The sequence below is a fragment of the Pinus tabuliformis genome, chromosome 2_2 (genome assembly GCF_031772625.1).
Source record: "Pinus tabuliformis cultivar Carrire ecotype Pingquan chromosome 2_2, CPIR1, whole genome shotgun sequence".
NCBI classification, from domain to species: Eukaryota; Viridiplantae; Streptophyta; class Pinopsida; order Pinales; family Pinaceae; genus Pinus; species Pinus tabuliformis.
The window spans coordinates 1,110,052,193-1,110,124,281 of record NC_142300.1 but is presented as its reverse complement, the minus strand read 5'-3'; the positions used below and the strand labels follow the sequence as shown (position 1 = coordinate 1,110,124,281).

Sequence of the window (72,089 nt, the reverse complement as noted above, 5' to 3'; positions counted from 1 at the left end):
AATGAGATGTTATATAGTGAATTAAGCAAAGCTTCATTAGTAGCTTGCATAGTAGAGAAGCTCTTAAAAAAGGCCTCAAACATAATCAAATAAGAGAAGGTAAATTCAAGAGATCTTTATTTATAGAATGAAGTCTTTAAGGACTTAATCATAAAGCTTGGTGTTGACCCAAATGATAGAGAAGCAGTAAAATATCTGATACAAGGAACATAATCAGAAATGCAGTCATTGAGATAGAAATTAGAAACTCCCATAACAAAGCATGCCCAAACTGTTGAATTAACTTTTGTAGAGAAAGAAAAGGAACAACTGTTGATTGAGCTAATAGATAGAAACAAAGAGATAGTAGCCTTGAAGGAGAAAGTTAGAGACTTGGACTACACTGTTAAAAGCCATGTTTGTATAGTTGTGATCTCCACTGAGTCAGAAGATCCTTCTAATAAATTAATGAAGGTGATGATTAAACTCACACTTTCAAAGGTGGAGATGAAAAAGCTCCAGGATAAATTAACACTTTCTTAAGCAGAACTAAGTGTTAAGGAAAAGCAATTAAAGTCTACAAAATTAGAAAGTTAACATATCTTAGAGAAATATAAGTCAGCTCAAGAAGATGTGAAAGGGCTAAAGAATAGATTGAAGGGGAATATGTCCTTAATTGAAGCTAGACAGTTCATTTGGGATGACATCATTCAATAGGTGCGTTCCACTTAGGGATTCTTTCAAGTTGTTGCTAAAGAGAGGGTTGGAAGCACCAATATCACTAAAGTTGTAACTTCGTGCAAGGAGATGTATACAATGAATAAAAAGATAGAAAAATCATTAAATTCCTGAATGAAAAATATACAACATAGTTGAAAATAATACACATTATTGACCGAGCTTCATTCATCATAGAGATCATCAAAATAATTGTAAAGAACTACCTACGCATTTAAACTGAGGGAAAATTGGAAATAGTAAAAAAAATTGTTGTTACTTTTGATTTTAGGTTTGATCAAAGACAAAGATTTGGGTGGCCAGGATGTTGGAGTATAGATGGGAGCTTATTTCCTTGGGAAAACTATGAACAAGAACTAATAGCTACCAAGTGTAGACTAGACTCATCACTTGAGAAAATTGTAGTGCTGAATGGAAAAAGATGATTAATTTCCTGCAGGGAGACTTTTATTTGTTGTGGTTGATGAAGACCCTCATTAAATCAACACCTGATTACACCAAACTATCAGACTTACATGTTTATTTCCAAAGGATGACTCGATATCCAACTCTAGACAAAGTTCTTTGGGAAAGATGTGAAGATTTAATCCAAATGGTTGCAGTCGAGTTATGAAACCGTGTGCTAAGCTTCAGATGAAAAGTTCCATTGCCCATTTGAATATTCAGAGATGAAAACTTTTACTTTATAGTAATGTATAAGTTTTAATTAAATTCTAGTTGAGTAGTTAAATAGTTTGGACAGTGATTCCATAATTGTAACTTTCTTTAAAAGAGAAAAAAGAACCAATGTGAGGGGTTTGAAGTTTTTGCTTCAGAGATTTATTGTTAGCAATTTCTGTGTACTATTCAAAACCTTTTGGAAGATATATAAAGTTTCAAGTGATTCTAGATGTTTGTTGGTTACAGTATGTTTTTATTTTCTTTGTGATCATTTATTGTGTTTTCTCTTCCTTTGAAATTTGTGTTTGAAGCAGTCGATTTCTTCCCTTGCAAACAGATGTATCAATGCTTTGAGAATAGAAAAAACTACATGTTAATATTTTCACAAATGAACTTTAATGAAGCGCTCCACAATTTCACAATCCCATCTCCTTTCATTTCACTTTTTCTACTAAGATTAGGTGTATGGGATTCTTTTTAAGCCCTATGCATTAAATCTTTATTCTAAAAAATTCCTCCTGCTATGTTGCAACTTCAAAAGACTGTAATTGTAGATATACAAGCCTTGTTGAAAGGGTTTATTTATTCTTCCAATCATAGAATAACATTACATCTCAAGGGTTGCCTTTGGGCATAGATATTTAAATGTTTTTTCATGCAAAAATCTTTATTTTACCTGAGTGGATGTCTTAGGCACTAGTTCCCTTCAGCCATGAACTCTCTCTGGGGTTAATACAAAGTGTAAGAATTGGTCAACCATATTTTTATTCCATTTTTTTGGAAATTATCATTGAATTCATTTGAAGTGAATTCACCCTCATTAACTATTCTCAAAGTAGTGATCCTATCCTTGGTAGCATTTTCAACTAATCATTGAATTGTATGACTTTGTCAAATGCTTCTTAATTCTTCTTGAAAAAATACCCCTACATCATCCTTGTAAAATCATTTATGAAAATAATAAAGTATCTACATCCACAAGAGGGGATTCCATAGGAATATTGATGTAACTATGGATTAGTTGCAAACGTTTGTTTGCTCGTTGTGTCCTTGTAGGAAAAGGATCCCTTGTTTGTTTTCCAATGGTAGAAGCTTCCCCCTAAGTATTCTCCTTTTTGAAATGGGAAAATCCTTTAGCCATATCATCTAGTTTAATTTCATTAAAAAGATCAAAATTCAAGTATAAAAAACTATAATGCCATAATTTAAAAGAGTTGGGAGATAAATCCACTGATGCTGCAAAATCTTGTTTGTGGGGAGTCATTTGTTCCTTATGGCCTTGGAATTTTTCCATATTCATATCCCTTCATTATTGTTTTGAAGTTTTTTTATTGAATTGATTCTAATCCATCCATATTTCATAATGATTTCATAACCTCCTTGTTTAATGAGTACCAAGGACAAAGTTAGAATAGAAACACAAATTGGTCATTTTTGTTGAAATGTATGAGTTGTATCAATTGCAAAATAGATTGAATTTAGTTCCATATCTTAATATGTCAACAAATATTTCTTCTATAGCACATATGCTAAGTATCTCTTGTATCAAGTATTCAATCATCTCCAATTTCTTTTCTTGGCAATTTGTTGGTGGTCACTAAATTTGCACATTCATTTTCATGTGTTGATGTGAATTCATAATCATCTTCTTAATTTTCTACACATTGGGTTAATCTTGAAGCATTAGACTTATAATGTTGTTGGAAATTGTGTTTATTCTTCGACAGATTCACATTTCTTTTACTGCAGTGTTCTACCACATGGCCAATGCAAAGACATATTTTGCATTTAGGTTCTTATTTATTCACTTGGTTGAGATCTCTTAAAGTATTATTGATTTTTCTCATTTCTTCCTCTTCCTTGGCTTATTCCACAACCATGGCCATAGTCTTTCCCTCTTCCTCTTCCTCTATAATTATCACTGGACCAACCTTTTCCTCTTACATTTTCATGATAATTACTTATCCCTATTGAATTATATGGTCTTCTTCATCTAGTACTTTCATTATAAATACATCTTCCTCTTATATTTTCATTAAGTGAGCCTCTCCCTCTTGAATTTTCTCATTTCCTTGATTTGGTAAGGAGAAGATGATCTTCCATTGAGTTCTTTTTAACAAATGTCTTATTGTGTTGAATCAACAAGTCATAAAAAATCAAAAGTTTGATTCGACAATTTATCATTTATTTGTAATGCTTATAAAATTGATGATATGAGGTTGACAAAACTTTCATCAAGATGCCGATCATTAAATGTCTTGCATGTCTTTAAAACCCAAACTCAGAAGTTTTATCAAATATCCTTTGAACAAGAGATGTATTCTAAAACATATCCCCATTCAACTGTTTTTTATTATTAAAGAACATCAAGACCATGACTGCTCCAACCACATTTTGGATGAAGAGGAAGAAAACATTGTTTTCACAGTGGTAGAATAGAAACTTTAATTCAAATGTTTTCATAGTGGTAGAATAGAAAATTTAATTCATGATGTCCTCATAAGAAAATAATATTGCTGAAAAGAAAAAGAAAACATATAGGACGAATAACAAGGAGAAGTTCTTTAAAAAGAAAAATTTATATTCAAAAAAGGACAATTGCAATTCATTAGAGGGTGTAGAAGATTATGAATATGATTCAAACCTCGATGAGAAGCTCCTCATGTCACTTGAAAACTAGATGTATGATCGAGAGAAAATTGATCTAGAATAATGTGAATCAATGGTTGACATGGAAGGTGAACTCATAAGTGCACTGGTGGAAATAGACAAGCTTAGAAGAAAAAAATTAGAAAAAGGAACTTCAAGCCTATAAAGAATAAGATAATGATGTTGATGAAGAAATGGTTCTTTTAAGAACCTGGCTAGAAGAAGCCAATTTTAGTCATAAGATAGTACAATACAAAGCATACAAATGTATCAAAAATAGAAATGCAAAGATTAAATTAGATCTGCTTGAAATGTCAAGAACTATAAGCTCTTACAACAATGCATTTTCTCCCTTCATGGATGAAACTGAAGAAAATCAATGGTACACTGATAGTGGCTACTCTAAACATATGACTGGGGACAAAATTAAGTTTGTGTTTTTGGATGAATGAAAAGAGGGTGATGTTAATTTTGGGATTAATTCTCTAGCAAGGATAAGAGGAAAAAGCATTGTTGTTTTAGATAAGGTAAAGACTAAAGCACGTAAATGTGTTGTTTATCGATGCTCTAAAACATAATCTCCTAAGTGTTATCCAAATGTGTGACCAAGGCTACAATTGTCTTTTTCACTCATCATATTATGAAGTAATGAAAGCCGATTCAAAAAAGACTATTGTGAAGACAATAAGAACCCCCACGGAATCTATTTGTTGGAAGGAGGCAAAGGAAGTTTATGTATGGGTAAAACTAATGAGATTTGACTAGTTAAATTAAGTTAAAAATGTGTTATTCAAGACATGCCCAAAATCCCCAAACTTGAAAATACTATTTGTAAGTTATGTCAATTTGGAAAATGGTAAAGATGTTATTCAAAGCAAGGGAAGATTCTACAAACCTCTCTGGAAGACTTCTCTGACCTTCACTGAAAAAGTGTTGGTCGAAAAATTCATGGGCGTGTGTCCCTCTCCTAAATCAGTGGAACAATGGGATGATAGATACTAGAAACAAATGATGAAAGGAAACTTGGTTGTATATGCAAAGCGTAATGCCTTCTTCGCCCTTGTTTTTATTTCAAGGAAGACCGAGATGTGGTATTTCAAAAAGGCCTGTATTTTTTTGGTTCCAGAGCATGTACTTAAATGCTTGGTATCTCGACTTTAGTCCTGATGAATATGTTACTAAGTCCATCCATGTGTGGGTTAAACTCCCACATCTACCACTCTCATGCTGGAGCAACGAATGTCTAAAACCTATTGGGAATTGTGTTGGTTAGTATCTTGATAGGATTGAACTAAAAGGCTAACAGTTGTCTTGCGTGAAGATATGGGTTGAAGTTGACTTAGAACAAGGTTTTCGTTGGAGATCATCCTTACTAGGGAGAATGGAACTTCGTTTAGTCATTAGACTATGAGAAACTTCCATTCAAATGTAAAAGTTTCCACGACTATAGGCACTACACTCTAGATTGTAAGAAGAACATGGCCCAAAATGGAGACAACTTTTCTCCCTCCCAAGAGGATCAATGGAACACTAAGAAAAGAGGAGGAAATAAAGGGAAAGGAAGCTCAAAAAATTCCAACGCTTCATCCCAGAATATAGATTCCTCTTTTGCAAATCCCTTTGATGTCGTATCCCAAGGTGAGCTTAAGCCTATGGTGTCGATAACAGAAAACAAAGAAATTGTCATGGAGGAATAAACAAATGAAGCCCACAAATAAGACATTTAAGTCGTCGAGTCTGTTCTGGACAACCCAACTCAAGCTCCTCCTCGTCAAATTTCACTTATCCTCTCTGATGGAAAAGGGAAAATATCGAAGTGTAGCATGAAAGAACACCAAGGAAAAGAATAAGAGAACAATAAGGTCCTCACAAGAAGCACACAAAAAAACTAAAATAGTCCAGTGGCTCTTTCAGTTTGGAAATAGAAAACCTCAAAGCAAAAGGAAGGCTCCCAAACGAAGATGCAAGGAAGGTTGAAACAAAGCAAAATATCAAATTAGGGAACCAGTCTCAAATCACTAAGATCTTAAAGAACATGAGTAATAGAGAGCAGGGAAACACCAAATCTAGAGGAGGTAACTCATCTGCCTCAAAATCTAATTGAAATTAATTTATTGGAACATAATGGGTATGGGAAACCCCGTTAAGTCCAAGGAAGTAAAGGATTTAATTAGAATGGAAAAGTCATAGGTCTTATTCCTACAAGAGGCCAAGATGGTAGGAGAATATACTTTAGCCTAGTCAAAATCATTTTGGAACAACAGTGTCAGGGTTTCTCAAAGCTCCTATGGTGCCTATGGTGGCTTATGCATCCTTTGGTTGATCTCTAACCTCAAGCTAATTCATAGAACCAAGTCTAAGTTCTAGATTGTAGCCATTTTAGAGAATATTAACTCCAAAGAAGTCTTTTTTTCTCATTAATGTTTACACCCCTACCAACTATAGTGAAAAAGGAGAACTTTGGGAATCCTTAATAAGGTTAAATGAAGAGAAATGGCACAAGGATTGCATTATTGGAGGGCACTTCAACACTACTCTCCTCTCTTATGAGAAGTGAGGAGGCTCAATTGTCGATGACCCTTTCCATGAAAGAATGGAAGACTTGATAAATTATTGGGACCTAACATACATTTTCTCGTAAAAGGAAAAATTCACGTGGTCTAATAGGAGAAGTGGACTAGGATACATAGCGGCTAGACTCAACCGCCTCCTTATACACAATAATTGGCTTTTCAAAGGTATCAAATGTTTCTCCTCAATCTTGGCAAGAGGAGAATCCAACCACTAGCCGATAAAGATAAAATTCGACCCTCCATAAGACTTGGGGCATATCCCATTTCGCTTCAACCCTGGGTGGCTCCAGAAAGGGGGTTATAGGTTTAATCAAGCAAGCACGGGCCTTCTTGGTTAAGGTTTCTTCAACATTCATTTGGGAGACTAAGTTGAAATCTATCAAGAAAGCTCTTTTTTCATGGGTTAAGAACAATTTCAAACCTCCAGAACATGAAAAAGTTGATTTATTAAAACAATTGGAGATTCAACAAAGCTCAAATGGAGTCAAACCTGATTACTGAATAGCATTTTGAAAAGGAAAAACAAATCAGCAACCACTTATGTACTCTCATCAAGCAAGAGGAAGAGTATTGGCGCTTGAAGTCACGAAGTATCTGGTTGAATAAGGTGATTGTAACACTTCCTTCTTCCACAAATAGGCCAAGGCTCAAGAAACCAGAAATAAGGTTAAGGAAATCATCTTGGAATGTAAGTTGAAAATCTCCCCATTTTCTGAAATCAAGCAAGAAGCTTTCATTTTCTTCATAAATTTATATTCCAAAGGTAAAAGAGAATGACCCATCAAAGGTGGCCCCTTTTATCTCTTGGTTACCCTCCATAGTATTTAATTTTGAAAACATTTAGCTTATGAAGCCAAACGAAGAGGATGAAGTCATTGAGATCATCTGATCTCTCGACCCAAACAAAGCCCTAGCCTGGTGTTGTGGCCACCAACAACCCCCCTCTTTGTTTAGTATTAGCAATAACACTAAGCAAATGGGGACCCTTAATAAAAAATTCAAAAAACATTTTATAAAACTTTTTGTATTCTACTCCTTGAAATTATGTCGCATCGCGTGGAGAAGATAAAACACCCCCTTATGAGCATAATAAAAACTGCGAAGAAGCGACGCGAAATTCATCGCATCGCACACATTAAGAAGCGCTCTTAAATGAAAATCTTAAGAAATCTCCGACGGCCGATGTGCGACGTCGCATATCGCAATATCGCATAAGCAACACACAATGATTTAATGACTCATGCGATCCGCGATGCTGCGATCTGTGATAAATGCGATCTGCGATAATCCGGTCTGAAAAAATTTGCGATGACACATCTAGGTAATGCGATGACGCGATGCTGCTATCGCCCATCGCAAATTTCCTCGGCTCAACATTCAAGAAAAGCTGTCTATAAACCAAAATTAGGCGCGTGCCTTAAAGGAAATTAATGAACATATGCCAAAGTGTCAGTGAAGGACAATTTTGTGTTTTTCGAAGAGTCAGTTCACGATGGGTGTCATGATTTTATACATTCATAGAGGTTAGAGCTTTCGTATCAGTATTTATTATCATTACTCTTTTCCTTTGCGTGAACTGTAGGAATGAAAAACATGAAACAATATGAAGCAATGAGTAGGAAACATCTAAGGAAAAGGGGAAAGCGTCAATGCTCGGAGAATATAGAAGAGATGCCTTCATGAACGGATGTCGCATGCAACAGAACCACAGATTCCAGAGTATCACTCAACAGATGCTGAGGTCGATAGGTGATTCAACATTCAGGGTCAGAAAGCTCACAAAAGCAGCATGTTTACAAAAAATCCTGAAACTTCTACCCGGTAAAGGAAAAAAGCGCTAAAGAAGGAAAACGCACCAGAAAAGCCCGGATCAAAGAACAGAGGCAGTTTTCGATGCGCGATTAGCACCTAGCGCTAATCGCGCATCACTAAGAAAATTGTTCAGAAAGCAAAGTCCCTAACTTGCTTAGTCATTCGCAAGTCCGGAAACTGAAATAGCAAAAGCAGAAGCAGTTTGAGGGAAATTTGGGTTGTTGCCAAGTATATACGCAGTAAATTCGCCCAACCAGAAAATAATTCTCAAAAATATCTTCTAGTGTACTAAAAAGTGGTGCCAGCGCTTGCCATTTCTGTTTGCATAACTCAAACAAAAGCAGAAGGCAACCAGCCGATTCTTCCCAGGCGAATGTTGAATGCTCGCAACATTTAAGGAGAAAATGCAGAAATAGTTAGGAATTAGATTCAGTTTTTAGAAATAGTTTTGCTTTAGAAGAAGGGCGGTCATTTAAACCGTATCCTAAATTTATGTAATTAAGTTAATTAGTTAGCAGTATTTAAACCCTTCTCATGCATTTGGAGAAGGGTCCAGAAATTTGTCAAAAAACTTGTCCTCAGAACATGCACTTTTGCACCCTCGGAGGGGGTCTTTGATGAATGGATGGATCAAGGTTTATTAATTTTTGCATTTGATATCTGCTACTGATGTTGCACTTCTGTACTCTTAGTAGATGTTAGAGCAAGGAGAGATAAATCATTGTTGCTTGAAGCTTATGAGTAGGATCAGTCATAAATGGTACTTTTATCTCTTGGCCATTTCTGCTTATATTCTTAAAGTGATATACAGTTTTAGTTGTTTATATGTTATTGCATGAATGTGTGAGTTACCATTTGGAACTTTTGTACGGTGGAGCCATTTATTTATGTCTGATATATGAATAACTTATTATGCGATATGCTGTTCACAACTGTTTTGCCTAACTTTTTATGCAAAGTAGTTCATCTTAATTGATTTCTATTCTTATGATAGCTAAATGATCTTTATTACCAGTTATTGTTTGAAATCTCTTTAGATCGCGTAATAGAAGAAATACACCCCGGGTTAGCATAGATTAGATGTGTTGTTTTTCATTAGATTACAATAGCGTAAAGTTAGTTTAAAAGTTTGAATTAGATTAGCTTTAAGTATTCTTAGATCAGCAACATCCAATTCTGCACACACACACCCTTAGATTGGGAAACTGGTCCCATTATCCCCAGTCAGACCCGCTATACCAAATGGATAAGGCGCTGCCAACCAAGGTCTGGACCGGGTGGGTATCCCCCTTGTTGTCGATCCAATTTTCGGGGCTTCAACATATCTAGCGCTAGAAGGAGGGCCCGAACTATGAATGGCACCTAAATCAAAATCTAAATACCATTCTGAGAGTAAATCGCCCTCATCAACTCCCCCGACTTCCCCAGTATGTTTAAATCCAGAGTCAGAAGTCGCTCAATTATTAACCGCTGCTACGCACCCTAATATTTCAGACCAATTTACCATTGAACCCCCTGAAGTTCAAACTCTGATTCACAAACTCCAGGGATTTTCCATTTCTACTCAGAGGTCTGATAAATCTCAAAGCAGCGTGACTTCGCAGTACAATCCTGCTCATCCCCTGACCAGATTAAAGAGTGAAAAGTTTGGCATCCAGCCAACTGAATTGCCTCTCCCCACCAGGAAAAGAGCGAGGAAAACACCACAAGAGTCTGACAGTGAGACTCTTTCATCTACGTCGTCCATTTCAACTCCCTCACCGCGAAGTCAGCCACCCACATCTTCATCCCAAACCATCATCCATCCGCTTACTGGAACTCCCACAACCCCTCTTCAATCACCTACGATCATAGTGTACTCATCCTCCCAGCCACAGGGATCATCTTCTGCACTTTCATTCACTAGCAACTCAACGATGGCCCAGTCTCCATGGAATAATCCTGGGGCAGTTTTAATGCCTCCACCCTTGAGTCAAATACCGGCCCATCCTGAGAAATGGCTACCCAAATTCAATCCAGAAGCAGGCATGCTAGCTGAAGAACACATAAACAATTTCATGCTTTCTGTCAATCTCAACGGAGTTACTAACGAAGATGTTGTTGTTCGGCTTTTTCCCTATACAATGCAAGGAACAGCCGGGTCATGGTACTTTTCATTACCCTCCGGGTCTATCACAAGTTGGGACATTTTCCAAAGTCAATTCCTTACCAAGTTTGGTGATGACAGATCAACGACAACGTTAATCAATGACCTATCCAATCTTAAAGCTGAGGCTAGAGAACCCATCAAAGATTTCAATTTACGGTTCAATAAGATCCTCAACAAAATTCCCACTGCTTCCCAACCCAGCGAAGAAGTACGATGTGAATGGTATATTACGGCTTTACCATCAAACTTAGCAATCTTCGTGGATAGGGCAAATAAAATAACCTTAGTTGAAAACTTGACAGAGGCGATAGCAGTAGAGAAACGCGTAATAGCCTTGGAAAAGAGATCTGCGATAGAGGAACGCAAGTCTAAAAAAGTCACCTTCAAGGAAGACTCCAAGAAGAAACAAACGAAAGACCCTTTCGATTTGGAAGGATTGCAAAAAGTATTAAAGACCATGTCCAATGAGATGATTGACATAAAAAAACAAGTAGCAGAAACTTCTTCGAAAAAGCCCTACAGAGCTTTTAAAAGAGGTCCTTCGATGGATGTGAAACCACCCAACGCTATTTCAAATGTCAAATCCGAAGAAGAGGAAGAAGAAGAGAATACCACTGAAGGGCAGACTGATGACGAAGAAGTTGTGGAATTACAAGGAATGTGGGATTTCATCCTCCCACAAGAAGAAGATCAAGAAGCATTTCCGGTTAGCACACGAAGCAAAAATCAACTTGATCCTCCCCAAACTACCCCTAAGCAGAAGAGCACAAGCTCTACAACAAAAGATAAAGTCACAACAAAAAAAATGACCACTAAAGCGACTCAACCTAGCCCGGTCCAATCAGATCAAACAACTCCATCAAAAACACTAATAGTGTCGGATGAAATGGAATACAACATTATTGACGACATGAAAAAGACTAGGGCTAATATTACCCTTTACGAATTGAGCAAATTGAAACATCAACAGAAGATAATGATGAAAGAATTACATGCCGTGCCTATTACATCTTTGCCTACAGCTGTAGCTTCCCACAACATGGGAAAACCTCCAACCAACACGATTAATAAGATTGATCCTAATGACATCGCCTTGATTGGAGGAAGATCAAGGTCTCACACTCCCCCTTTCCTTCTCACTTATGAAATTTTCAATAAAAATGTGCACAATTATTTGGTAGATTCTGGTGCTTCAACGAATATTTTACCTAGATCAATATGTGCCAAGTTAAATGTTCAACCACAAAAATCCGCAGTGCGCATAGTTCAGCTTGATCGATCTCAAGTCGAAGTGATTGGTGAACTTAATCAAGTAACCATAAGATTGTCATCCAACCCAAAGGTATGTCAGGTTATTGACATTCTAGTGGCTGATATCCCAGAATTCTATGGCTTGATTCTTAGCAGGGATTGGTCCGAAAAACTCCATGGATACTTTTCAACCGACTGGTCACACATGTGGTTACCCTATAATGGTAAACCGAATCAAATAAAGGTTGAACGAGAGTTACACCAGAAGTACATAGTAACGGAATTGGAGGGAGAAAATGAAGCAGTAGCGTATAACAGCAGTATCATAGGCAATTACTCGGTAGATTCTTTTCTCGGCAATTTCAATGCTCATACATCACCTTACTTAGAAAATTCAGTTTTGTCCCAAGTCGAAAATTTTTCCCAAACTGATAATTCAAAGTGTGTTAATTTTGTAGATAAACCTGTAAATACATCTTTGTTTTGGAAATTATATTTTGATGGCTCTAAATCTAATGAAGGAGCAGGAGCAGGATGCGTTCTGATTAGTCCAGAAGGAAATAAGACCATGCTTACGTGCAGACTCAAATTCGATTGCACAAACAATACAGCAGAATATGAGGCCTTGGTGCAAGGCCTATACAAAGCAATCGGGTTGAACGTCAAGTATCTTCAAGTCTTCGGAGACTCTGAGATTGTTGTCAGACAGGTACGTAACACTATTCATTGCCTATCAAGTCATTTAAAACACTATCAATCTTTGGTGCAAGATCTGACTGAGCATTTCATAGCATTCAATATTTCTTCAATCCCGAGACTCCAAAATGCAAGCGCAGACCTTTTGGCTAACGTAGCCTCTAGGCTTATTCCCTCCGAAGAGTTTAGTCCAGATAGATTCTCAATAGAATTAATCTTTAGACCATCCATCCCTGACAACATTACAAATTGGAGAGTATTCAACGACGATCCTGATATTGTAAATTTCCTCACTTCCGAAGGATCCTACTCCAATCAGATAATTGACGAAGACCATCACGATCGACTAATACAACAAAATGGCATTGATAATGCTATACCTAAATCGGTGGTTAAGTTAGAAGACCTATACGATTTAAAAAATCGGTTTAAAAGGTCTACCAATTCAAAGCTCTACAGTTCAACTCTGAACTACGAATTAGTAAACCTAGGAACCGACGATAAACCACAAAACATTAATCTAGGCATCGGCTTAGCCCCTGAAGAAAAACTAGCGTATATTCGTCTTTTGAGACAATATAAAAATGTCTTTGCCTGGAATTACGATGAGCTGAAGACGTACGACACTTCTATCATTCAGCACACTATTCCTATGATTGACAACGAAAAACCTGTCCAACAGAAACTGAGAAAGATCCACCCCAATTTAGAAAATCAGATAAAAACCGAGCTAAATAAGTTGTTAAAAGCCAGAATAATTTTCCCCGTCAGACATTCCAAATGGGTCTCCAATATGGTACCCGTTAGAAAGAAAAACGGAGATATTAGAATCTGCATCGATTTTCGGAATCTCAACAAAGCCTGTCTAAAAGACAATTTTCCTCTCCCACCTATGGAGCAGATATTACAGGCAGTAGCAGGCTCAGAATTGATGTCTTTCTTGGATGGATTTTCAGGATATAATCAAGTGCTGGTACATCCCGATGATCAGTTGAAAACCACATTCAGAACTAAATGGGGCACATACGCATATCGGAAGATTCCATTTGGTTTGATCAATGCCGGTGCTACATTTCAGAGAGCCATGGACATCGCATTCAAGGGTTTAGTCAATAAATTCGTAGTAATTTATTTGGATGATATAACAGTGTACTCCAAGAAGCGAAGCGACCATCTCAGAGACTTAAAACAGATCTTTCAACAATGTTTAAGGTATGGGATTTCACTTAACCCAAAGAAATCTTTTTTCGCACTAAGTGAAGGGAAACTGCTAGGATTCATAGTGTCAAAATCTGGTATTCACATCGAGCCTGACAGAATCAAAGAAATTTCTGAAATATCCCTACCTCATAATAAAAAAGCCATGCAATCTTTCCTTGGTAAAATCAATTTTGTAGAGAGATTTGTCCCAGATTTTTCACGAATTGTGTCTCCTTTACAAACCATGATTAAAAAGAATTCAAATTTCAAATGGGGTCAAGATGAACATGAAGCATTCAACCTGATCAAACAAGCTATCATTAATGCTCCATCTTTAGCAACCCCGAATTTTTCAGAATCTTTTATCTTATACACATTTGCCTCAGAGAAATCATACGCTGCGATTCTAACTCAAGCAAATCAAGAAAAAGCGAAAGCTCCAATCGCATTTTTTAGCTCGAATTTACAAGGTGCTGAACTCAACTATTCAGACGTGGAGAAACAGGCATATGCTGTTTTCAAAGCGGTCAAATATTTCAGACCTTTCTTACTTAAAACCCATACTAAGGTCATAGTACCGTTTCCAGCGGTAAGAAATCTTCTAGTACAGAAGGATGTGGGTGAGAAAAGAGCAAATTGGATCACTGCTTTACAGGAATACGACCTTAAGGTCAAGCCAACAAACATTATAAGAGGTCAAGGCTTCTGCAAAATGTTAGCCGGAGCATCGCAAATTTCTGAAAATTCATCTGAATAGGTACAACTGTATGAGGTAAGCCTAAACGATGCAGAATCATTATATGCTGACATCATTTATTACCTTAGGAACGGATATGCTCCATCACACCTAGATCACACTAAGAAAAGAGCTCTGAGATTGAAAGCTAAACAATATCAGCTCATAAATGATGTTCTTTTTAGAAAGAATTATGATTCTGTTCTTCTTAGATGTCTTGAGAAAACTGAAGCTGAAAAAGTTTTGCAGGAATTCCACGACGGACCAACAGGCGGGAACTATGCTGGAGATGCTACTGCACATAAGATTTTACATGCAGGATATTACTAGCCTACGTTGTTCAAAGACTCACACTGTTACGTAAGGAAATGTCAAGTCTGCTAAACAACTGCTGGAAGACAAAAGAAGCCGTCCCTGCCACTACAGCCGGTAAACATCGAGCAACCATTCAGTCGGTGGGGCTTGGACATAATAGGTGAGATCGTTCCTCACTCTTCTAAGCAGCATAGATACATCCTCACGGCAACAGATTATTTTACTAAATGGGTGGAAGCAGTTCCTCTCAAGACAGCTAATTCTGAAAATATTATTGAATTCATAGATCAATTTATAATCACTAGGTTTGGATTGCCAACGGCTTTAATGTTTGATAATGCATCATACTTTTCTGGAAATGCAATGACCGAGTTTGCACTTAAAAGAGGGTTCAAACTGAAATATTCGGCCAACTACTATCCGCAAGGTAATGGGTTAGCTGAGTCAACAAATAAAAACCTAATCAAGATTATTAAAAGAACAGTTGACCAGAACCAAAAGAATTGGCACAAAGCTTTGGTAAATGCTTTATGGGCAGATAGAATAACGAAAAAAGCTTCAATCGGCACTTCTCCCTTTAATTTAGTTTATGGGAAAGAAGTGGTTCTTCCAACTCACTTAGTCATCCCCTCTTTGTCTTTAGTACAATACATCAATGAAGTATCTACTTCCTCCATACAACTAAGACAAATGGAAATAATTAAATTAGAAGAACAACGAGAACAAGCTAAGAAAACCCATGCTCATCACCAAGCACTAATAAAATCCTCTTTCGATTCAAGCATAATGACCAGAAAAAGTTTTCAGATGGGAGATTTAGTTTTGAAATGGGATAAGGCTCATGAAGAAAAGGGCAAACATACGAAATTTCAAAAGATGTGGCTTGGTCCTTTTCAGATTGTTGAAGTCATAGGTCCATCAACGTTTGTGTTGCAGGATTTAGCAGGTAGAAGGGATTCTTTGCCTGTTAATGGACAAATCCTTAAAATATATTTTCCATAGAAGATTATTCTTCTATTTTTGTAGAATAGTTTTTCTTTTCTTTTTCATAATAAAACCAGTTGTGAGTGATTACTACAGGTATTCGCGGAAAAGACACCAATTCTCTTTCAGATTTTGAGCTTTCGCTTGTATAAGTAGCAAATTTTTTTGAAAATCTGATTTTTATTATTGACAGATACAGTTAAAAACTTTAGCCTAGAGATGATACTAGTTTCAACTTCAAAATTTGATGAAAGCAACCTTTAGCGAAGGAATTGTTTTATATCAACACAATGAAAGGTATCAATAGCAAAATAAGGCTTCTCTGTAAGACTGCTGTTTTCAAACTCTATTATTGTCGTCTAGAGCTTTCTTAAGGAAAAACAATGACTTCCTCCCCGCTAAAGAAAATCGCAGCATTCAGAGGAATAATCCGAGAAACACTATATCTCAAAGAATAAGAGGTCTCATCACGAGCTGGCTTATCATGATCACAGATATTATAACTTGCTGACTTTGCCAATACTGTCCACCAAAACAGGGCAACGACTCAAGATTGTTGCAATCAAAAGACAAGGGGTCTCATCACAAGCCAGCTTGTTCAGCAAAAGTATAAATCAAGTGAATGACTGTGTCATAATTTTGGCTACCAAACCAAGACATTGTTCTTTGAGAATAAAAAAGGAAAAAGTGTCGATGTGGATTTTTCTTCGAAGGTTGTAGATAGCCTTAAGCAGGATAAAGGATCATTGCTGGGTAACAGGTAACCCTGTCGAGGCTATGGACGCCTGCTGGCAGCAGAGGCTCTACCTACGACAAATGAGCATATTTTAAAGCCAGCACACAGAGAAGACTTTATTTTATCTTTAAAAAGACCAAGTAGTGGCTGATATAAGTACAAGAACAAGCCTGAGGAAGCAAACAATTAGAATAGAAAGAGGTTGAAACAAAATATCATTGATAGGATAAGGCATAATGTACTCTATCTGTCCATAACAAAGCTTAGATTTATGAAAAAAAAATTGTTTTGAAAGTTTAGAAAAATTCAATAGAAAAGCAGAGATAACTGGTTCTTCCAAGTGAATCGCCATTGTTGTGGCCACCAACAACCCCCCTCTTTGTTTAGTATTAGCAATAACACTAAGCAAATGGGGACCCTTAATAAAAAATTCAAAAAACATTTTATAAAACTTTTTGTATTCTACTCCTTGAAATTATGTCGCATCGCGTGGAGAAGATAAAACACCCCCTTATGAGCATAATAAAAACTGCGAAGAAGCGACGCGAAATTCATCGCATCGCACACATTAAGAAGCGCTCTTAAATGAAAATCTTAAGAAATCTTCGACGGCCAATGTGCGACGTCGCATATCGCAATATCGCATAAGCAACACACAATGATTTAATGACTCATGCGATCCGCGATGCTGCGATCTTGCGATATCTGCGATCTGTGATAAACGCGATCTGCGATAATCCGGTCTGAAAAAATTTGCGATGACACATCTAGGTAATGCGATGACGCGATGCTGCTATCGCCCATCGCAAATTTCATCGGCTCAACATTCAAGAAAAGCTGTCTATAAACCAAAATTAGGCGCGCGCCTTAAAGGAAATTAATGAACATATGCCAAAGTGTCAGTGAAGGACAGTTTTGTGTTTTTCGAAGAGTCAGTTCACGATGAGTGTCATGATTTTATACATTCATAGAGGTTAGAGCTTTCGTATCAGTATTTATTATCATTACTCTTTTCCTTTGCGTGAACTGCAGAAATGAAAAACAGGAAACAATATGAAGCAATGAGCAGGAAACATCTAAGGAAAATGGGAAAGCGTCAATGCTCGGAGAATAGAGAAGAGATGCCTTCATGAACGGATGTCGCATGCAACAGAACCACAGATTCCAGAGTATCACTCAACAGATGCTGAGGTCGATAGGTGATTCAACATTCAGGGTCAGAAAGCTCACAAAAGCAGCATGTTTACAAAAAATCCTGAAACTTCTACCCGGTAAAGGAAAAAGGCGCTAAAGAAGGAAAACGCACCAGAAAAGCCCGGATCAAAGAACAGAGGCAGTTTTCGATGCGCGATTAGCGCCTAGCGCTAATCGCGCATCGCTAAGAAAATTGTTCAGAAAGCAAAGTCCCTAACTTGCTTAGTCATTCGCAAGTCCAGAAACTGAAATAGCAAAAGCAGAAGCAGTTTGAGGGAAATTTGGGTTGTTGCCAAGTATATACGCAGTAAATTCGCCCAACCAGAAGATAATTCTCAAAAATATCTTCTAGTGTACTAAAAAGTGGTGCCAGCGCTTGCCATTTCTGTTTGCATAACTCAAACAAAAGCAGAAGGCAACCAGCCGATTCTTCCCAGGCGAATGTTGAATGCTCGCAACATTTAAGGAGCAAATGCAGAAATAGTTAGGAATTAGATTCAGTTTTTAGAAATAGTTTTGCTTTAGAAGAAGGGCGGTCATTTAAACCGTATCCTAAATTTATGTAATTAAGTTAATTAGTTAGCAGTATTTAAACCCTTCTCATGCATTTGGAGAAGGGTCCAGAAATTTGTCAAAAAACTTGTCCTTAGAACATGCACTTTTGCACCCTCGGAGGGGGTCTTTGATGAATGGATGGATCAAGGTTTATTAATGTTTGCATTTGATATCTGCTACTGATGTTGCACTTCTGTACTCTTAGTAGATGTTAGAGCAAGGAGAGATAAATCATTGTTGCTTGAAGCTTATGAGTAGGATCAGTCATAAATGGTACTTTTATCTCTTGGCCATTTCTGCTTATATTCTTAAAGTGATATACAGTTTTAGTTGTTTATATGTTATTGCATGAATGTGTGAGTTACCATTTGGCACTTTTGTACGGTGGAGCCATTTATTTATGTCTGATATATGAATAACTTATTATGCGATATGCTGTTCACAACTGTTTTGCCTAACTTTTTATGCAAAGTAGTTCATCTTAATTGATTTCTATTCTTATGATAGCTGAATGATCTTTATTACCAATTATTGTTTGAAATCTCTTTAGATCGCGTAATAGAAGAAATACACCCTGGGTTAGCATAGATTAGATGTGCTGTTTTTCATTAGATTACAATAGCGTAAAGTTAGTTTAAAAGTTTGAATTAGATTAGCTTTAAGTATTCTTAGATCAGCAACATCCAATTCTGCACACACACACCCTTAGATTGGGAAACTGGTCCCATTATCCCCAGTCGGACCCGCTATACCAAACGGATAAGGAGTTGCCAACCAAGGTCCGGACCGGGTGGGTATCCCCCTTGTTGTCGACCCGATTTTCGGGGCTTCAACACCTGGATGGTTTCCTTATTTCCTTTTTTCGATTCTGTTGGACCCTCATTAAAAAATACCTTATGAGAATGCTAAATTCCACAAGAATCAAAGGGAAACTAGGAGGAAACATGAATTCTTCCTTCCTTCCTTGCCCTTATCCCTAAAGAAACCAAGCCTTCCTAAATTAAGATTCGGACCCATATCTCTGTGCAATTCATCTTATAAGATCTTGACCAAAATCATAGCCAACAGGATTAGAGTCTTCATCCCATAAATCATCTCTAAAAATCGAGGGGTTTTTTAAAGCATATAAAAATCATGGACAATGTCATTCTTGTTCAAGAGGCCATTCATTTTATTCATCAAAGTGACGAACCTAGCATGGTCATGGAGCTAGATATGGAAAATGCTTTTGATTGTGTCTGTCACTGCTTCCTTTTCTCAATCTTGAAAAAGTTTGGTTTATGTGGAGATTTTATCAACTGAAACAAAGTTTGCATTAGTGGACCCTGGATCATCCCTCTTGTTAATGGTCACCCTTGTCATTTCTACCCTGCCTCTAGAGGCCTCTGCCAAGGATGCCCTCTCTTCCTCCTCCTCTACATCTTGGTGGATGAAAGTCCTAATAGAAAGTTGGAGATCACCAAGGTTGAAGGAAGGTTGAAGGTTTTATGCATTGCTAACAACACCAAAGATTTAAATCATTCCCAATTTGAGGACGACACTCTCCTATTGTGAGGTACCTCCAAGAAAATTGCGGTACAAATCAGATGGATCCTTGATAGGCACCTAGACCTTTCTAGAGGCCTCATCAACAAAAAGAAAATTCAGCTATATGGATGGAACTGCTCCCCCCACAGTCTTCAGGATATTGCTAGGGTGTTTGAATTCTCTCTAGTGACCGAGTGGTAATACTTAAAATATCTCAAAATCCCTATTTCCCTGGGTTCTTTTAACCTTGACTGCGAGGTTGATATTTTGAACAAATTCCAAAATAAAATTCAAGCTTGGGGTGCTCAGTGGCTCACAACAATTGGTTAGGTGATTCTTGTCAAATCAGTCCTCTCTTCCCTTCCAATCTACCTCTACTCTGGTGTGCTAGCCCCCAAGTCTATGTTAATGCAAATGAATGTCCTAATTCACAAATTCCCTTGGCAAGGTGGTAAAAACAATGAAAAGAAATTACATTTAGTACAGTGGAATATTGTTCGGCTCCCCAGCGCCAATGGATGCTTGGATGTGAAATATCCCTTACATATGAACTTGGCACTTGGTGCAAAAATTGATTGGAAGATAATAGTGGACTGAAAATAATGGTGGAAGATTGCATTTTTTCGAAAATATTTTAACAGGGATTGCTTTATAAGGGTGTAATCTGCTTTGTGAACTGGTCTAAGTTCTAAGATATGGGCCTTTTGCAAGGAAGTTGCCCCTCTAATAGTTGATCATTTAAGTTGGTGTGTTGGGAATGGAGCTCAAATTAACATTTGGTATGACAACTTCTTTTCTTTGGGCCTACTTGCAATGGATGCAAGGAAATAGATCAAGGTATTTGGAAAGTTTGGTTAAGGCCTGACCTCCCTCCTCATTTGGCTCCTTAATGGATCAATCTGATAGATCATTACAAGTTATGGTTTCTATCTCGATGCATTTGAAGGATTGTTGCATATGGACTAAAATACCTTTTCAAAGCTACTTTGTCAGGTTGGATACTCCCTTTTCTTAAAGCGTATTCCACACCCCTCTCAAAGCTAGTTATGGTCCAAAATTTGGAGTAAAGACAACATCCAATAGGTTAATGGCTTTTTACGATCCCTAGCTCATGGGAAAATTTTGACCGCTGAGAATCTCAAGAATAGAAATATTATTGAGTCGTCAAGGTGTGCCTTATGTTGCAAGGAAGAAGAAAATATTTCCCACCAATATAGGCTTTTCCCTTTCACTTTGGAGACTTGAGGAATTGCCTATGGCACGGTCTCTCCTATAACTTCTATCCCTGGTTTGTGGGAGGAAATGTTTGAAAAATGGAAAAGACATTATCTGTGGAATAGGAAATCTTCCTCCCTATCGATTTGATGTTGGGAAAATCTTCCAAAATTCATGTGTTGGAAATTTGGATCTTTAGGAATAAGGAAATTTTCAAAAATGAAAATCCCTCTCCTCTAAAAGCAATAACTAAAGCTTTGTCCATGCTCCTTGAGGCTATATCAACTTGTGGCTATAATCCCAATGAGGTTGAAGAATTAAATCAGCAAGAACACAAATGGATCGAGGTTGGTTCGCTCCCAAAGCCTTTGGTCAAGTTCCAGCTTCATCTTGAAGTCAACAAGGCATCATGTATAAGGTTGAATCAACAAGAATTCAGAAAGTGGAGACAAAGAATGTCATACTTTTCCCTATTCTTTGATGGGGCATCTCGAGGAAATCAAGGGAGGCTAGAGCAAGAGGGTTCGTCCTTGGCCCGATGAAAAAATAGTTTCTCAATTCACTTGGCGTCTTGGAATAGCTACAAATAATCAAGCGGAATTCCAAGCCCTTTGGAAGGGAATGGAGATAGACAAGGAACTCAAAATTCTCCAAAATAAATGTTTTCAGGGACTATGTTCTCCATACATCAATTCACTATAGCTAATAAGGCCATTTGCATTTATTCCTCGACTTTATGTCAAAGGATCCTCGCTTCTATCTCTCAGTTTGAACAAGTGGACTTTTATCATGAGTTCATACAATTAAATTCAGTACCGGACGAGCTTGCTAAGAAGGGAGCCAACATGAATCAAGGTGAAATTGAATTGAACCAACCATTGGACCTCTCTCCAATCCCTTAACAATGATGGGCACCTTAAATTATCATAAAGATATTTGGAAGAGAGCTTCCCGTTCCTCTTTCCTCCCTCTAACTTCGATGAGCACCTCGAGGAGCAATCAATTTTATTTCATAGTGGATCACTAGGCCCAATTTCATTTTTCCCTCCCAACGTCCCTTCCCCATCCATGGTCTTGGATTTTCATGGATTGTCCCAAGTGTCAAAAGTCGACGCACATCTTGTCTCCCTTTTTGGCATCTCTCCTCTTTAGAAGTCATGTCTATTTATTTTTCCTTAGGTTTGAGTTATTGTAGATTTCCTCAGTTGCATTGTTTAGTGCATTTTGATTGAATAAGAAGTTAGTTCCTTTGTCATGTTATGCTCTTCTGATGTCGTTTTTTGTCCACCCAATTTTTTTGCGGAAATTTGGGTCTTCTTGTTGCAAGATGGCTCGTGCCAAAGGCTGAGCTCTATCTATATATCAAATACTTACGGGCTTTATGTTCTCATCTTAGCCTTCCTTGGTTACCAAAATTTTTTTTTGTGCTTTTGGTTGTTGGGTCTCAGCGCCTCCCCTCTTCCAATTGTATTGCCAAGTGGAATTTGTGGGTATGAATTCTCTAGTTCCAATTTTCAAAGCTCTAGGTCCTCAATTTAGAATGGCTAGCAATTCCAACCCCCCAGAAAACGGAAAACATCATTGTATCAATTGTGATTGACACACCTGTAGATGCATCCCAAGCCCTACTTGCCTCAATACAAAAACTCAAAGATATGGTCCAGAGGAAAAGGTGTTCCTTCTAGCTTTTCTTGGAGACCAAGTTGCTAGCTCATCATGTTGAAATGGAAAGTTCTTTGGATGGGTTGAGGGAGGAATCTCACCTGCTCAACTCTCAAGTGGTAGCACTAGAAGTCTCATCCTCTCTTGTTGAAAGGGCGAATCTTGGAGGTCTTGGCCGTGGGGCTTCTGCTAATCGTAAGAGGGTTTGTCGCAGTAGAGGATCAGAAGTAGGTGGACGAGCCTCATGATGATCCTTAGAGAATCTTGGAGGTCTTGGCCATGGGGCTTCTGCTAATTGTAAGAGGGTTTGTTGCAGTAGAGGATCAAAAGTAGGTGGACGAGCCTCATGGTGATCTTTGTTGCGTGTATTGAAGAAATTTTGGTTCTGTAGTTGGTTATTGTCAATCTCTCCCTGTCAATTATGTTATTTTGTAAATGTATGTTCCTCCTATGGTCTTTTTGCAGAGTATACTGTGGTTGAATTTTATGTCTAAACTGGTTAGATAGGCCAAGGGGTAGTAAACTCTTTGTTTACTTTGACAAAGACTAGTTTTTTGTATTAAAAAGCAAATGTAAAGGTTTTGGGCCCACTCCCAACATTTATTAATAAAACACCCTTACTCATTCCATTGGAAAAAAAAAAAAACAAAAAAACAAAAACAAAAACAAAAACAAACAAACAAACAAACAAAAACTCTTGAGGATGTTAATCTTTGTTTGATGATTTGATAGAACTCTAGCCTTTGTTGCTTCCTCACTCCATTGTTACTGGTGTGGCTTGGTTGATTCTTTGATAATTTGAATCTTTTTTGACATTCCAAGTGTTTCTTGTAACTTTTTTGACATTCCTAATGTTTCTTTGTAACTGAGTCTTGTTTTGACTGGTGGATATCATCAGTTGTTGATTATATTGTCTGAATTTCAGATCCCTTCACAAATGTTAGGTTCATATTCAACTAAGTTTTAGTCTTCTCTAAACCATTTATCAAATACGCAATTTTTTATTCTAATTTTTCCATAATATTTCTCTTTTTCATGTAGTTGGTTAATTAGGATTTCCTCCACCCATTTGACTTTTTCTAGCCGAGCTTTTAAAAAAAATTCTCCATTACCACTATCATATTGTTTTGTGTAAACTAGGATCTCCTCTTTCTATTTTTTTGTTCTTTCTTCAAAGCCTCTATTTCCTCGAGTACACATATAACTCGTGAGTCATTGAAGACCTTCATAGTACAAGTGCCATTTCATCTCATGCTTGGCATTGTGCTGGTTCTCTAGCATTAGTAGAATAATTGGAACTTTGTATCCATTACAAATATTTTTTCATAAGTCATTAAGTTCTAAATTGTTTTGCATATAATGATGCCAAGCGAAACAACAAAAACCGGGAGAATGGACACAGCGGGGAACAGTGTTTTGGCTTCCTGCGACAGCAGGAATGGCGTCGTCGAGAGTTTGAGGTTCATTGATGTGGATAGTGGGGTTCCAGGGCAAGGGGAGATTGCCCAACTTTGTGACAGTTCTGGACGGGGCCGTCGCTTGCCCCTTCTGGCAGAGCTTCCGCTGTTTTTGCTATGACAAGCGTCGAGGAAGCTATTCGGAGGCAGGGTTTTTGACCCAGTTGCAGACATATTATCAAATTTTATGCCCAGGACTGTTTTCTGGAACATCAAAGACACAGAGGGTTTGGTGTTGTGCATTTTCGCCGCGTTTATGTTGCAGAGTGGGCACTTTGGCGTTGTTGCGAATGTTTCTCTTAAGGGATTGCGAGACTGGATCCCTCTATCATTTGTTGCTGCATATGAATGCAAAGACTACCGGGTATCTCCTCATTTGTTGCTGCATATGATTGAGAAGATTACAAGGTACCTCCTGGGTCATCATCCTATGAATCAGCGTGATGGACATGTGGACGGGAGCTGCATGCAAAGCAAAAAGACATCTTCAGCAACAAAGGGCAAAGTTTGCTGGAATGCGGCACGGTTCCATACAACCTAGGGGTTTTGACCCAATCATCAAATTGCAGAACAAACCAGCAACCCAGATTTGGAGGATTTGTTTCAGGTTTTTATCAAAAATATGGTTGGGAAATCGATAATGGTTTGGGTTCTGAGCACGGAGCAAGTGTCAAATCTGAAGCAAAATGCTCAAAATGTCACAGGTATTTCTGCTTCCTTACAAAGTTTGATTTTTTTTTGTTATTGTTGTTGTTTGTGTGAAGGTGTTGCAGGAAGAGATCCTTTTGAAAGACCATGGTATTCAAAGGAACTTTACCATTATCCAAAATCTTTGATTACAAGGAGGGGCGCAGGGAGCACGCACAGTCAGACAAGCGTAAATGTTATTTCAAAGATGTATTAAGGGGGAAAGTGGGCACTCAAGACAAACAAATCCCAAATCTGACAATTCCAGGTCCGTACATAATAGAAAGATGGAAAAAGCCCCATATATGTCCATAGAACTACCAGAAGTAAGTGGTATCTTCAATACCTTACAAGAACAAGCAATCATCTGTCGATTTAATGGTTTTTGACCCAAATTGGAAGGTCTAAGTGAGTGGATCTACCTCAATTGGACCAGAGACTGCGATATTTATCTGTGCACAAAATGTTTTTTTGTGGGTCAGTTTGATCCGCAAAAATATTACAATCATGTCATAAATGACAGAGCATGGTTTTGGGGAAGGTCGAGTCCCTTTGTAACCCCATGGTTCCTTGGTTTTGATGCAAACTCAATGGTGGTTTCAAAATTCTGATTTAGGTAAGGGTACATAATCTCCCACTATGGTTTTGGCACCATCTAGTCCTAGAAGGCACCGGAAACTCTCTAGGAAGATTCTTAAAGCTGGATAGAGAAAGAATGGAAAAATGATCTTCACTTTTGCACATGTGGAGATAGACTTAAGCAAAGGCCTTCCAAAATGTATTCATTTGACACACAGATTTTACGTGGACACAGTGTTTAGATTTTGAAAACACGATCTTTAGATGTCGGGTTTGCCACTAAATAGGGCACTTGCAAAATACATGCAATCAAGCAAAGTAAAACACAAAGAAGAGATCGCAAAATCCAAAAGGATGGCAATTTCCAGAACTCCCATCATTAGATGAAAAGGATGAAGAAAATGATGAAATCCAACAACAACCGGAGATAGAAACACAACAAGGCTCCCAAGAGGAAGGAAAAGAAAAGGTGGAAGAACATAACAAACAAATAGAGAATTCAAATAGCTCAACAGCTGCTCCGAACACTGAAATCCCATTAGATGGAAAAAACAACAATCAAGGCACAAGTGGAGTAAAGCGATCTCACGTATCTAAAAGTTCTGACTCAGATAAAGAAGCTCCAAACATCTCCAGAAATAATGAACTGGCAACTGTCTCTTCTCCTCCATCCGTTACGGTATGGCAAAAAGTCCAAAAGAAAAAAAGAAAAAGAAAAAAAGTAAAGTCCAATTTATCTGGCAATCTGTAATTTTATTTTTTATTTTTATTTTTTCTTGGTAGCTACATGGGTCCCTCGGGACACTTCCTTGATGCTTTATGCATCTACATAATGTAACCTTTCATTCCTAAATGTTTTATGCATTTACACAATGCAACTTTTCATTTTTATTAATAGAAAGTTACTGAATTTTTCCTTGGAAAAAAATATAATGATGCCAAATCATGTAGCTAATGAGTCCTTCCCATTTCTCTGATTCAACAAATAGATTGACTAGTTTTGACATGGTGAATTGTGTATCAAATATCCAAGATCAAGAAATTGAACACAAAATGCACAAGTAATGATGCCAAATCATGTAGTTAATGAGTCCTTCCCATTTCTCTGATTCAACAAATAAATTGACTAATTTTAACATGGTGAATTGTGTATCAAATATCCACGATCAAGAAATTAACACAAAATGCACAAAAAAAACACCGCACACACTACAAAAGAAGGTTAGGAGTCTTCCCCTAACCTAGTTCTATACTAAACAATGCACCTACATTTCAAATGTGGCAATTCTAAGTCCCTCACCGAGAGTCTTAACATGCAAATATTTAAATGCCTAAACTTCAATCATCAACAATGCTTATCACAGGGCTTCCAAGTACCCAAATTGAATCATCCACAAAGCTTATATGCAATGTAAAATCACCAACCCTACATAGAATGACCTCTCAATTTTTCTTTTCAACCTATGAAAAACATGGAGCTTTGAGATTCATTGCCTCCCCCAAATTAATAATATAATTAGCTCTTGTCCAATCGATTTATTCTCCACCATCATGAAATTGAACACAAAATGCAAGAAACACCACACGCACTAAAAAAATATGTTATAAGACCTTGGCCTTAACCCTCTAATAGCCTCAATAAAAAATCTTAGCTTGTTGCATCAATCCTTACTTGAGTGTTCTTAAATCAATAACCTTTTTTTTTTTTAGGAAATGCATTCCCCAAGGCTTCTACCCTCGATGCAACCCAAGGTTTTGATTAGAAGGCAGTAGAAATCACCCAGAGCCAATGCTGAGGGAGGGGTCGATTCTAAGGGCTTTCTAAGGCACGTAAGCGACTGACTGATATCCATAACCCTTATGTTGAGAACTCCATTGAGACAAATGAATTATTCTTAAATCAATAACCTTTTTTTTTTTTAGGAAATGCATTCCCCAAGGCTTCTACCCTCGATGCAACCCAAGGTTTTGATTAGAAGGCAGTAGAAATCACCCAGAGCCAATGCTGAGGGAGGGGTCGATTCTAAGGGCTTTCTAAGGCACATAAGCGACTGACTGATATCCATAACCCTTATGTTGAGAACTCCACTGAGACAAATGAATTAACACTTCACCACGAGCTTTTTAAGGCCTGATTTTCATGCTATGGGAATCTTCACGTGACCTGGTTTTGGATCTGAGGGTCAATTGTAAGCGCTTCCCAAGGCACATAAGCGACTAGCTCGATATACATAACCCGTGCATGGTTTTGGATCTGAGGGTCAATTGTAAGCGCTTCCCAAGGCACTTAAGCGACTAGCCCGATATACATAACCCGTGCATTTAGAACTCTGATCAAGAAGATGAATTAATATTGCAACGAGAGCTTTTAAGGCCCGATTTTCGTGTTATAGGAGTCTTCACATGCCCTGGTTTTGTGCGAAGCAATGCGCCTACATTATAAACATGGCGATTCTAAACTCTTCATAAAGAAACACGGACATATAAGTAGTACAACCGAGTGACAATTTCGCCGAAATTTATCATAAGGAGTCATTTCCGAAGATAAAGAATGGCAGGCAGGTGAGATGGGATTATCGTAACCATATAATTTGGGAGTAGTCTATGGAGGTGGAGGAATTGTCATGACCAAAAGTGGATAAACTGGCTGGAATTCAGGTAAAAAATTCAAGAAATCTTGCAATAGCAGTGTTTGAATCATGTTTTTTATGGTGGAAATGGGTTCAGTACCATAAAAACCTATGGGGCACCCAAAATCTTGAAATTTGACAGCGACAACTTGGATTTACAAAACTCCCTGCCAGATTTTATCAAAATATTGTCAAAATTTCCATGATTTTCAAAGCAAAAAACAATCTAGTTAAACTATGGCTATAATTCGTGTTGACCTTTTTTCAGATGTGATGTGAAGATTGTTTTACATCAGCTTACATCTATCGCAGGCCTTGCCCAAGCTGGATTGTAAACTCCATAACTATAACCAAAATACTAACCATTGATATGTCAACAGAACATTACAATAAGACTGTCAAATATATACTCATACTGGGAGCAAAAAACATAACAAAACCAGGATAGACAGACAAAGTACAAAATTTCTGGGTAAGAGAACAGAAACGTCTCTCCATCATATCTCAAAATAACCTTGGCCACAAATGATACCATTGATCACATATTCATAAACCATATGCCCATATGAGAGAGTCATACCGTGCTTGGAAAGTGTGTCTACCTCCAGGTTTTGTTCCCGTATACATGCTGAAATGACACATCAGGGATGGAAGACTTCAGGTCTTGGATTCGCTGCATCCAGTAGCATAGAGGGGGCATCCAGATCACACTTAGCCCTATATCCACTGAATTATAGAGAGGGAGTCATCAATGATCACAGCCTTCTCAATGCCAATCCAAGAGACACATTGAAGAGCACCCCATAAAGCAATCATCTCTGCCCTGCAATTGTCTCCAGATCCACCAGACCAGAAAAACGATATAGAGAAGAGGGCTCAATACGAAGATATACACCACAGCCACATTTTCCCCCTGCATATGCACCGTTAAAGAAACATTTGGGGAATATCCCATCCAAATCAACCAATGTGACTGATCGAGAAGGAGCCTTGGGATGCCATGGACCAATTTCATTGAAGAATGCCACAATCTTGAGGGCCACCATCTTGCTATTTGGGACTTTACCCTCAAAAATGAGGTTGTTCCGAGCTCGCCAAATCCCCCAAAATGTATAAAATGGGACAACCCTGTAAGACCTGGCATGTTGGGCCCATGATATGAGACAATCTGTAATAGAAAATACTTCACAGGAAACATTTACTCCCAGGAAATGGGAAACCTCCTCCCAAACAACACCGGCAAAAGGACAGGACATTTCCCAAAAAGATAGTAACAGTCTTCCCCATCCGATCTGCAAAGAATGCATCTTCCAGGTCCGGTAAATCTCAATTTGATTAGCTTATCCCAAGTCAAAATGCGGTTGTGAATGGTTAACCAGACAAAGTATTTTAATTTTAAAGGGACTTGCCAACCCCACATATATTCAGTCCAGTCAGCATATGGAAGGGACGTGATGAAGGAAGAGATGTGTGTCCATACTTAACACAAATCCTCCCTTTCACAATGTGACCATTCCAAACATGCAGATTCCTACATTGTGACAGAGTGATGCCCGCTTGGCAAAGTAAGCTCCAGTAGCATTCCCACTCCTCTTCAAAAAAATGGGGAATACCAAAATGCCATGCATGGGACCATACCGGGGCGGACAGTGGGGTATAGTCCCCCATCCACATGCTGGCCAGAGTATCAATCCCCTGCTATTTTAGGAAGAGAATCAATGGAGCTCAGAGAATATGGCATACAGATACACCCTTGATGGCATCGTGCTGACTTACCCATGGGAAACGGTGAATTAATTACATAAGGTGGTGGGTGGGTGAGCCTTCCTCTACACCCATCGCTACAACATTTTTTTGAAAAACCAAAAATCATGTGTCGGATCTAACCCATTGGCTTGAATTTGCCGCTCCTTTCTAAATCTGCTTAATGGAGTAGTCTAACTAGTACTCCATAAATAAGTAACGACTAGGATAACATTCTGTAATTTACATTGATTGATCAGTCCAGCATAACTGTTCAAGCTCAATCCATCTAGTTCTTTAAGAACTATGTCCTTAGATGAATGCTCGTGGTAACACCGTCATCTACCTTTTCTGAGGTGAGCATTTCCCAGCAAAATACATTTTTCGCTTCAATTTTGCAGCAAAGTATCAATTAAGGTAATATTTAGGCTCTGTTCTGCAAGTGAACAACTCCATCGAATTTAAAAATTGTGAGATAAGTTTGACGAATTGATATTTTCCAAGCTCTAAGTGGTAATATGGAAATGAATTTGTTGGTGACTCTAACCATCGTACCAGCCTTGTGTTGTGCTCTGTTAAACATCAATAAAATTCAAACTTAATGGGTGGTTGTGGAAGAGAAATGCATTGTATTTTTTTCATCCTATTTTCTTGATTTTTTTATTTATGAATCTTCTATAGTAGATAGATATTGGCAAATCGTTAAACATTAATTCCTTGCGTTTATGAATCTTATACAGAACATATATTGACAAATCATTAAACAGCAATAAGTAGTTGGACCAAAGATAGAGAGGTTTTCAATTGATTATGACCTCCAAGGGCTTTGAACATGGCTCTCATTTTTGAGAACCCAAGATCTTTAATGTGTTCTTAATCCATTTGGACATCATTAAAAAATACACGTTAGGCCATCAGTGTCCCCAAATTTCCTACCACCTACCTACACCTGTAATTGGGCTCATGTGCATAGGCTCTAGTTTGTAGTTCTTTACAATCCTTTGGCAGAGCAATTCAATATGCAAACATTGCATTAGCTCTTGCTCTTATATCTAGCTCATTACAATCCCTTGTCAAGGCAATCAAATATGCCAACATTGTATGAGCTCTTGCTCTTATATTTGGCTTTATAAGTTTATTACAATCTCTTGTCAAGGCAATCCAATATGCCAACATTGAGTTGTTAGAAAATCTAAAACAAACATTTATAAGAGTGTGATCGTCAAGATTAGTTGCTAAACATCAATAGATTTATGATGTAAACATATATGTAACCTATTTAGTGTCCAAGTACAGATATTTTTATCAAAGATGTGCCTCCAAAAAACATGGCTAACAGGTGCTAAGTTCCCATAATAGCTGCAATATTAGAGTTTGTTAATCAATTCTCCGAAACCATGCTATATTTGGGAGTGTCATGTACAAAATGAACAAGTTAAAAGAAGCCCTAGTTGTAAGGAATCCTAGACATCATGAATCCCCTGCATGCTTTTGTGATGTTTTATGTTTGTCAATGGTTGAAAAACCACCTTCAACTAACTTGGTTTTGAAAGAAGCATTGGGGATCATGTTCTTCATCAAATCATTTATAATGGACAAGACTTGCCTCGTTTTTAAGGAAGCCTGAATAGTTTGCACTCTTTTGTGCTATTTTATGTTTGCCAATGATTGGAAAAACACTTTTAATTAAGCTGGGCTTCGATAGAAGCATTGAGAATCATCTTCTTCACCTAATCTTTTATAATGTATAAGACTTGGCCTAACTGAAGGCAAACATTAACCAGTGGGCAATGTAAGTATTTCAAAATTTCCTTCCTATTTTTAGATTTGAACAAGTTACGTCGTTTACCCTACTATTATTCGATTTTAAATAGAAAACTATATTAAATCTTGATGATAGAAATGAAAGGAACTAATGAGATTGGAGCTTTGGACTTAATTATAATCGTTACATGAAAAAGGATCAAGTTATGTGTTCTTAAAATTATCTGAAAATCTAATTCTATATATGTGAAGCATTTTCGTGCTAATGTCATCGCATATTAATATGTATGTTTGGAAACCCTTAGGCTTTATAATTTGTAACGTTGTCTCCATGGCACCTAAATGCCATTTTGAAAGTATTGAGTTGTAAATGCATGTTGGATACATTATCTCAATAAAATAAAATAAATGATAATACAAGATTGTATTATTATTGGATTTTAAATAGAAAAATATATTAAAGCTGGAAGCTAGAAATGAAAGAAACTAATGAGATTGGAGCTTTGGGTTTAATTATAATTGTTATATGAAAAAGGATCAAGTTATTTGTTCTTAGAATTATCTGAAAATCTTGGGTGGTGGGAGAGGGAGGGATTTTCATTAATCCCGAAGGAATAATAAAAGATAGATATACGCTTGGGGATTGGGAAATAAGACAAACAATCAAGCCGAAGCTTATGGTTTGCTTTTTTGTCTCACCTTGGCTCAGAAAAAAGAAATCAAGGATATGAATATTCTAGGGGACTCCCTTCTGATCATAAAGCAAATGAACCACAACTCGACAGCTCATAACAATATGCTGAATCAAATCCTCAGAAGAGCCCAAGGAATGTTGCCTTACTTTGGACAATTAAAGTTTTTCTTCATCCTAAGAGGGCAAAATAAGGAAGTCGATAGGCAAGCCAACTTGGCATGCCAAATGAAAGAAGAATGCAGTGAAGTGAATGGAGTAGCGGGTCATTTTCCTATTCCCTAATTGGTTATATGATAATCCAACTCTTGAGAATTATTTTTTATTCCTACTTTAAAAAGGGAAATAATCAGTTGGAAATGAGGGAGTTCATGTGGTTTTCTTCTCCTGCCATATCCTGAATTGCTCCCATTTGGCTCCCCCTTGGCCCCTCCCTTTGCCTCTTCTCGTATTTCTTCCCCCTCCCTCCCCTCTTCCACCTCCTCCCCTGAATCACCTGCCTCTCTTAGTCGCCTCAGCCACCTTGGCTGCTAATTCCTCTTCAACGCCCCGCCTTCCCTCCCCTCCCCTGTCACAACTTCCCTCTCATCTCACACCCCACCTCCCTACCCCGTGGAGGCTCTCCTCAGCGTGACGAGCATTATCCATTGTCAAGTGCTCGTTGTCCTCAGAATATGATAACACTTGGAGTTGGATTGTGCTCAAGTGTGGGAGATCTGGTATTCAATTCTCAGATCAGGCTCCACAGCCGCTGCATTCAAGGTGGTAACAAGCAAATTCACTTAGAACGAGACTGGCATTTAATCCATCTAGCCTGGTGCAAATTGTTTGCACAGGGGACGATGAATTTGGACAAGCTGTAAGTCATTTAAGCACTTAGGATCATAATGTAGGATCATTGGGATGCAAGAGGTAAGTGCATAGTCCATCATTTCTGTATTTGACAAAGGCTTGAGAATTTATATTTAAGGAGGAATAACAGATCAAACTTCTACAATAAGAGTGGGACTTTCTCTGTCTTTGTCCTGGCGGTAATAAGCTTTGGGAGCCTATGGCATGCTCTGGGAATTTTGGGGATCCAGGGGTTTGTCACAACTGTGGGATTAGACTGTAGAAAGCTCTATGTTTTCCCTCTCGGTGTGGTCATTGTTGGGCTCTGGGATTATATTAGTTGTGGTCTTCGCATGGAAATTGAGAGGCTCTGGGTTTATCTTATTTGTGTTTATCATTTCGGGAATTTGAGTGGATCTGGGTTTATCTTATTTATGTTTATCATTTCGGGAATTTGAGAGGCTTTTGGTTTATCTTATTTGTGTTTATCATTTTGGGAATTTGAGGGGCTTTGTCTTCCCTAGGCTTTGTGTTCACCACTGTGTTCTTCACTAGGAAATTGAGAGACTTGGTTCGGGTAATTTTGTTAGAATAATCATGGCTATTATCATGGAGGCTTTGAGTCACTCTCACAAGGTGGTCTCGGTTTCGGGTTCTTGGGGCCGTCTCTGCCCTCGTTTTGGAAGAATGACGAGGCACTCGGTTAAGAATAGAGGGAGTTGCACTCCGCAGACGAAATTCCCTGCTTCAGATTGTGGTAGTTGTGTTAAGGTACATGTTGAATTCAGGGAGGGGTTGGCGGTGATTAAAAGGTGTCTCGACATACAAAATGTAGGAGAGGCAGATAGAAAAGAATCTGAAAATTCATTAATTAGAGGATGAAGTAGATGCTTTGAGAAGGCAAATTGAAGAACTCCAACTCAAGCTGGAAGAAAAGAATGCTTGGTTTGAGGATGACACAACTAGAATTGATCTCAATTATCCAACGGCAATGGAGAATTAGACAGCGCTTGTGTTTTTGTTTTTTGATGTTGAAACATAAATGTATTTTGTTGTTGAATCAGTACTAGAGAGTATATAGTGGTATTCAAGTAGATAGGTGAAATTTTTCAATTTTGGCAAAGTGGGGTTTGGATGAATAGTCTGAAAATATGGCTGCCATGAATGCCATTGTAAACAATCTTTAATTCTCTCGGTTTTTGGTCACATATGAGCGCGGATTAATATAATCTATCTACTCTTTACTGTTCAAAAAAAATTATCTGAAAATCTACAATTCTATATATGTGAAGCATTTTCGTGCTAATGTGACTGTGTTTTAACATGTATATATGGAGAGCCTTACGCTTTATAGTTTGTAACGTTGTCTCCATGGCAACTAAATGCCATTTTGAAAGTGTTAAGCCTTGTGCTTTATAGTCTGTAACGTTGTCTCTATGGCACCTAAATGCCATTTTGAAAGTGTTGAGAAGTGCTTTATGGTTTGTAACGTTGTCTCTATGGCACCTAAATGCCATTTTGAAAGTGTTGAGCCTTATGCTTTATAGTTTGTAACGTTGTCTCTATGGCACCTAAATGCCATTTTGAAAGTGTTGAGTCGTAAATATACATTGGATAACATTTTCTTCAATAAAATAAAAGAAATGAAAACTACAAGATTGTAAAGAAGAATAAAATAAAAGAAATGAGAAATACACGATTGTAAAGAAGAATAATGTGAAGAGGGTGAAATTTTTAAGGCAAAGTGCTAGGTTGGTTAGGATCAATAATCTTCTTTGGTATCACAAATAATTACTTATGTGAACCCTTTATGAGACTATAGGTCCAGCGCTAAGATCCTAAAACTCCCCCCCCCCCAAACCCGCACATTGTTCTAAGGTGGCCTTTCTCTTTTGATGGTAATGGATATCACTTGTGATACCTTTATAGAACTCGAATTGCAACACACTAGATAGATGAAAAATGAAACATTGATCCTAGGATTTACCAATGATAAGAATGCAAGTATTGTGTTGCATGTGCTATACATTGTATTTAATTAGATATATGAGTAGAACAAAAGGTAATAGGTGTTTTTATTCATGGATGTTGACCTATTAAGATTGATTTCTAACTATTGTATGACAATTATCCATTCACATGTTTTTTTCATCAATTTTCTTTTGTTGTTTTGCTTTAAAATGTATAGCTTTGTTGCTAACATGTTTTTATATAAACTATTTCTCTAGTGTGCTTGCATATTGTTTGACAAGATTAGTTCAAAATAGACAAGTGAGGCAAATAGAAGCATATCATGGATCTTGAGGTGCAAGACCTCAACGACAATTTTAGTGAAGAAATGGGCCGAAAGGAATCAATGGGCCATTCCAAAGTTTCCAAATGGCCATCAATCAATGGTGTGGGGTGGGTAACCTAGATGGAGTGTTTCTGTTTGGAGATCCAATGGAGCCCAAACGTGGTAAGAAAGTTGTTTTGAATGCCTCAAGAAGGAAAAGGCCTATTAAGTCTTCTGATACAGTCCAAGGTCTTATATTGGCATTGGACATCTATTTGCGATCAAGTGGACAAATTGATGCAAAGAGTATTAACAGGAAGGTGGGAATTCCCTAAGATGTTTGGGGTACAAATGAAGCAATGGGTGGAAATTCACTAGCTTCCTATTTTGACATACAAGCTGAAGATAAGTGTCCTCTTTAATGGGTGGTTTGCTTTTCATTTTCTCTACACTGAGGATGTGGCCCGTACTGTGGCCATCCCGTGGGTGAAAGGCAAAGGCTTTCTTCCACTAAAGCACTGGCATGTGGGCTTCAATCTGTTGAAGGATACGCCGAAGTGTAACATTTTATGGGTCAAATTGCCTAGCCTACCGCTAAAATTGTGGACCAAACAGGTTCTTATGGCCATCGCTAACCAAATTGGCAAATACTATTATGTGGAGGACAAGAGTTTGGGTTTCCTTCACAAAAGGATTGCATGGGTTCTTGTTGAGATTTGGGGGCTTACCGACTAAAATTTACCTTTTATAGGGAAAGTACTCTTTCCATCAATGTATAGACCACTAGGCAGATGCCTATGTTGCCATGAGATGGTTCATCTCTTGGCAGATTGTCCAGGGCAATATGTGGCGAGATGATGCCAGGGATCACATATAGCAGGTCAAGCCAAAAGATTCAACAAATGTCAAGCCCAAAAAAATTCTCTAAATTCAGGTAGATATGGTCCCATTGGATGCAGGTAACCACTTGACTCATGTTTCCCATGATAATGTGATAAATCCTTCGAAGAATGAGATACCTAGTATAATTGTCTTAGCGATACTGTCTTATTTCCCCTGTCACATGACAATCATGATTCTAGGGAGGAGCATTCGGGTCCTCGTTCTCCTATATCAATCATTAGCCCCCGAATGAGTTTGAATGAGTCGACCCACTATTCCAAACAATGACGTGAGGTCAAGGATCCAGGCAAGGGGGACATCTCCCATATATCTCAAGAGGCATAATTTTCTTCACCCATTAAATTTGGTGACCTATTGCACATTTCCTACTCTCCATTATTAGAGGTTGCAAAGTTAGAATTGTTGCCTCGAAATGAGTCCATTGACATGGTTCCTCTGTTGATTAAAAAAACTTTTTTCCCAAAAAAGAAGTTCTGGTTAGTCCGAACTCTAAAAAAATCCAACACCTCCAAGAAGGTCATCAAATATAAGAAAATTACAAATTACTCCTTGGCCCCCTTCCGATCTCATGTCTTCCTTTCACGAATCTATGGAGGACATATATTCTCCTACCCATGATTTACCAGGACACAAGTCGGAGTCCCTAGATGATTCACATGACATCTCTCAAGCCCTTAGAGGGGATACACCTGTGTTCGTCCCTCTAGAATGATTACCATGTCTTTCAACGTGAGGGGCTTGGGATCCTCCGCTAAAAGGTCCATCAGAAGTACTATCGTGCTACATATGCCATCGATTGTTCTCCTTCAAGAAACCATGACTAATTGCGACAATGCAAGGTATATCTTATTAAATATTTCCCCTCTATGGTTTGTGTGTACGATCAGTGCCTCTAGTCTTGAGAGGACTAGATGCTATGTGGGATCCTAGAATCTTTAATCTCAATGCATATGATTCTTTAGCAAGGGTCATTCTCTCTGAATTTCACAGAGGGTACAAGACTCGACTTTATATAATTAACATGTATGCTCCTTTCTCCAGCAAAAGGAGCTATTGGGACCGCATTGATGGTTTCCACATATTGGATTTGAGCTCACTAATTCTGGCAGGAGACCTAAACTTTACATTGACAACTCAGAGGTCTGGGGCTCTAGACGCAAACAGGACTCACTGGGAGAATACTTTAATAACTATTTTTCCCAAAAGTCATTAATTGACATCAAGCGAGCTCAAATTGGCCTTACCTGGGGCATATCGAAGCAATTAGATCACTTTATGGTTTACTCACTATTGGTTGGATATATAAGTCGGATGGTTTCTCGGACACTTCCATCCTACATTTCAAACCATCTCCCAATCTTCTTGGAATGGACCGGAGACAAATACTCAGGTCTTTTCTTTTAAATTTAATCACAATAGGCTTAAAGAGAGATTTTGAAAAATTGGTCGGCGATTTCTAGCTTAAAGATATACCTGGGTGTGGATTATCCTGCACGCAATCCATCAGTGATGACCTTGACGAGCTGAAGCAAGCAGTTCGAATATGTTTTAAGAGAGAGAAAGGCAATGATTAAGGAGTTGATATCCACTGACATCCAAATTAGAGCTCTAACAGAGCCATTAGACCCATATTTTTTCTCACACTACTGAAGAGAATAAAGTTTTACGGTCATCATCGATGGGCTTCCTTCAATATTTCGAGGCTCTCTGTGGCCATCAACAAAGTTGTGCTTTATCCCCGCTTTTTTTATTGTTATGGATGGCTTAAGTAGAAGAATTAAGGAGAACTTAAAAAGCATCATTTTTTGTCGTAGATTACCCAAAAGATTTCACTAATGCATCTGATGTTCGTAGATAATGTCCTTCTAACAAGAAAAACATCCAAAACAAAATGGTTGGCATTTCATAAAATTCTGGAAAGATTTGGTGAAGCTACGGTCCTTATAATGTGCAAAGGCAAATCCCCACTCATATCATCGAATCAAGGGGATTCAGAGATTCTGGAGATACAAAATATATTTGAAGTTCACTCCATATCTTTGGATGCAAAGTTTAGATACTTGTGATTTAATCTGGAGCCGAATAAATATGAGTCAAGGACTGGGAATGGATTATCAACAAATTTGAAAAGAAGTTAACACAGTGGTCCAATAAATGGTTATCAATAGGAGATACACTTGTCATGATAAAATTTGTGCTTCATAATATTTTTATTTACTCGATGCACATATACAAATTTTGGAAAGTGACTATTAATAAAATCAATTCGATTATAGCAAAGGTTCAAGGTTCCTATGGACAGGTCCTCAAAAAGCACGGAAATTTCAATTAGCTCAGTTTGAGGAGCTTACTAATCAGGGGGATGCAAGTGGTTGGGGTATTATAGATATCGAATGCCTCAATTTGACTATGTTGACAAAGAACCTTTGGATAGCTTTGAATGGCAATGGCCTATGGCAACAAATCATTAAAATGAAATACCTTAAAAGAAACAGACGAAGGCACTAGACAGAAAAAGGTGGCATCCTTCTCATGGAGAAGTATGATGCAATCAAAGCATTGGTTATTTGATAATTTAAGATGGGAGTTAGAACTCAATTCACAAGTGGAGATTAGGCTAGCACTTATATGAGGAATGACAAGCAATCATACATTATCGATTCCATTACTTATTCAGTTACACAACATTGGCTTATTCTTCTTAAATCAAATCCATACTAAGCCAGCGATAGAGATGGGCATATCATCATGGCTTGAAGCCAAAGAGTTGGGCATATCGGGTTCACTTGTAGTCGAATGGAAGGAGTATATCCTTCAATAGCGTCCGACAAGCACCTAGTCTGGAATGGATGCTACAAGGGAGGTCAATTACAAGTTCAAGAAGTATATAAATACATGACACGGGCAGAGACAAGGTAATAAGGCACTATGGTTTCAAACAGCTTGGAATTGCGATATTCCTCAAAAGCTTAAGTGTTTTCTATGGCTAGTAGTTCAAAACAAAATCCTAACAGGGGATAACTTGATTAAGGGAGGATTTCTTGGCCCTGGCAAATGTTGTTTATGTTGTTACATCAACAATGACAACACACACCTCTTCCTCTAATGTCCTTTCATTGTTTTTATATGGATCAAGGTTCTCCAACTACTACACATTAATGCTATCAAGGTCAAATCATCCATTGCTATCTCAGAGGTTCAAGGAGAACAGAGCATACCGGGCATGTAGCAATGGGTTGGGGTTATATCATTGAAGTCGAATGAGTTTTTTCATTTCAATTGGTACAATTGGATGGGATCTAACACGAGATCTGAACTATTGGCCTTGTGGGGAGTTTTATTTTGCACCAACTGGTTGGCCATCTAGGAGATGGACTTATTCCATGACTCCAAAGTGATGATTGATGGGGTTGAAATGAGATCAAAAATGGAGTCACCAATGCTGGCAAATTGGAAGCAAAGGATTAAGATATTGTTAAGCCATTTCAAGAGGATATCATTCACACACACACATATATATATATATATATTGTTCAGAACTACGTGACAAATGGTCTATCCAAGGAGGGAAGCAACATACAGCCAACCTAGATCAAATTTTCTTTTATAAAAAATGACTCCATGCAACATTTAGGTTTTATTATATTTTGAAACCCTAGTTCGTCAAGATATCAAAGAATACCTCTATTCTATTTGAGCTATATTGTTTCTCCTATATAAAAAAAGAGAGAAGCAACAGGATATCTATGATCATCTTATGTTATGTTCGAGATATAATGAGATCAAAATTGGAGTCACTAATGCTAACAAATTGGAAGCAAAGGATTAGGATATTGTTAAGGCATTTCAAGAGGATGTCATTCACACATATATATATCGTGTTCAGAACTGTGTGGCAAATGGTGTGGCAAATGGTTTATCCAAGGAGAGAAGCAACATATAGCCAACTTAGATAAAATTTTCTTTTATACAAATGATGCCATACAACATTCAAGTTTTATTATATTTTGAAACCCTGGTTCATCAAGATATCAGAGAACACCTCATTCTATTTGAGCTATATTGTTTCTCCTATATAGAAAAAAGAGAGAAGCAACAAGATATTTGTGATCATCTTATGTTATGTTCGAGCTATAATGTTAATGTAGAGTTGACAAAGAGATACGAGACACATTAAAAATCTAAATAGGCTAATTTTGTTTCATTTTAACATGTTTTTTTGTTAAAATGATAGATAGTTCTAGAACAAAGATAGCGGAAAGAATATGGATCTAACAAGTTGAAATTAATACGTGCCCTGTAGTAAATTTAGATGGAAGTAGAAGAACAATTTCTTATTAACGAAAGTTTTGTTTCCTCTTACTGAAAAAAAAAAAAAAAAAAAAAAAAAAAAACAAATGACCTCAACGACAACTTTTTCTACCAAGTTTAGACTAAAATAAAATCCAAATCATTGTTGGGACAAACAAAACAATAGAAGGAGGCTTAACAGTGCAGGTTAGGGTTTGATGCTAGGTTTAGAAGTTGGAACGGGCCACTGGCTGCCAAGAAAATGGTGTCAAGCTTGCAAGGTTGTTGGTAATTAGTGAAGTCGTTACAACAATATTCTCAAGGTGTTGTTGGAGTCTTTAACCTAGTTACAAGGTTTCTTTTATTGTAAAAATTTTACCACTCTATTTCCACATTTCTCTCGTTGGCTGGAGCGAGTTAAGCTGGCAATTTTTGCTGAAGTTGTTCTCAATGGATTTGGTGGACTTAGACTCATAAAGCCCTATTAGAGGGTCATTTTTTGTCTCCCCCGCCAAATTTGGTGTTTCTCAAGCTGAAGGGGTGGGAACCCAAGAGCAACGCTGGAATCCCAGGTCACAAGTGGAGGATAGAGACGGACTAAGGTTGCATGTTATTGACCATATTGTAGAAGCAACATTGAATCCTTCTAAAAAGGTGGTGGCTTCAAGCAATTGCAGTTCCATGTTTACTCCCTTTGTTGGCTTCCGTCAAAGATTATTGAAGGAACAAGGGTCAAGCAGTGTAGGTGTAAAAGATTCCAAGGTGTTCAACTTGATTTCTCTCGAGCTTTTTCAACTTTAGACTTGACGAGAGGCGGCATTGCAAATATATTTGTCTATCAAAGGGTGGGTGGAGAGTCAGCAAAGATGGGGCACGTTCCAAAATTAATTGAAGGGGGTAAATCCTCGGAGGCTATATCCAAACACAAAACAAGGTGGAGGTCCCTCAATTGCCAAAGGGGGTTTCTCGAGTCGTTCACAATCTTGTGTGTGGAGTTGCAAGTCTCGAGGGGGTCGCTCCACAAAGGAATCCTTGTCTAGAGAAGGAGGAAAGCAAGGGAGGAAGTGGCATTTAGCAAGGCAAGAAAGAAAGCGATTGATCCTACACAAGTTGGGAGCAAGAATAAAAAGGCAAAGAAGAAAGAAAAGGTTTTGAAAAGTGTTTTATGCATAGGGGAAAGCATGGAGAAGGAACATGCATTAGATCTAGTAAAAAAATCCATCGTTGTTAGGACAATAATGGTTGTTAGCGTGGAATCTCTAGAGGCTTAGAGAGATGAATTTGTAAGTCCAAAGATCTCAGCACCACCAGAGGTGGGGAGGCTGGTGAAGGGTTGGACACAACTGATTTTCTAGAGGCAAGAAGATGAGGATTTGCTTGTGTGGGCTCCATTTGTTCCCACACACCTCACTGACTTCCAAGAAGGCTTCATCCTCCCATATTCTTTTTCCATCCCTACATCGTGCTTCCTTGATCATTTTCCCGTCAAGCAAAAGGTATCTCCAGCCTGTGGGAGTATGCCAACTACCCCCATACCTCCCAAATTTTATTATTATATTTTTTTTGATGTAGCCAGGAAACCTGCATGTGCTCATGTACGATCTAGTTCTCTTTTATGTGGCCCAATGTAGTTACAAAGAAGCATGTCCAACTGATATATATATATATATATACATTTTTATTCTTTCTTTCAACTTGTCCTTTGTGCACACTTGTCGGTCGCCATGGCTGCCACCAAACAAGTCAACATCCCAGGCAATTTTCCCCTTCCTCCGCTTTGGAATCTATGTCCCCAAACTCGGTCTGTTTTATTTAGTTAATTTTACAATGTTTATGATAAACAAGTAATATGACTGGGACTATTATAAATACAAGATTTATACCTCCTACAATTTAGGAGATCATTTCGGTAAAAGGAAGTAACCTAGCGACTCAGTGAATAAAAAAGGAACCAAGGCAATTTTTTTTTTAACACGATCGGGTATTGATTATATTGCAAAAAAGAAAAGAGGTGCATACTCCTATTCAGTGTTTTTAAAACCGGAACCGGTGACCGGACCGGTCCACCTAATGAACCGGTTTACCGACCGGAACCGGTCTAACCGGGACTGGTTTGGTCTAAACGAACCGGTTTTTAAAAAATACATTAAATAATTAATTTTTAATGAAACAAAACTATTTTTAAGATGTAAAACCATGATTCCAAGCCAATAGAGACAAAATATGCAAAGTTTGCTCATTTATATACCATGCAAAGGTGAATATATCAAAATGGCACCGAGTGCAATACATATCATCGACAAAATAGCAAAATACATAAGAAATGAGGCTCTAAATGGCCTATAAAGTCCAAAAACAATGCTGCAAGCTATGAGGCCATTGGCCTACTACAAGTCTACAGTGTACACATGATCAATCATCAAGTCCATCACCACTACTAGACACAAGATCATCATCAAGAGCTACATAGACATCATCTGGTTCAGAGTCTGAGGATGCCTCTACCTCATCTGCAACATCAGTATCAATGCCACCAATGACAATAGAAGTGGACCTAATGGAAGCACGAGTTTGTCGACCTGCACGACTAGTGCCTTCCATTGGTTCCTTGCCTTTCCTTGATGCCGCTACCGATCCTGGTTCTGATGCTGCCACATAATCTGCCTCATCCTCCGCTAAAGCCATGTCGATATCAAAATCAGCCTCAAACACAGGATCTTCAGTCTCCTCCACCCATTCTGATGTTGGATCAATATCGTCCAACATAATGGGATCTAGATCAGGTGATTTGCTCATCATTTGGTTCCTCCTCAGTCGAAGGTTGTATTGCACAAAAACAAGATCATTTAACCGTTTTTGTTCCAAATGGTTTCTCTTCTTCGTGTGTATGCACTCAAAAACAGACCAATTACGCTCACAACCTGAAGCACTGCAAGTTTGACTGAGGACTCTAATTGCAAACCTTTGCAATTGAGGACACTGGCCACCAAATGACTCCCACCAATGTGCTGCAAAGAAAAAGACAATAATTAGTAACTTAGTTTATAATTTGAATTGTAAAGAACGTAAACAATTTTAACTTGAAATGAAAAACAAAATGGAAATTGGAATTGCTTACTTGGTTGGTCCACATCTCTTGCCATCTTTGCCAAGTTTTTGCCAAAAGTACCACTTGCTTGATTGAAAATAGTAAGCTGTCTATGTATTTCCAACTGGTCTACATGGTTAGGGACCATGCGCTCGAAGCAATCAATCAATCCAGCTCTGACCTCCCCATCATGCTGATCTCCTAGCCGATTTTTATAGTGATACCTTGGGTTCAAAAAATACCCGGCTGCATGTATAGGACGATGGAGTTGATTGTTCCATCTGTTATCAATGATCTCCCATATACGGCCATATTTAGCTAACCTATCATTGTAAGCTGCCCGTATCTGCTCCTTTGCCTGATCCATAGCTTCATAAATGTAGCCCATGGCCAATCTTTCCCCATCCACCAACCTTAGCACCTTAACAAGGGGCTCGGTAATTTTCACAAGCTCTACAGACCTTTTCCAAAAATAAGTGTCTAACACTTTCTTTTTGGTGTCTTTTCCATCTAGTCTACGAGCCCACCGAGTTTCAGACCATTCTTCAGAGGAAAACATTTTCTGCAAGTTTCTATGTTGACCATTGAGACATTGCAACGTGAGGAAGTGAGTTGCAAATCTCGTAATTGCAGGCCTAACAAGCTCTTTTCCTCCAGTGTGTTTCCTCATTAGGCTCAATACCCATGAGTGGTTGTAAATGTATTTTGTAATGCACTTGGCATGCTCTACAGTGTTTTTTACCCACTCCACCTTGCCTATATCCTCAAGCATGAGGTCTATGCAATGTGCAGCACATGGAGTCCAAAATATGGTCTTATATTTGGCCTCAAGCATCTTTCCAGCAAGAACATAGTTTGAGGCATTATCAGTGTGACCTGCACAACATGATGCTCCCCAACTTCCTGAATCATGTTATCCAAAAGCTCAAATAGAAGGCTTGCATCCTTTACCCTATCAGATGCATCAACTGATTTCAAAAACATGGTTCCTTGAGGGCAAGAAACAAGGAAATTAATGATAGTGCGGTTCTTTCCATCGGTCCATCCATCTGACATAATGGAACAACCTGCTTTGAGCCATGACTCTTTAAACTCAACCAAATACTCATCAATGGAAGATATCTCTTTTTGCAAAAGAGCTCCCCTCAAGTCATGCATACTAGGGCCTTTGAAGCCCTTTCCTGCAGCTATAACAGAGTCCCACATAGCTTGGTAATAAGGTGAGCGAGCAGCATTAAATGGGATATCTGAATCATACCACCATCTAGCAATGTATTGGTGAGAAGTTTCTTTGCATTGTTTTTTCCAATGTTGATCCAAAGTGGGTTGAGAACTTGGCTGGGAGGAAGTGGGATTAGATTTAGAAGAGGCAATGTTGACAGAAGATGAGAAATAACTTTGGATGTTTGGTCTCTTTGTTCCTTTTGATGGTTGGCCAACTCCAACATAAGGATGAACATAGTGAAAGGGGTCATTGGTGGAAGGGATAGAAGTGGAGTCTTGAATCTCATAATCATCATACCCACTATCTTTCATAAGATTCATGGCTTCCATTAATTCCCTCTTCCTTGCAATTTCATCTTGGATGGCCTTCTCCCTAGCCTTATCCTCATAAAATTTTTCAAGCTTGGCAATGTATTCTGCCCTAATAGGACCTAACAGTTCTTTTGGTGCATCACATGGCTTTACTTGGCCTCTTACCCCAGCCAAGTGTTGTTTCAACCTAAGAATACCCCCACCTCCAATAGATTTATGGCATAATTTGCATATCATTTTTCCCTCAATTACATCACAATGAACCCATGCACTGTCCTTTCCTTTTGGAGCCATGTTTGCTTGAAATAATAACAATTTGCAAAGAAATCTGCCATTTAAAAAAAAATTGCAGCTAAGCAAAATGGAAAACCAAAGATAAATGTAGGAAAACAAATGCACATGCAAGGCTCAAGCTACAAAATTTGATAGCATAGAGCTAGAGAGTTTATAGCATACATGATAGATCATAGAAGTGAGAAGTTTATAAGTATAACACATTAAAAAAAAATTCATGGACAACAGACTCAAATGAGGAATTATCAAGTGCAAATCCTTACTTGGAAATGAAAACTAGCTCCCTTAGCCTCCTCTTGAAGATGGCAACTCCACTGACAGCTACACACTATCTCCAAAATAGCTCCAACTCCAACTCCAAGATGACTACTTCAGCAAAAACTCCACACTCTCCAAGCTCACAAACAAACTCACAAACACTCCAAATCAGTTGTGTGAGACAAATGAGAGTGAGAGGGGTCTCTTATAGCAAGTGTGAGGGTGTTTTTGGAGGGAAAATACCTTTCCCTGCCCCCCAAAACCCCTAAACCACCCCTAAAACCAAAAACCGCTGCGCTTTTTGTTTTAACCGGCGGGCTGTCCATAAACCGGCCGGTTTAGGACGGAACCGGCCGGTTTGCTATAAACCGGCCGGTTCCGCCCTAAACCGGCCGGTTTTTACCGGTTAGGGCCGTTTTTTGGGCACACAAGGGTATAAACCGGGTTAGATAGGCCGGTTCGGACCGGCCAGGCCTCCAACCGGCCGGTTAGACCGGTTACCGGTTTTTGTGGCCGGTTTTTAAAACTATGCTCCTATTACAATCGATGAGTTTTGGATTCAAGTAGAAAGGTGAAAATGGGAGCACAATCCTTGTTTCTATGCTTGAGATCCAATGTTCTATTCATTCCTTTGTCTATCTTGGCATATTGCCTTACATACTGTCATGAGAGAAATACTTGAAATACATAAAAATTATTTTTCGATTTTTTAGTATTGATTGGCTGACTACTCCTGTTGAGAGTGATGCTTCTTGCCTTGCTGAACTGAGTTTTCTCCTTCCTAGCTCTGTGTGGTTGACTTGATGTAGGTGACGACTTCCTCTAGGTGCTCAATATCTCTCTGTTGATAAATGAAATCCCTCCTCATTTCTATCCTGAGTTCCTAAAGGGCATCATTGAATCTTCTTATCATGAATTTATTTGCCATGCATGTGGGACATCCATAATTTTTTGTAGCTTTCTCAATTGGGTTGCATTCCATTTTGTTCCACTGTTTTGCTATATTTTTGATAAGGCTACTGTTCCTCTTGTGCCTTCTGCTGGTGTTGTTTTGCTCTGCTGTATTGTTTTTTGAAGATTGTCCTTCCTTTGAAAAACGCTCTGAACTGAAGCAGACTGTCACTGCCCAAATGTAAGGGAGGCACAACAACGCCCAATCTGAGAGAGAAGAAAGGTTTTGAGACCGATTGAAGGAGATATTTGCCGGAAGCTTAGCGATGGCTGCATGAGTTGGAATGAAGAGATCACAGTGTGATGGATGATGGATCTGAGGGAGATGATGTAAATTTCGGTGAGTGGATGACTCAATAAGAGATTTACATGGGGAGATGGAAACACAGAGAAGAAAACTATAACGAATTAGGGGAGAAAGACACAGGGTGAAGTGGAGAACGCGGTGCCTGTTAAGGAACAAGGAGTTAGGAACATGCTTGATGCTATTGCAGTGATTGGGGATAAGCATACACTTACCATTTATGAACGCAAATTTTCTTTGGAGCTTGATAGTGATATGACAGATAACTGTGTTGTTCATGCGAAGAGGATCTCGATCCTCCTTGGCCTGCGGGCTTAAGATAGAGGCATATTTGTTTTGGATTTTTTGTATATACACCTGTGATTGCCATTTGAGTACAGCTACTAGAGTATCTGCCTCATGATTTTCTGATGTACTTTCACAGTTGGTTTGATTTTTCTCATTCTTTTTTTCAATGATTAACTCTTTCCTCATGGAGATTGCTTTGATCTATGGGATGGAGCTGAAGTATATATCTTCATTTTCCTTAATACTTCCTACCTCTCTTTCTGTTGCTTTGTTAGCAAAATTATTAGCCTTTTTGTTATGTTCTCTCAGAACATGCTTAAAACTAACCATTCCTGAGCCTTTTAGATTCATTTTTATCCTCTTGTAGATTCTGTTCATAGCTGAGTTGTTGGGGCTCTTGTTTTTGATCATTGCTTCTATAACAATTGCTGAATCTCCTATTATTATAGGATCTCGGATTGCTTTTATTATTATTATCCTTGAGCCTAATAGTAAATTGTAAGCTTCAACTTTGTTATTTGTTGTTTCTCCTAGGCCCCATTCGTAAGTGACTATCTCTTTCCCATTTGGATCACTTATAAATCCTCCTGCCCCTGCTTTCCCTATGTTTTTTTTGATGCCCCATCGAAGAACAGACTGAATCTATTTTGTTTTTTTTCCCACTCTGCGAATTCTTCTTCATTCATCCTTATTTTCCAACTTCGTGTTGTAGGAGTTTTCTTTGGTCTTGCTTTCCCAGTGTTTTTCAATATAGCTTTCCCAATCCAATCTCTCTCCTCTTGCTGTAAGTTGTTGTGATCCACTGTTGACATCCCTTTAGTATTTAAAATTTCTGAAACTAAACCCCAAGTTTTTGATAAGATTCTACCTGTTCTTGGCTTTTGATCTTTGAAGATGCTTTTATTTCTAGTTAGCCAAATCTGCCAACACAAGACTATTGGAAGGCATTTCCAGAGCATGTTAATTGTAGCCTTGTTCTTTGTAGAATAGGGATAAGCCTTCTCCCATGCTTTATAAAACTCTGAGAAGGTGTTTGTGAAATTTAAATTGATTTCCAGTGGACTTGAAATCTGCTTCCAACACTCTCTGGCTATCTTACAGTCCAGAAAGAGATGTTATATGGACTCTTCTTCTTTCAGGCACATGGAGCACCAGGAGGGACCGTGAATTCCTTTCCTTTTTTAATTTTTCAGTAGTTAGTATTTTTTCTGTTATAAGAGTCCATATGAATGCTTTTATTTTAGGAAGGATTTCAGTCTTCCATGCCAATTTCCAGAGGTTCCATTCCTGATGATTTTGGTGATCTTGAAGTGCTTTGTACCCTGTTTTAATAGTATATCCTCCTCCACTTGGATCCCAAACAAAATTGTCCTCTTCCTCAATACTTATGGGTGCTTCCACTTTGAGATTATGCTTTAATTTCTCCCATTGTCCTTTCAGATTTAATGGGATTGTTGTGATTTGCCACTCATGCCAAGTTTGCCGATCCCATGCTGATATTGAGTGAAGAGTGTTCAACCCTCTTTCTGTCATCCATTTTTGTATGCCTTGGAGTTCTAGTTGAAGGTTTAAGGGCTCTTTTCCCATGATTCTGTCATCCCAGATTGACACCGTTTTCCCATTGCCAAGAGTTTTAGATATATGATTTCTGATTAAGGGGATTATTTTTTTCACAAGTTTCCAAACTTGCGTGCACAAACTTATAGGGATGTTGTCAGTCAATAGCTTTGTTATGGCTTGATTCAAGTATTTTGTGGCGAGATATTTTTTCATTCCTAGTGCAAAATTCATTAGGCTGGTAAACTAATGGATAGTCCTCCCTGTTTGTATGGTAATGTGACTTGATCCCACTTGACCAAACTGAACTTTTTTCTCTCTTGCTTCCCTCCCTACCATAGAAATATTCTTATGATTAATTCCATTTGGTTATGTGCGCTTGCCGGAGCCAAAATTATCGCATACTGATATATTGGGAGAGCTGAAAGTAGTGCCTTTATCAAAATCACCCTACCTGCCATATTGAGCCACATCATACCCCATTTTTGTATTTTGTCTTTCATTTTTTCAACCTGTTTGCTCCATAATTCAGCCTTCAAATTCTCTTTAGCTATTGGGATTCCTAAATAGAAGAAGTGTGTCCATCTTGCTTGGGTTGGGATCTCAAGAATTTGCGAGATACTCTGCATTGTTCTTGATGTTGTGTTCCAACCATATATTCTGCTTTTCGAGTTGTTTAAGAGACCTCCAGATACCTGAAGAAAGCCATCCAAAACTTTTTAAAATCTTATTGCTATTATACTTGATGCCCCTCCCAATAAGAGGGTGTCATCAGCGAAGAGGGAGTGATTGATACTTTTGACTCCTCTTGCGATTTGGGGTCCCGTAATGTTTTTTTCTCTTCTTTGTCTTTCTAATGCTTTGCTTAGCGTTTCAGCCATTATAATGTATAGAAATGGTGAAAGAGGACACCCTTGTCTCAACCCTCTTGAACTCTGAAAAAAATTGCTTGGTCTTCCATTTATTAGAGGCACTATCCAAGGGGCTGAGATGTAGGCCTGTATGATCTCTATTATGTCTTGAGAGAACCCAAAATTTTTAAGAGCTGCAGTTAGGTATGTGTGGCTGACCCTGTCAAAAGCATTATCCATTTCTAACTTTATTATAATTCCTTTCTCTTTCCTTTGTATGCTTGTGTGGATCACTTCCTGTACAACAATCACATTGTCAATGATTTACCTACTAGGGACAAAGCCTCCCTAATTTTCAGAGATTATTTCAAGGAGAACTTTCTTGATTCTATTGGCTATTATTTTTGTGATAATTTTGTAGGAGGAGTTACAGAGAGATATTGGTCTATATCTGTTGAAGGTAGTTGGATTGGGGTCCTTTGGAATTAGTGCCAGATATGATGACTTGGTATTTCCTCCCATTTTTTTTTGAAGACATTTTTAATCATTCTCAAGAAGTCTTTTTTTATGACATTCCAATGCTGCCTATAAAAGGCGATTGTGAAACCATTTGGCCCCGGGGCCTTGTCTGGGTGGAGACTCCATATTGCTGCCAACACTTCTTCTTCAGAGATTTCTTTGTTTATTTCTGAGTTTTGAACATCTCTTTTTTTTTGGGTGTGTTGTAGAAAGTCCTCGTGATCTGCTGGTTGTTCATTAGCTGTTAATAGATCTTTGAAGTGGTTATGAGCTGCTTTTTTCAGTTCCTCCACTCCCTTTATTTCTTACCCATCCACTTGAATTTGATCTATCTGATTTCTAGCTCTTATTATTTTCATTGTGTTGTGAAAGAAGGCAGTATTTTTGTCCTCGACATTCAGCCAGAGGCATCTGGATTTCAGTCTAAGATCTTCTTCTTCTTTTCTGTTTTCTCTGTATATTTCCCAAAATAATTCATTTTCTTGCAAGTAATCTTGCTTTTCCTCCTCTTTGTTTTCCTTTTCTTCTTGCATGCTGTCCATTTTTTTTGCAGCTCTATTTTCGTTTTTTTTTTTTTTTTTTTCATTCTCTCTTGCCCATATTTTTAGCTTTATTCTTAGTTTTTTTAGTTTTGTTTCACCTATAATTTTTTGTGCCCAAGCCTCTATGGACATCTACAAAACACGTGTCCAACAACCAAAAAAGACATTTGTAGGAAGAAGAAAACAGGGAAACAAGCCAAGGGATGGCAATTTCCTCCACCACTCTCCGATGAGGAGGAGGAAGAGGATGTGGAACACGTCATACCCAACGAGAACAATCAGATGAATAAAGAACCAGAAGTAGAGAACATAAATCCACAAGAACCAATGGACTCACAACAGGTAAAGATACCAAAAACAATGGATATCAGTGGATCCAAACGACAACACATATCAGACACTTCAGAGTCTGATAAAGACAACCCCCAATCTGTGGCTGACACTTCGCTAGCACTTGTCTGCCCGACATTTGTACATTATTTTCTTGTTATTTCATGAACTTTGATCAGCAACAAACTACTGCTAATGAAATGCGCCACAACATCCACAACATGTAATTTTGTTTTAATTAATAAAATTACGATTGTAAATTATATAGTTATAAATAATATAATAAATTAATATTACAAGTATATAACTTTAATATAGCGTCATAATAATCTCTTAGTTTAGAGATTGTTCTTTTGAGAGATTGTTTTGTTGAGAGATTTTGGACCTCATAAAGCACTATTTATGTGACATGTATCTGGAGTTTGTAATTGAATAATAATACGAATTGTTTTCAAAATTCTCAAAATTCCTTTTTGGTATCAGAGCCTATAAATGGGCCTGACTCCCTCAAGGGAGGGCCCAGAAAAATGGAAGATATATGATATTTAATTCTCTGTACATAGATTAGGATAGATGGGTGTTATTTATGTGACATGTATCTGGAGTTTGTAATTGAATAATAATACGAATTGTTTTCAAAATTCTCAAAATTCCTTTTTGGTATCAGAGCCTATAAATGGGCCTGACTCCCTCAAGGGAGGGCCCAGAAAAATGGAAGATATATGATATTTAATTCTCTGTACATAGATTAGGATAGATGGGTGTATGTGTAGTTTGTGGATCTACAAATCTGTTCGTTCTTTTGTTTTAGGTGGCGTGGAATCCTTTACTGTGGCAATCTTGACATGGTGAAGGGTGTCTAGTATTTCCTTCTGAATGGGGTTGGCATTGGCTGTGTTGTCCAAACATTTGCATCCTGCTACATAGTGTCTGAGCCCCGACCAGAGTGCGACATTTCCTGTAGAGCGATTTGAGATTTTCGGAATCAATCTGAGGCGCAGTGTGGGAATCCTGTAGCATTAGCTCATATTCCTTCACCCGAAGCGTTGTCTCAGCCCAGTTGGAATATGCGTGGAGGAGGCCAGGACCATGAGAATTTGATCCGACGCTGGGCAACATAATTCAGTAAATCCAGATTCAAGAAGTCGTGGAATGACTTGTTCTTCTTCGCCTGACAACTCATCTAATTTGATCAGATTCATCTCAACAGTTGTATTTCACAGCGTATTCAACATAGTTTTTGCACAATGGCGACGAGGGCATAGCCCTTCTGGACATCCCATTTCTCCACAAAGAAAAAGTTTCAGAAGAAAATGTTGCTGAGCTTGGCCGTGATGATAAGAGAAATATAGTAGATGACGTTGAATCCTGCAGGACTGGTTACAGAGCAGCAGATATGGGCGTGCATTGAAGCAAATGCACAGAACCAGACGGGCAGGATGAATACATGGTCATGGTTGTATAGTCCTGCGTCCAGTCAACAGCATCAGGTTCTGTCTAAGCTTCAAGCTTCTCTAGAAGCCCCCTGGATTAACATTTTGTGGACAATTTGAGGTATGAAGCTTTTGAGGGGATCCACCATGCCTGTGCTATGGTTGTCCAATGCCAAGGAATAAGATGTACGAAAATGTTTCACGGTGTCCTAACTTGATTAAATTGACTATAACAGAATGTTGCACTTGCCATTATTGGATGTATTCTTAGCATTCATTTTAATGGTTTAAAAGATCATGGAAAAGGGACTTCTGGTGCAGTGCTACCTTGGGCAGATATGGCAGCGAGAGGTCGTTTGAAACAACAAAATATTAGATGATTTCTCTACTATGCATGCTTTTCTCTCTTATCCTCCAAAAATAAATTTTGTTGCCGTCAAAGTAAAGCTACGAATTTGGAGTTGTAACTAAGATGTCTTTGGATGTGATGTATAAGTGTAAGAAATGTAATTGTGTCTAGAATTTACTATTTGTATAACTCACTATCCGTCAAACACATATGACAAAGAACCAATCAATGAATAGTGTTTCATAATTCAAATTAGGGATTCCTGGCGCTCGGAAACCCTCAAACACATCACTAATTTGATTGTGTGAATCTGTTATACGCTGATGGGCCTTGTTGTGCTTTGGGCTTCAAGAGCATCAGTGACAGGGTATGTTATGAGATCCATGTATCTAGAAAGGTTAGTGGCATAATTGACTATTGGATGCACTCGGTACCTAGACAACTCACCTATACAACTATCAAAAGTGTAGTTCATAGCATTTTGATAGAAGAGAGTGTGTCCATTGAGTGGTCCAGTATCGAGGTTGTCCTTCGAGAGATCAAAAAGCATCAATTATACAAAGTTTGTCAAAGATGGTCTAGAGGCGTCAATTATACAAAATTTGTCAAAGATGGTCAAGAGGTTTTAAATGGAGTTCAGGGGACAACTCAAACATGAGGTGGTGAAGAAAGAGTGGTGTTTACAAGGTTTGAAAGTGGATGTGAGCGCTGATGAAGACTAGCCAAACAGATTTGACTATATGGAATTTATGATTCTTGTAATAATCTTTGTAATGATGTAATGTAAGCATTAAGGGGGGACTTGGAATAATGCTCACATTAGTATATAGGTAGGATTGTCTTGTTGATATATTTTCTCAACAATAGTCTCTGTTTAGAAATTGTTGGATGTGAGAGCTGATGAAGACCAGCCAAACAGATTTGACTATATGTAATTTATGATTATTGTAATAATCTTTGTAATGATGTAATGTAAGCATTAAAAGGTGGGACTTGGAATAATGCTTACATTAGCATATAGAGGTAGGATTGTCTTGTTGATATATTTTCTCAAAAATAATCTCTGTTTAGAAATTGTTGGATCTCATAAAACACTATTTATGTTGTTGGATCTCATAAAGGACTATTTATGTGGCATGTATCTAGGGTTTGTAATTCAATAGTAATACAAATTGTTTTGAGCAATCTGTGTACATGTGTATTTCTCAAAATTCCTTTTGTAGGAAGAGTTAAATCTGTATTGTAAACATTACAGAGGTGTTAGGATTGGAAAAGAGAGGGGATATGAGATCAGGTAAGCAGAAGTTGAAGACTGCAAATCCGAGGCAGAAGGTGCAGGTCGAGGAGAATCCGAACTACCAGAAGAGGAGGAGATGGTGCTAGAATCGGTATGAGAGGGGATGTGAGTTTAGGGTTTCGGAAGTCAAAGAATGGTGGGTTGATAAGAGCGGAAAGCGAGATCAATAATTAAGGACAGGTGATGGGTTGTGAGTAGAGCTGAAAGCGAAAGGAAATGAGTTGGATGACACATGGAAATTTCTAAGCGAGGAATTGAACGGTGTTGGATGGGCCAAGCCCGGTGTGAGGGAGCTGCTTTGCAGATAATGAAATCAAATTTGCAAATGAGTTTATGACGAGTGATCGAATATATTGGACGCAGTGATCAACAATCTACAATTTAAGATTGCCCATACCTCACTATTCTTTTTTCAGAAAGAAAATCTATATAGATTATATGAAGGCCATATAAAGATCTGAAATACAAAGATCTGTGATACAAAACAGAAGCTGAGTAAAGCTAGTTGAAGCGGTCCAAAACAGAGACTGCCGAGACATGGATCCAAATAGAAGAATGAAGGATATGCATATAAGCATATGAAGCCGCATAACCTGAAAAAAACAGGTATAGTCAGATAAAGAAAGCCCGTGAGGTCCCATACCTCACTATTCATTACAAAAGAAAGTTGTAAATGTAATTTATAAATTTTAAGAGGTGCGCAAGAACAAACCTGGAACTTAGAACGCATATTATCATGATGAAAATAGAGATTAAAACAACACGGTCTCCCTTTATAGATTTTAATGAAATCAATTTCAATAAAAATTAACTTTATATTAAATAAAAATAATTCCTTTTAAATGATAAAAACGACTCTACAGTTTGTTAATTTTTTTTTTTAATCGTGCGCAAATAAAAGTTCGATGATCCTTCCTCGATTTTAATAAAAGATAAAAATTTAATAAAAATAATTTATAATAAAAATAAATTTCAATAAAATAACTTTACCCTTAATTAATATATATAATTTCACTCGATTAAAATAATTAACAATTAAAAAAATATGAACAATTTTTTTAATTATTCGGAACCTGCCGAATCTGGGAGAGCGGAGCACCCGCCCAAGTGGAGCTTTTGGAGGACCGTCAGGTCCCCAACCGTGTCTGGTAGCCTCCGGAGAGAGGAGCACCCCCTTAACTGAAGACTCTTAAGGTCCTTCAAGTTCCCAACGGAGTTTGGGAGCGTCTGAAGAGCGGAGCACCCGCCCAACTGAAGGTGGCGGAGGCCCGTCAGGTTTCCAACCGTGTCTGGGAGTGTCTGGAGAGCGGAGCAGCCGCTCAACTAAAGGCGTCGGAGGCTCGTCAGGTTCCCAGCCGCTCAACTAAAGGCGTCGGAGGCTCGTCAGGTTCCCAACCGAGTCTGGGAGCTTTTGGAGAGAGAAGCACGCGCCCAAGCTAAGGCGTTGGAGACCCGTCAGATTCCCAATTGAGTCTGGGAGTGTCTGGAGAGCCAAACACCCGCCCAAGTCAAGATCCCGGAGTCCCGTCAGGTTTCCAACAGAGTCTGGGAGCGTTTGCAGAGTAGAGCACCCACCTAAGTAAATAATTTGTAGGCCCGTCAGGTTACCGACTGAATCCGGAAGCGTCTGCAGAGTGGAGCACCCACCCAGATCGAGACGTTGGAGGCCCGTTAGGTTACCAATCGACTCTGGGAGAGTTTGCAGAGATGGGCACCATGACAAAACAAGACGTTGGAGGCCCGTCAGGTTCCCAACCGAGTCTGGCAGCGTCTGTAGAGAAGAGCACGAGGCCAATTCAAGAGAGTGGAGGCTCGTCAGGTTCCCCATTGAGTCTGGGAGCCGCTGCAGAGCAGAGCACATTGCCAAATTAAGATTTTGTAGGCCCGTTAGGTTCCCAACCGAGCCTGGGAGCCTCTGCAGAGCGCAGCACCGTGCCATGACAAGACTTTGGAGGCCTGTCAAGTTCCCAACTGAGTCTGGGAGCCTTTGCAGATTGGAGCACCCACACAAATCAAGACTCTGGAGTCCTGTCAAGTTTCCGATTGAATTTGGCAGCACAGTCATATTTTCACATTCCTTTAACCAGAGGAGTTTCAGGGAATGCATATGGCAGAATTCATTTGGCAGAGCTTCCAGATTACTCTTGTACAGGACAAATTTTTCAAGGTGCTTCAGGTTCCCAATCGACTCTGGAACGTATGAAAGGGGAGCACAGATATGTAATTCCCTCAACTGTAGAGGTGCCTGCAATGTTCACATACATTATTAAAGTGGGTTTGACGCTGTAAATGTCAAGCGGTATAATAAAACAATTCTTAATTGAAAGCGATTTTACAATTGGAAGAGAAACAAAACAAACATATACCTCAGATTCATGTTGCCACAGTGTTTCCAGATTCTCCCCTTCTATATATAATACTCTTAAATTCTTTATGGGAATCGTGGAAGCTAAGGAGGAGATCGGACAGTTCTCCCAGCGAAGATATATAAGTTGAGTTAACTGCCCAACACGGAATAGGCGTTCAACAAAACAACCGTCTGCCCTAAGCAACTGCAACCTCCTCATATTACTTGATAAACGACTGCCTGCAAGCTCCATAAGGTTTTCGAAAGATTGTTCAGTGTCATTTCCGTGAACCATTCTAATTCCACGCACCTGAGTTCACTCGAGGCTGTTAGAACAACACTCATTCTTGCATAGTTTCAAAAATTTAAAACTTCACAAAATTTTGATAACACAACGCTATTTTCCAACCAACGTCCTTTGAGACTCAAAAGCTTCAAAATACTTACAGGTAATTGGCCAGAAAGATTATCAAGAACGCTGTCAGTTGGGACCCAGAGCCGAATCTCACCATCCTTGTTCGCGAGATGTCTGCCCAGTTCTCGGAGGTGGTCGTGCATTCTTATACGGTTTTCCCCGTCCACTTCCACTAGGCATTTATTTTGCAGGTTCCCAACACTCAATCCTCCTTCGCCATCGGATCCATCCCATATTCTTATAACAGTATCCATATCTTCTCCTATGAAGAAACAGGCAATGTCTAAGAATATTTTCTTCTCCTCTTCATCCAGACCGTCGTAGCTAATTTTAAGCCTGCTTTGTATATCCTCTGGAAGGATTTTGGAAATTTTATGCAATTGGGCTTTCCAAGAGGTCAAACTGTTTATTCCGCGCATATGAGCCCCGAGCACTTTTAGAGATAAGGGCAATCCCTGGCAGCCATCTAAAAACTTTTGAACCACTTCATCAAATCCGACAACTGGATGAGGCTGTCCGAAAGCATGCGAGCAAAATAGCTCTCGAGAGTGTTGTGGATTGAGGCCTTTCAATGTATAAATGGACGATTCTGCAATGTCTGAGTTTATAAGAACACGCTTATCGCGAGAAGTAACTAAAATCAAGCTGCTAGGATGAAGGACATCTTTAGCTGGTAAAAGTAATGCATCCAGTTGCTTAACGTGATCTACGTCGTCCACAATTATGAGTGCCTGACAAGATTGGAGATACCTTCTGATCTTCACTTTACCTTCATCAGGGCTGCGTATTTGTCCATGCAATTGAGCCAGGTCCTTCAGAAGTATACTTTGCATGAAATTTAAATTAGATTTTTCTCTGACATCAAATAAAAAGCAAGATCGCTTGTAATCTGATCTGTGATGGTTGAAGAATTCTTTTGCTAGGGTAGTTTTGCCAACCCCACCAAGGCCCACTATTCCTATAACTCTGGCCTTCCCGCATTCCTGCTGCAATGACACTCTGGTTTCCAAATCTTTCAGTTTTTCTGCCAAACCTTTTGGGTATTCGGACACATCCAGTGTTCTTTTAACATTTTTCAACACTGCTTCCACGACGTCTTCGAGGAGCTCATTTGGTCTGAATACCGAAGGAAAATTGCAGAATTTGAAGACCGCCTCAAGGCACTGCAAGACACCTGTCTTCACACTAAAACAGTGAAGGAAACCAAACATGAACAATGTTTGAGCAACCCAGAGTCACTTTCATCCACAAGGGTAGAACCAAAGATCTCAAACGAAAAAGAATACAAGTACTTAGCAAACTAAAGGCTCCATGAACGTGAGAAGCATTCAGAGTCACTTGAGTCTACAAGGGTAGAACCAAAGATCTTAAAAAAAGAATACAAGCTCTTAGTAAACTGAGTTATGAACGGGAGAAAATTTTCTGAACTGTTTGAGTAATACATAATTTATATTTTGCTTGATCTATATTATTAATCCTGATTAGCAACAAATAATGCCTTAGAAGTAAGATGCTGCTATTCAGCTAAGAGACTGAATTAAAAATATGTTAAAAAAAAACATAATTACCAACAAATAAAGCTGAAAATATGCATGGTGGCATGGTGGATCTGTATCTGTTAGAAGTTTCAATTGAATTTAACTTCCACGGTTGTCTCCTACCTTAGAGCACTTTTGTTCCGAGGCAATGTGTTAAGCTACTACTGGTTGATTCCTATTTTTTTTTTCAGCTAAGAGACTGAATTAAAAATATGTTAAAAAAAAACATAATTACCAACAAATAAAGCTGAAAATATGCATGGTGGCATGGTGGATCTGTATCTGTTAGAAGTTTTAATTGAATTTAACTTCCACGGTTGTCTCCTACCTTAGAGCACTTTTGTTCCGAGGCAATGTGTTAAGCTACTACTGGTTGATTCCTATTTTTTTTTTTCTTCTTTGTCTTGTTTTAAGTTCAGGTATTGTGAGTTAAATTTATGTGTAATTATTATTAGCTTTTGTGATGATGATAATTCTCTAAGAATTTGTATCTCTCTTCAAATTTCTCAAACAATTCAAATAATTTGAATTCAGCAACCGCAACTCTATTGTATATTTGTGTGAATTACAAGTATTGAAATACTGCTGTAATCTGGTTTCCTTACCTTTTCAGGTAGTCAGGAAAAAATGGGGAACTATTAAAGCTAGCAATTATGCATTTTTGGCTTTTCAAATTATAAAATTTTGTATTTATTTATTATGTATTTCTAGTTACTCAAATTATGAATTTTGTATCTATTTATTTTTCTATTCTCAGACAATTCAAGTAATTCGAACTCAACAACCCCTGCGCCTCTATTATATATTAATACGTGATGTATAAATATTTAACTACTGTAACAATATGGTTTCCTCATCTATCCAAAAAACCAGAGAAGACTGGGAACATATTGAAGCTAGAAATTATGGATTTTTGGCCTCTCAAGTTGTGAATATCTAACTTTTGGTAATCTAGAAGTATTCATTATAACTCTGAAGATTTTATGAATTTCACTAGCTTTTGCACTATTTTGTTTCTACTGCTCTAGAATATTGGTTGATATTTTCCCAAGGAAAAAGAGATTTTCGTGATCTTTGTCAATATTTTTCTGTAGGAAGAAAGATTTTATTGATCTTATTACAAGAGGGCTAATTGCTACCACGCATATGAAGTTCATCTTCACCCTCTTTCAAATTCCCTTTCATTCACTATGTAGAAACCTATACATAAAAATGCCATTTCAATTAAAAAAAAAGACAAAAAAATCAAATATTAAAATTTCTAGATTGGAATGGGGTTCTCACCCGTTATAATTCGCTCCGTCAAAACCTTTTATGTCTGCAACTTCAGAGAGAGCCTTCCTCCATTTTTCAATTGTGTTGTAGTCGTATCGTGGTTGATTATGAGATGTTTTTTTCTCTTCGAGCACACAGAGAGCTCGAGCGTAGACTCCATTTTTGCTCCGCGTCCACCGAAGCTCTGCAGGGTTGACACCATAGAAGACCGGGATGATGGTGGACCTCGACTTAGACATGGTCTCCACCATCAGTAGGAGCTCGTCGAGACACCATCTTGAATCCGCATAACCAGGAGAGAAGATTGCTATGTGGACAGAGGCTGTTCTAATGGCGCTTTCAATTTGAGGAGTTATGTTCTCCCCCTCTTGCAGTTCCTGCTGGTCTAAAAACACTCTCAAATCATGTTTGCAAAGGCGATTGTAGAGATCGGTGGCTAGGGTTCTTTTGACATCCGGTCCGCGGTGATTAACGAAGACATCAAACACATAGTTGTCGTTGTTGCCAGGAGAGGTGGATGTGGAAGAGGATGCCATCGGATATACAATAACAAAGAAATAAGATTGCAGATGTGTTCCAGAGATTGAGAATGCGCCCTCAACCTCAATATTTTGGTCGTCCTGGCCTGGATGATCTCACGATTTCAGAGTACTCTATTCGGTCTATGCCTTTGTTACTCTATTTATGTCTCAATATCTGGAACTGGGTCAATCCATTGATTTCTGAATTCTCCTTTATTTCGTTGAACAAACCGAGTCGTTATATCTAATACCGTTGTTTGAACGATCGTTACAAAAGAGCGTTCGTGGGCCGTGTCAATTTCCTCCCCCAGCGAAAATGATCACTCGTTCTTCTTGCAATTAAATTGTTTTTTAATAGATAAATACAAGGATCTAATACCATCGTTTCGTTTGAACAGTTGCAGAAGAGTTTGTGGCAATTTCCTCCTCACTGCAACCACAAATCTTGCCAACCACGCATTTATGAGACGTAAAACATACGGAAGCATTGAGTTGAATTCCGTACGTAAATTCGTTTACGAGATGAGTTCGATTTCCTTCTAGAAACACCAATTCCTTTGGTCAGTGTGACAAATCATGGGTAAGGAAGTTTCATTAAAGATAAGACAATTTCGTTTGGACGGTTGCAGAAGAGTTTGTGGCAATTTCCTCCAATTTCCTCCTCACTGCAACCACAAATCTTGCCAACCACGCATTTATGAGACGTAAAACATACGGAAGCATTGAGTTGAATTCCGTACGTAAATTCGTTTACGAAATGAGTTCGATTTCCTTGTAGAAACACCAATTCCTTTGGTCAGTGTAACAAATCATGGGTAAGGAAGTTTCATTAAAGACCAGACATTTTGACGTTCCATTCATGTGCCGAGCAGTTGGAATTTGACGTAACGTACTCTGGTGTTTCAAACGTATTTGGTATTTGATAGTGAATGACAAATCTGAAACGTCAAAAGGACAGGTAAAAAAAATGTAATAAATTTGATAAGCGATAACGTAAATTATTTATTATAATTTTTAATGGAGTTGTCTATCAAGGTTACAAAACAATTTTGCTTGAATGGCCAATTTTTAGTTGGTGATTTTTTTTTTTTTAAGAAATCTGATTGTTGTAGTGTTTAAATTGTTTTTTGGATGACAAAAATGAGTTCAGTCTAATAAAAAAAATTTTGAGCACCCAAAATCCTGAAGTTTAATAGCTATAATTTGGATTTTCAAATTTCTGAAGTTTGACACCGATAACTTGGATTTTCAAAATTTTGTGCAAGATTTTCTCAAAATCATGCGAGAATTTCTATTATTTTCTGAGCTAAATTGTGACCGGTAAAACTATGCATTTTTAATGATGGGTTTACACGGTTTATAGATTTAGAATTAGAGGGAGGGAGGTTTAGTCTCTATTGATATTGCTAAAGGAATGTACAAACTATGCATTTTTTAATGATGAGTTTACAGGTTTATAGATTTAGAATTAGAGGGAGGGAGGTTTAGTCTCTATTGATATTGCTAAAGAATGTACAAACTATGCATTTTTAATGATGTGTTTACAGGTATTATAGATTTAGAATAAGAGGGAGGGAGGTTTGATAAGAAATGCAGAAGACAGAAGTTTGGACAAACACACGGGAGCTCACAGGTGCAGATCACCAGGAGCTCCCACCAGCAAATGCATTCGCTACTTCTTATTCATTAATCATCAGGAATTAAATAGATACATAGGCAAAAAACAGATTCCTAATTAATAGGAACTGAATGTCAAATAAAGAACAAATCATAACTATGTAGCCTATTCTCCATTAATTTCTAACATCCCCCCTTAATGGAGAAAGGGATTTTTAAACACACCTAAAAATGTCCCTAAACAAATTAAACTTCAGTCTTCCTAGTGGCTTAGTGAATTGTGGTTCCTGTGTCCTTGGACACCGAAGGGGATTGAGATAGCGAATCGAAGGATTCATGCATAGGCGATTGTTCTCCTCTTATTTCTTCAATCATCTTCACTGCTACCACTGCTAACTCCATTGAGCTGGATCGCATGTATTTGTTATCTGCAGCTTGTATATTAGCTCTTATGGCCTGATTTGACTCGGATAAAAAACCTCGTATGGACCTTGGAGTGTCACTCCATTCATTCAGAGATTTCTTCATTCGTACTGGTGTGAGGGTTGATGGAGAAATGACTTTGAATGCCTTGCTTCCTTCTTCAACAAATGCTCCACAAATATAATGTGGGGTCTGATGTCTCATTTTGTCTTTATCAACAGCTTTCTGAGTAAGCTGAAAATGAAGAGCAAAACCATCAACGCTGCAATATGCAACCAAGCCTGTCAATCTAGATACTTGGACACTCCAAATTGAAAATGATGAGCAATAATAACTTTGTAACCCTTGAAACTGAGTTCCACAAAATGATCTTCCTGTCACTGGAGTGTCTAATGCAGCTTTCGTCAAGCTAAGGAATCGCAGTGTTCCATCATCCATTGACAAAATGATACATCTTGGCTCATGCAGCCAATCAAGGCTCAAAATAATTCCTCTTGACAGATGAAGATCCCATAAAGGCCGGAAATGGTCCCGCAAGTCCCAAAGTTTTGCTAAATTGCTTGAATTCTCATAGAACTTCAGTGTCCTATCCGTACGGACCACATCTAAACCTATTTGGTGTAAAATAATCATCCACTGAATGATCTCTTTGTCCATAGGCAGGCTACTTGCTATTTCCATTTTGCAATCATCTCCATTTCTGTCCATATCATGCTTTCTACCCACTTGGACCAAACTTTCCACCTCTGTCTGGTTCAGATTGACTTCTATCATAGATGTATTGGAGTCTGCATAACTATCTGTACCTGCAGAAGATTCACGAGCAATGCCTCCTCCTTCAGGATGTTCTGGATTGTGAATAATACTGCCATCCTGATTTATCCGTGGTGTAGTTAAAATAACACCACTCCCTACAGATGAATCCATTGTGTGGCAATCTGCTTTCAACTTCGCATATTGTTCTCTTCAACGTGTTCTGAGAGAATTTCACTCCGCAAAGCTACTTCGACGGACTGCACCCAACGCTATTTTCATTTTAGTTGTCCAGTCAAGTGGACTTCTCCTAAAAGAACGACAACAATAATGCTCGGCTCCAGCAAAGGTATGTACGCGCATTCACCATGACTCGGCTCATTCACCTGGTCCAAATCTCCAACAGGTGTTGGCTCTTCCACAACGCCAACAGATCTCGAACAGATCTCCACATTGGCTAACCAAAGGTTGAATACAGGAAATGGTGAGGCAACGCTCAAATAGAGACGCTGCCCACACTGAGTCTGCTCCACGCACAGGTCGGCTCACCAATCGGCAGCCACACCAATCACTCACCGTCCGCTCTTCTCCAGAGCACACAACTTACAACAAACAAATCCCGGTTTTTCAACAACACAGCAAGGTCGATTCCTCTCTTTCACAAACCCAGCCTCAGAGTAGTGGCAACAACATGCTCTCACAATGATCTCAACAACACAAGGAAGTTCTTATTCTTTGCAAGATTTACCTGGGCCTTCCTGTGAGGGAGTCAAGCCCAGACCCGCTCTGATACCATGTTAAGAAATGCAGAAGACAGAAGTTTGGACAAACACACAGGAGCTCACAGGTGCAGATCACCAGGAGCTCCCACCAGCAAATGCATTCGCTACTTCTTATTCATTAATCATCAGGAATTAAATAGATACATAGGCAAAAAACAGATTCCTAATTAATAGGAACTGAATGTCAAATAAAGAACAAATCATAACTACGTAACCTATTCTCCATTAATTTCTAACAAGGTTTAGTCTCTATTGATATTGCTAAAGGAATGTACAAACTATGCATTTTTAAGGATGTGTTTACAGGTTTTATAGATTTAGAATTAGAGAGGGAGATTTAATCACTATCGATATTGCTAAAGGAATGTACAAAATTGTTTACACCAAATGAGTTTACATGTTTTATAGATTTAGAATTAGATGGAGGAAAGGAGGTTTAATCACTATTGATATTAAAAGGAATGTACAAAAGTGTTTACACCAAATGAGTTTACATGTTTTATAGATTTAGAATTAGAGGGAGGGTGTTGAAAATAGCAACAAGAAATGCTAAAAATAACACTGCCATAAATAGCATTTCGGGATTGATTCCAATTTTAATTAGTCCCTAAACTAAAATTGAGAAGTAAAATTCGAATTTGTTAATTCATCTTGAGTTAATTAGTTGGAGAAAATCAAACATGATTGAGGAATTTATCACTTAGTTAAAGAGATAAGAATGAGTTGTAATTTGAGTTGTAATTAGTTAGCTCAGTTAACCGAGTTAAGTCTAGTTAGATTAGCTTCAACAGTGGGAGGAACTGATTGTGAGTTTAGTTAGTTAATGCATGCATGCATGTGACTGTAGCATTTCAGATAACTGAATATTCTCTCATAAATAACTTATGCATGTCAGTTCAGTCAAAGACCCAGTTGAGATCAGATGGAGGGACAGTGTAGTATCAGTGGCAGGGATATTCCATTGTGAATATTTCTTGCATGTAGAAGGAATGCATTCCTTGAGGATTACGCAGTTCAATATGAGTTTAATGTGTTGTGTGATGAGGCCAATTCATACAGGTGGCAGCATTGGACCCCAGGAAAAGCTGCCCAAGGAAATAGGAGGCTTGGAGGGCTCAGGGAAGGCATATGTTGTGCCTATTCAGCGTGTGAGCTGTGTTGAGAGATTATACTGAGAGCTGGATAGCTTCTGAGCTAAGGTTTTGTGTAATCCTGACATATTTCCACGTGTATGATAATACAGAGATTGGGGTTTTAGGCTGAGGCTTTCCCCGGAGCATTCTTCTGTGTTCATGTGTGATTGTTTTTTCTTCATCTATTATATGTGTTCCATTTGATCTTGCTCATATTCGATTAAGCTTCCGCAAAGTTTGTTGTAAAAGTAGATCTAGTATTTTGCTTTAGTACATTGCATTATCAGGTGATCGATCTACAAGTGAAATTTCTACATGGTATCAAAGCAAAGGTGATCAAAGCGAAAAACAATATACAAGAAGGGAGAAGTTCGAAGTTTCAATTTCCTGATTATAGAAATCGAGTTCTTATCACATCTCAATTTTAGCAATGGCGTTCAACGGTTTGAGACTCGAGTATGCCCTTGATGGCAGCTTGAATTATATAGCTTGGAAGGATCACATGTAAGCGGTATTAGAGGACAACAATTTGAAGGATTTCATTGACCAAGAAGTCCCCAAGCTCGCAACAACTAATGCCTAAGAACTGGCGGAATGGAAGAAACATGTGGCTAGAGCAAGGAGAATCCTCCTGGAGGGAGTTCGAGACTACATTGTCTCGAGCCTCCATAGGAAGGAGACACCGTATTCAATGTGGAAAACATTGAAGGATCTATATCAGAACAACAACGATCAGAGGAAGCTGGCACTAAAAGACAAGCTTCGGAAAATCAAGTGTGAAAAGGGCGACACGATCTCTATGTATCTTACCAAGCTCTGTTGGAAATACTGAGAGGGGGGGTGAATCAGTGTTTCTTTTTCTCACTATTGTTTTACCAGTTAAAACATATATATTCAGAACACAAGATGAACAACAAGAATAAATGATTTTATTAATATAAACTGCGCAGTAAAATAGATACAATATATACATGGTTACACTCAGTTGCCAAGCTCCAACTTGGACTTTGGTGAGGCTCCAACCTCCAAAGCACCAACTCTATTTCGCCAAGACACCAATCTTGGACTTAGGAGCACAACTCCCAAGGACTTCAATCCTTCCTACTTCTGAGGCATCAACCCAAGGACTCCAATCCTACTTGCTTCTGAGGCATCAACCTCAAGGACTCCAATCCTTCTCACTTCTGAAGCATGAGCCCAAGGACTCCAATCCAATCTTGTCAAGGCATGTTTGATAGTAATCTTTTGCTCTCAGAACTCTTCTCTGCTGAGTTTTGTTTATTTACAGCTTCACTGTAGTCTCCAAGCTACAGTATCAATGACAACCAGTCTTCTTATGAATGAGTCTTTACAACTCTGCACACTGCCCACACATAGTCTCCAATAGCCTTCATGCTCTCTGATAATGTCTTCACACAACTCTAGTCAGTCTACTGTTAGCTGCACTAAGCTTTGCATAAAGAACAACTTCTTGTTCAAGCTTATGTTCTCTGCTGGCTACTTCTCCCCTTCGACTGTCTGCTGTCCTGTTGGCCCTTCAGCCCTCTTTCTGTTTTGCTGGATCCTCTCACTGCCTCTGTCTCCTCCAGCTTATTTTCCACAGCGTTCAACAACCTTCAATAGCCCTTTTTTTGTTCTGCTGGACCCTCTTCCTGTTCTGTTGTTTTCTCCAACTATTTCAACAGTGTTCAACAGCTGCAGCAGCCTTCACCAACGTTCACCAGCAACTTCATACAATGCTTAACCACCTCTGCTGCTTCTGCTACCTCACATTCTGGTTCTTCACAACACCAACAGCCACCACAGTCCTCTGTTTTTACTGTTTTATACATTCCCATGCCTTTGTCCATTCGTTTCCGCTTACACCGCCTCTTAGACTTCCTCAACGCTTGCTGTCATTTCCTTTGTGCTCGCTTGCTTCTTCAGCTTCCCATCTTTCGATTTCCTCTGTCTATTCGTGCTCACAGGACACGTTGAATCAATGGCCAGGTCCAAATGATCCACGGAGAACCCATCTTCCTTGTTTACCGTAATAGTGCTCTGTTTGGCAATGATGTCGGGCATACACAGAGTCGACATAGATTAACGGACAACCACGTCCCAATTGCAATCACTATCACCATGAATCAACCTCTTGAACTATCGAGAGCGTTATCATATGCATTTCTGCCTCAGAGGCCCGCACAGGCCAAATATCAATTACACAGGAAATATGAGCAAAAATAGTCAAAAAGGACTAAAGGGTGGACTTCAAGAAATATTACACCCGCACCTATTCCTGTATCGGGTCGATGCTTAAATCGCAATCAGCTATTCGTGACTCCCGAGGGTCCTTTATATATCAGACCCATGGCTCCGCCGATCGCTGACGGCCGATCCTCCACTGCTCCGATGAACCGGATGCGATGTTATATTAAGCCATGTTATAATGTTTAATCGGGTCCACATGCTTTATCGCAATTGGGGGTTACCCTTGGCTGAGGTCCGATGCGATATCGCTATCGGCGATCGCAAGTCACACAGGGTCGTTTAACACTGTATTACCTCCGCTTCGGGGATCCTTTATATATAGGACCCATGACTTCGTTGATGGCCGATGGCCGATCCTCCATTGCTTCGATGAACCGGATGCGATGTTATATTAAGCCATGTTATAATGTTTAATCGGGTCCACATGCTTTATCGCAATCGGGGGTTGCCCTTCGCTGAGGTCCAATGCGATATCGCTATTGGCGATTGCAAGTCGCACAGGGTCGTTTAACACTGTATTACCTCCGCTCCGAATTCCTAATGGGATAATCGCTATCGGCGATATCAATGGTCCACTTGATACACTGTAACGCCGCTCTCGAAGTGTCGATGCGATATAATATTTTTTTCATTGTTTTTACGTTGTTTATATATAGATCCGCTTATGAACCTTACTCTTGGCATATGCTATATGCGATAGTTCTACTCCTCCGATAGAGTATTCCTTTAGCATTGTTGCTTCGATAGCTGTGAATGCATATATAGATGGGTTTTCTCCTCTGATGGCTCTTGATAACTCTGTTTGCTTCCTCTATGGCTCTGATGGCTTTGTGTGCTCCTCTTCTTTAGCTCCGATATGACATATACATATGTGGTTCCTCTTGGCTTGGTAGTGTCTTTCAAAGACCTCCTTACATATATGAATGCCTCTCTTGCTCTGATATCCTGTGATATGCTTTGATTTGGTTGGCATATATAGATGGCTTTGCTCCTGTCTCTTCATGGATTTGCTTGACTTCCCCTTGGCTTCATGTCATCCTCTAGTATCCAGAGTATTTCCATATTGACATCAATGACAACCTAGGTCAACAATCTCCCCCTTTGTTATTGATGGCAATATTCTTCTTCTCTCCCCCTTTGACATCAATGGCAAAGGAGTGCTCTGGGACTCCCCTTATCAAACTGCTTCTGTTCTTCATGAATGGTAGATCTTCATGGGTCTGTGACTCCCCCTGTCATAGTGCTCTTCTTCTTTTTACTCAAGATAGAAGGATTGATATTTTATCATCAATTTGCACATTATTCCCTCTTCATGTCTCAAACTGCTTTATCATGGCTTCAACAATGCTTAAGGATGCTCGACTTTAATGCCTTCATTCAGATTTCAAATGACCATACACCAAGTTTCCAAGTCCAGGTTTTCATGCTTCAATCCATATTGATGTCTCCATAGGCAGAATTGAGAGTCCTTCATAGTCCGAATCAAGAGAGATTGCCCCTGAGATTGTCTTTCTTGCTATCTTTCTTCAGATCTAAGTTCCTTTGTGTCTTTGTGCTTCTCCTTAAGTTACTGCCATCTAGTATTCAATCATCATTGCATTTGGACAAAAATGTGAGGGGTTGTGCCTTATTGTTGCTATATTTCTTAAGTGATCTGTATCAACTTAAGTTATGCTTGACTGCACAACATTATCCTTCCTAAGATGGCCTTGTGTTCTTGTACATATCTCTCCAGATTCAGATATCCAATTTGTGACTATCCTTTAAATTTATTCTGCTGATTTGCACCTTCATGCAATGCTTCAGTTTTGTTATATGCTGCCAGCTGCTCTTACTTCAAACTCCATTCCAGATGTATCTGTTTGTTTGAAGACTGCCTCTATTAGTGTCCAAAATTTCTCTGTTCTCACATTAAATTCCTGAGTTAATACATAAACTTCTATGATAATAGCACCATGGTTGTTTGCCCTATTTCTTTAACAACAGTCCATAGAATGGTTACATGATCATATGCTTCAATGGATTGCTCCTGAGTCATGATCTTCATCAAAGAATGATTGTTAATATAGCTCAACAAGGATTTCATCAGGACCCTTTTCACTAATAGCTTCTGCAATAGTGATCAAGAATTACAGGCTCCCCCTAATTGTATGCATCATCTCATTTGGCAGAGTCTTCTCATAAAATGTTTAGATTGGTTGGAGAGCTCAAGGGACTTTCGGACTGTATTTCCTTCCTTCTCCATACTTGTGTAACTTTATTCTTTTGCATGGTTCTAGCTTGTGTAAGAGCCCATGTTAAGTTACAATCTCGTGTCATATGACCAATGTTATGGCACTTGAGGCATTCTACATTGTTCATGAATAAGAATTCATGATCTCTTCTTGCAAAATTGTTTCTTGTGGATTGTTGGGGACTATAATATCTATCTCTATGGAATGGTTGGGCACCATAACATTTATCTTTATGATATGCTTTACAGTGTTTTGCCATGTGACCAAAGTTTGTACAAGAATAACAATAACTAAAAAATGAACTTTGGTACCTGGGAGATGGAGATTTCCTTGATGTACTTCTGGAGCCTTTCTGCCTTGAGATCCTTTGATGATAACCATTGCCTCTTGCATCTTTGACATCATCTACCTTTCTTCTTGGAGCAGGATTTCTTCTATTGTAGCCTTGATTTTCCTCCTTGCATTTGCTAGAACTGGGAGCATCACCATTTCTTTTTGGCTTCTTCACTTCTCTTTTGTTTAAAGCATTTTCATTATTGTTTGAGGATTCACATAGATATCCGAGACCTGATTTATTAGATGGACATCTGTGATAGCTGAGCATGTCATCCAAGGCCTGAGAGCTCTTCAAGATTTTGTTCATCCCTTCAACCTTTTTTTGAGGAGGGCAATCTCTTCTTCCAATCTTTCACACTCATTGTTCTTCTTAGCAAGTTGTTTCTCAGTTTCTTCCTTGATACGAGTAGCTTCATCTGCTTCTATTTTAAGGGAGATGATATCTGACTTCATTTTGAAGATTTCTTCATTCTTTTCTTGACTGCTCTCCATTTTCTTCTCAGCTCCTTGTGCCTGTTTCTTGGCTTCTTGTAGTTGAGACTTAAGGGAGGAGACCTCTAACTTGTACTGACCAATCTCTTCTTCAATTTTGTTCAAGCTCTTGTGCCTTTGTTCAAGTTGACTTGACAAGTTATCTTCCTGCTTCTTTGCTTTATTCAATTGATTTGTCATGGATATGACTTCTTCATGATGCTTTCTTTTGCTTTGATGAAATTCCTTCTTAAGCTTGGCAAGCTCTTCATCCCTTTCTTGTACTTGAAGCTTTGTTATAGCTTCGATACCGATTGTTGTATATCTAACCCAAGAATATTATAGATCTGATATAAAAGTATAAGATAATGCAAAGAAACCCAGAAATAATATGAAATGCTTCTTTATTATCAAAACCCTTATGGTAGGGCAACACCATACATTCACTCCTTAAGGAAGGAGAACACTCCACAAGCCATATGCCTGTTCATACAATAATACTTCTCTTCATATTCATATCTCTCCATGTGGAGTCTCTAGCCTCTATATAGGCCTCATACATACAATACCATGCATCATTACCATGGTTTCCTCATACCATCAACTAATACCATGGGCCCATTACATTATTATTAACTACTTGTGGTCCCTTACATGACATGGGTTAACCACCTTATTTATTACTATGGCCCATCCCATTATTACATTATTACCTTGGGTACCTCCCTTGGTACCCCATATTACCCCCTCTTGGTACATAACATTCCACCCCCCTAAGCATGTTTCGTCCCCGAAACATGGGAATAACATAAATAATAAGATCTACTCAAAAGAGTAGTCCATTGATACCATGCATGTTCATCTAGCCATCCAAGAGAAAGGTGAACCCTCGATCTCGCTGGTGCCTCGCTCGCTTGAGATGGAAGTTGACCGTGGCAGCTCTTCTGTGTTGATGTGTAGTAGGTGGATCGTCTCTCCTTTCTATCCGTCATGTGACTACTTGGTTTCCATCTTGATGGTTGTCTTGCGGGGTGATGTGGGTGATGATATGTTGAAGTTTTAACCCACGATGGCTTTTGCTTGACTTCACCCTGCTGTGGTGCCTGTTGTGGTGTCTTCTTTTTCAATATGACTTCAACCACTGAGCCCTCCTCTGATGTATCATCACCTGTAACCTTTTCTTCAGCAACCTCTGTTTGTGTTTGATTGTAGATCATCAAAGGCTCATCATCTGATATGTCAGTCCCTTGAACATCTTCTGCTTCAGCCTCCATGTGCTCTACCTGTTTATGGATGGAAATATCCTGTAATGTAATTTTCTTCTTTTTATACCATAGTTTCAGGAATTTCTTTTGCACATTAATATTGATAGTACCCACGGATTCCATCCAAGGATATCCCAAAACAACATCCATATTATCCATCTCTGAAGCATAAAAATCACCATGCAACACATATTTATCCATAGAAATCTTCAAATCCTTGTACACTTGAACATCCTCATTATCAACCTGTGTATGTTCAATTTGTTTTGCTGGGACTTGCAATTTTTTTGCCAAATTAACACTGATAAAATTATGTTTACAACTAGGATTGATAGAAACAATGATTTTCTCTTTCTGAATCAATCCATGAACCTGCAATAAAGATATACCAGTAGGAAATAACCCTTTACGTGGCTCATTCTCCTTTTTTCTAGCACGAGACCATTTGTCTAAAAGGACTTTTTCAAATTCTGCATCTGAGAGTTTTGTCAACTGTTTGTTATCAAGTGAGAGATACCATTTGTAAGCCTCATCTTTGAAACCAAACCACCATGAATTCCTCCAATTTTTTTCCTATGCTGACTTTTGTTGTTTTATTGTTGTAGCTCCGATACCAATTGTTGTAGCTCTGATACCACTTGTTATAGCTCC

General features: G+C 38.5%; 1 protein-coding gene and 1 long non-coding RNA gene across 2 annotated transcripts; one reads left to right on the top strand and one right to left on the bottom strand.

The window, feature by feature from the left end:
• The first annotated feature begins 23,784 nt into the window (after positions 1-23,784).
• Positions 23,785-55,570, top strand: LOC149197290 (uncharacterized). Its single transcript, XR_016254748.1, has 3 exons — positions 23,785-24,792; positions 51,811-55,425; positions 55,466-55,570. It is a non-coding gene; the product is annotated as an uncharacterized LOC149197290 (long non-coding RNA).
• On the bottom strand, positions 55,419-60,604 carry LOC149197289 (disease resistance protein Roq1-like). The gene is made up of 4 exons (XM_089405805.1): positions 59,663-60,604; positions 56,873-58,025; positions 56,445-56,735; positions 55,419-56,323 (listed from the first exon to the last, which is right to left on the bottom strand). Exons 1-4 carry the CDS (start codon positions 60,187-60,189, stop codon positions 55,442-55,444), a joined length of 2,853 nt encoding a protein of 950 aa, XP_089261931.1. The 5' UTR covers positions 60,190-60,604; the 3' UTR covers positions 55,419-55,441.
• Between the last annotated feature and the right edge of the window lie 11,485 nt (positions 60,605-72,089).

Excerpts from the sequence above, each read along its gene's own strand:
- LOC149197289 (XM_089405805.1), bottom strand. The coding sequence starts at position 60,189 with ATGGCATCCTCTTCCACATCCACCTCTCCTGGCAACAACGACAACTAT. Across the intron at positions 58,026-59,662 it reads GACGGAGCGAATTATAACGG|TGTGAAGACAGGTGTCTTGC; the intron begins GTGAGAACCCCA and ends TCACTGTTTTAG. Across the intron at positions 56,736-56,872 it reads ATCTTTCTGGCCAATTACCT|GTGCGTGGAATTAGAATGGT; the intron begins GTAAGTATTTTG and ends GAGTGAACTCAG.